Below are 72,089 nucleotides of genomic sequence, written 5' to 3' on the forward strand. Positions count from 1 at the left end.
CAGTTACCAAACAACATAAAATTCTCTTATTTTATAAAATATAATCTTTTATATATATTATGTATTACATGCATTTTATAATATATGTTACTCCTATGTATAATATATATGTAATGCTTATATATGAATAATATACTATACTATAATACTATAATATAGATACATAATATATTACTACCATATAGTAGTAATATACATATGGTATATTACCATAATGTATTACTGTCTATTACATATATATAATACTTCTATGAGATTAGGCAGCGCAAGACAAGTGGCTATTTATTTAATACATATTTACTGAGCCCCTACTATGTCTCAGGACTATGCTATATGGCTGAGATCCAATGATGAGCAAGGCATACCTGGTCACTGACCTCAATGAGCCCAGAGTCAATTACAGGATAGAGAGAAATAAACAGAGATTTTCTGTTGAGGACAATCCATGCTAGGCTAGGGGTAGGTAGAATATTGCAGAAGCACATAGGAGACATATCTAACCTAGTAGAAGGTGGGAAGGTGGAGGGGATAGGGCAGACTTCTCAGGGAGGAATGATCTCTAGATTGCAGCCTGATGAGTATATAGGAGTTACCCAGATCACAAAAGATGGAAGCGTGTTCTAGGATATTGGAACAGCATATTTGGAGGACCAGAGATAAGGGACCCAACAAAAGGACATTTGAGAAAATAAAAGATACTCAGTAGATGAAAATATGACTACAAAAACCCTACACATGAGTGTTTACAGTAGTTCTATTCATAATCACCAAAACTAAAAAGGAGACTGGATAAACACACTGTGGTATACATGGTATATTATATGGCAATAAAAAGAAATGAGCTAACAAGCCATAAAAAGGCCTGGAGGAACCTTAAATTCATAATACTAAGCAAAGGAAACCACATAGCATACGATCTAACTATGTGACATTCTGAAAAAGGCAAAGATATGGGGATAGAAAAGATCATTGGTTGCCAGGAACTGAAGGGAAGGGAAGGATTAAATGGGGGGATTCAGGTCAGTGCATCTATCCTGTATAATAATTTAATGGTGGATACATGTCTTTGTACATTTGCCAAAACTCATAGAATATACAACACAAAGAGTGAACCCTAATATAAACTGTGGACTTTAATTAATAATAATGTATGAAAATTGGTTCACCAATTATAAAAGTGAACTACACTAATGCGCATGTTAATAACAAGAGAAACTGTGTGTCGGGGATAGTAGTTAGGAGTATCTGGGAACTCTCGGTACATTCTGCTCAGTTTTTCTGTAAACCTGAAATTGCTCTAAAAATTAAGGTCTGTTAGTGAAAAAGAAATTCGGTGTAGCTGACTCATTGAGGACCAGATCCAGTGTGTTTGCCGGATGAAGGGGGCGGGGAATCATGTCTGGGGAAGAGATTGCAGATAGAGGCACTTTTTGGATCATGAAGGGTCTGTCATTAGACTTGACCTGAAAAGCACCAGAAACCATTAGGTAGAGCAGTGATGGAATCAGATCTGTCTTTTAAGAGGACGACTCTGACTGCAGTAAAGAGGAGAGTGCATTTAAGAGGAGGAAGGAGGCCAGGCAGGGAGGCCAGGTGCTATTATGGTCATCAGTGAGGGATACAAGTGGCCTACGCTGGAACCAGAGCAGAAAGGACACAGTGCAGGGGAGGGAGTAAGAGATGTGTCACCTGGAATCAACTTATCTGTTGGATGGCTGGGTATAGGAAGAGAGAAAGAAGATTTTGAGCAGGTTGTTGTAAGCGTATTTAAAATCGATCAAAACAACGCATGTAAAGTGTAAAAAGCATGTTTGCCAAAGTGGCTTCTAGAAAGGAAGAAAATGCAATCAAGTTCTTCAATGGGCCGTTTTTCCTCCCTGTGGCTTACTGCCCACTCAGTCAGTCTTGGGGTGCTTTTTAGCAGCTGTACAAGGGCCTTTTCAGAAGCTATGGGAATCACTGGTAATTATTCTTCTAGTTTTCCATGAAATTTGAAGTATTTTTGATAGATGCCAACCAAGTGTTGAACAGGTCTTATGGCATTAAAAGATAAGAAAAAGCACTCAGAGCTTCTTCGGAGCATTTATTTGGTCTAACGCTCCTAGCTCTGAAAAAACTGTGGCTATGGAACAAAATATTAGTAGTTAAATGTGAGGAAGAGAAATGAGGGATCCGTGCTCACTTATCTTTAAAAGAAAATAGCACATGTTGGTGCCTTAATCATAAAAATAATGTATACACAAAGTAGAAAAATGGAAAATATGGAAAAACACAAGGAAGAAAATACAGCTATTCGTAGTTATCACTCTTCAGAAATAGATGTTGCAGTACTTAGCTTTTCAGGGTTTTTTTCTACGCACACATGCCTTTACAAAAACTGTTTTTGAGGGGCACCTGGGTGGCACAGTCAGTTAAGCATCTGACTGTTGATCCCAGCTCAGGTCATGAACTCTCAGTTCGTGAGTTTGAGCCCTAAATCAAGGCTGTGCACTGATGGTGGGATCCTGCTTGGGTTTGTCTCTCCTTCTCCCTCCCCCTCCCCAACTTGTGAGTGCTCTCTCTCTCTCTCTCTCTCTCTTTCTCTCAAAATAAATAAATAAAAACTCAGGGGTACCTGGGTGTCTCAATCAGTTAAACTTCCAACTTCAGCCCAGGTCATGATCTTGTGGTTCACAAATTCAAGCCCCACATTAGGCTCTGTGTGGACAGCTCCGAGCCTGGAGCCTGCTTCCGATTCTGTGTCTCCCTCTCTCTCTGCCCCCTCCCCCACTAGTACTCTGTCTCTCTCTCTCTCAAAACTAAATAAAACATTTTTTTAAAAACCTTAAAAATACATAAAGAAAATAAAAATTAAGAAGCAAATAATTTGAGATTATAAGGCACTCGCTGGTTTGTTGTGTTCTGTTTTTTACCTGCACAATTGAGTTTTTAGGGTAGATTGAAACTACCGTACAAAGACCCCAAAACATGATGGCTCCATCAAGATACAAGCTTTCTGCTGTCTCATAGATAAATGCAGAGGTGGACAGGGGTTCCTGGGGTCCCCAGGTAGCTCTGCCACTGAGGCTGCCCAGGGACCCAGTCTTGCTCTCTTGTGCCACATCTCCCAGGGCATCGCTCTAATCCAGGTGGGTGAAGCAGGCCTGGTAGCCACCCATCACATTCCAGCCAAAGGGAAGGAGAAACAGATCAGATGGAAAGCAAACAGCTTCCTCTTTTAAGCATGGGCCCCAATAGTGGCTTACTTCTTTTCTGCCCACGTGTCATTTGCCAAAATTCAACCACGTGGCTACACTTAGTTATAAGGGAGGCTGGGAAAAGTGGGTCACCCATTGGCCAGCCACATATCTTGCAAAACCATAGCATGGGAGAGCTTTTACTAAACACTGAGGACAGTGCCAGCCTCTGTCTCGAGTCCCCCAGTTACTCATCTGTGCCTTCCTAAACATACGTAGAACATACCCACTCCTGCCCTCAAGGACTGTCTAAAGGAGCCATCCAGTTACTAAATCCAATTCACAGTTTAAGATTTCCGGGTGACATCAAATCGTCTCCATCAGGGTTGAAGTTTCCTGGGTCTGAAGACCTACAAACGAACAGGTATGATTTCTGGTGCCTTCCGCATACTTACTGTCCAACAGTGGAGTCAAACAGGAGAGCCTCAGTTAAAACTCCTATTTTGGAAAAAAAGGTGAATGGGAGACGGGACTGCTGTGGTCCTAGAGAAAGATGACGTCTCACTGGGAAGGATCTGTGACAAGTCTGCCAGAGCCAACGAAGAAAATTCCTTGGTCTGTAGACACCAGTTCTCCCATCTGGCAGAAAGCCTTTGGTCCACTGACCTCTCAGAGACTGCTTGCCCACTAAGTTCTGTGGCCATGGCTACAGCGAGTGTAGAAGAGCATGGTTTCCTTGGGGATGCACGACTTTCCCGGGGGTTGCTTTAGGGATCAGAAAATTACAAGCTTTTGCAGGCCAGGTCTGTGGTTTCTTTGATCACATAGTACTTTCAAAATTCTTAGCAGTTTTCTGGACTACTTGGCTACCAGTCATTTCCATAAACATGCAAGGATAACCAGAGGTCTTTTCTGCATAAATCTTAAGTTTGTGAACACTCATTTGTTTGCTCACCTATTGATGAGCTGCCTGGACTATTTCTCTCTAACTCAGTTGCAACTTGGAGGCCGTCTGAATTAACAGGCTCAGATGAGAAGACAATGTGCCTGATTCTGTATTTGCCTGTGGTTGCCTCCTATGGTTCCGTTAGCAGGCCCCGGAGAAAGGTCATAGACACAGTTATTCTTTCTTTCTGTTTGTGGTACTGAAGCAGTCCAGTTTCCCAGCTCCACGACGTCCAAAGTACTGGAATGCCAGTCAGGTCAGACTGTGGTCCCAGGCGCGGGGGACATCCTTGTCCAACCTGGATTTCCTTTCATCTCCAGTGGCAAACTGACATATTCTTGCCCAACGTCATCTCTGCCTTCCTCATTGCCTACTGAAAGCAGCAAGGGACAGCCAACGGAAATCAACATTCTGATTTTGTCTCACTGTTTCCCCCCAGAGCTCCAAGCCTGGGAAGCATGTAAATCTGCCTTCAAAGTCATCAACAGGGACCAGTTTTACCAAATGTTCTGCTGTGATTTCATAAAGGTCACCAGCTTCTCAGCTGGCAATATCTGTTTCCTCGCTGCCGATCCCAGGATTGTTAAAGGATCGATGTTAAGCACAATAAATTTTAACACAATTGGTAAAAGACCACACGCTTGTTGCAGTGATAGAGTTTAGGTTTTTGTTACTCCTGCAGGATACTATTTCTGATGCCAACTTACCTTTTGTTATGATTCAGACTACGCTACTGTTACAAACGACCCCAAAATGTAGCATTGCAAAACAGATTGAGAACATTTTATTAAGCAGTTTTTATATACATCTCTGGATGATTTACTTAAAAGAGATATACTTAGAAATGGAAATGTAATGTGTGAACACTTTAAAGGACTGACTAACCGCCTTCTGGAAAGATTGTGGGAGTGTGTAATTCCAGCTGGAGTATGTAAATCTGCCTCCCCACCTAATCTCCAATACTTAAATATTTTTATATTTTAAAAATCTTCCCCAAATTAATACATTCTTGCCTTTAGAAGGGATTTTTTTAAAAATTTGTTTTAATGTTCACCTATTTTGGGGAGAGAGAAAGAGAGAATGAGCAGGGGAGGGGCAGAGAGAGAAGGAGACACAGAGTCCGAAGCAGGCTCCAGGCTCCGAGCTGTCAGCACAGAACCTGGCACGGGGCTTGAACTCACGGACCATGAGATCATGACTTGAGCCAAAGTCAGACGCTTAACTGACTGAGCCACCCAGGCACCCCTAGAAGAGATTTTCGCTGCAAGAAATGAAATCACGAACTGCATTGCTGACTGCCTATAACAGTACTTTCTCTGAAAGACCAAAGCAAACAGTGATTTTTAAAGGGCTCTTCTTATTCCAAGGAAAAGTGTGGGGAGGAGAGAAGAGTCAGGTTGGAGAATCTTAAATAAATTTTATGTTGTATGTGATGGTGTGTGACGCTTGTTTTCTGATCTAAAAAATAAATGCAGTCTCACCATGAGAAATTGGGGGGGGGGGGGACAAAAATACGAAGAAAATGAGAAATCACTCCTAATTACACCCCAATAGAAAATCACCTTTTAATGGTTTATTGTCTATTCTTCTTCCTCAGGAATCATACTCACATTCACATTCATATTATTTACAAACTTGTTTTCTTCGTACATACACCCTTTCAAATCCTTTCTCACTGAAATACATATTTATACATTTTCCCATGATATTAGACATCCTTCAGAAATCTTTCAGTGACTACAGTATATGGTTATAACAGAAGCTAGTATGTATTAAGTACTTACTAAGACAGCAGCAATTGAATCTAATCACTTGAAAAACAATATAAAAACAATTTAATCTCGCCATCATCAACAAGGTTATACCCCTCCCCGTCGCAGCCTCAATTACTGTTCCCCTCTCTTCATCCCTCCCTACAGAGCAGCAGTTCTCAACCAGGGGCCAATTTTGCCCCCTAGGGGACATTTGTCTGGAGACATTTTTTGGTGATCACAATTGTGGAGGTGCTTCTGACATCTAGGTTGTAGCGGCTGGGGAGGCTGCGAAAACATCTAATGATTCATAGGATAGCCCCTCACATGAAAGAACTATCAGCTCCAAAAGGTCAGTAGTGTAGGGGTTGAGAATCCGTGCTGTGGAGTCTTAACCTTAACTGTGTGATTTTTTTTTTTTTAATGCCTTGACTTCGGGGCGCCTGGGTGGCTCAGTTGGTTAAGCGTCCGACTTCAGCTCACGTCACGATCTCGCGGTCCGTGAGTTCGAGCCCCGCGTCGGGCTCTGGGCTGATGGCCCGGAGCCTGGAGCCTGCTTCCGATTCTGTGTCTCCCTCTCTCTCTCTGCCCCTCCCCCATTCATGCTCTGTCTCTCTCTGTCTCAAAAATACATAAAGCTTAAAAAAAAAAATTAAAAATAAATAAATAAATAAATGCCTTGACTTCAGGTTTGGTCAATGTGACTTGCTTTAGCCCAAAAGAATTACAATGCAACCTCGCCTTACGAGTTTTCACGTTTCCCTCTTGGGCCTTTTCTATCACCATGTGAAGCACATGCATGTCTATGCCAGTAGGATAAGCACGAAGGGTGAGTGACCAGAGGACCAGGGCCAGATGCAAGGAGCTGTAGAGGAACCCAGGCCAGCCCTGCCTCCGTGGGGCCAACGCCAGCCAACACACATGGGAGCTATGAAAATTAATGAGTGATGGTTGAAGCCACTGAGTTTGGGGGCAGTTTTTTATGTAGCAATAGTTAAATAATACATTAGATGAAAAACCTAATTGCCCCAGGTCACAGAATTAGCAAGCAAAGAGCTACATTTCAGATCTGGTTGACTGTTAAAGCCTATACTTCACTTGACGCTATATTGTTTTTCTAATACAGTCATTTATGTAGGGGCACCTGGGTGGCTTAGCCAGTTACGCATTCGACTTCAGCTCAGGTCATGATCTCGTGGTCTGTGAGTTGGAGCCCCATGTCAGGCTGTGTGCTGACAGCTCAGAGCCTGGACCCTTCTTTTGATTCTGTATCTCCCACTCTCTCTGCCCTTCCCCCACTCATGCCCTGTCTCTGTCACTCTCAAAAGTGAATGTTAAAAAAAATTTTTAGGGGCGCCTGGGTGGCGCAGTCGGTTAAGCGTCCGACTTCCAGCCAGGTCACGATCTCACGGTCCGTGAGTTCGAGCCCCGCGTCCGGCTCTGGGCTGATGGCTCAGAGCCTGGAGCCTGTTTCTGTTTCTGTGTCTCCCTCTCTCTCTGCCCCTCCCCCGTTCATGCTCTGTCTCTCTCTGTCCCAAAAATAAATAAACGTTGAAAAAAAAATTAAAAAAAAATAAAAATAAATAAAAAAAATTTTTAAATAAAAAAAATACCATCATTTATGTAATCATTCTGTTGGATAACTAAGTTACTTTCTGTGTTTTGCGATTGTAAATAACAACTTTTTGGTGACCATCTTTTTTACCTTCCATTGTGATTTCTCTGGGATACAATTTCTCTGTCAAAGGATATGGATTTTTTTTTAGCAACTTTTTCTTAATGTTTACTTATTTATTTATTGTGAGAGAGAGCTTATGTGCGTGCACACACACGCGTGAGCAGGGGAGGGGCAGAGAGAGATAGAAAATCCCAAGCAGGCTCCACTCTGTCAGCACGGAGCCTGATATGGGGCTCGATCCCACAAACTGCAAGATCATGACCTAAGCAGCAATCAAGAGCTGGATGCTCAACCGACTGAGCCACCCAGGTGCCCCAGGATATGGACTTTTTAAGGAACTTGATGCGTTTTGACTGTGTAATTTTTAAAACATATTTGAATCACCCAAGTAACTCTATTAATTTTAAAAGATCTTAGTAATCAAATCAATATATACATGTATGAAATCATCACATTTGAATACCTTAAGTTACATATGTTCTATGTCAATAATATCTCAATAAAGCTGGAAAAAAAGTAAAATGAACCGCCCCAATTCTATTAAGAATTTAAATAATACATCATAGCTCATATTGTAATTTTATTTCTTTTTTTTTTTTTCTTTTTTTTTTTTTTTCTTTTTTTTTTTTTTTTCAACGTTTATTTATTTTTGGGACAGAGAGAGACAGAGCATGAACGGGGGAGGGGCAGAGAAAGAGGGAGACACAGAATCGGAAACAGGCTCCAGGCTCCGAGCCATCAGCCCAGAGCCCGACGCGGGGCTCGAACTCACAGACCGTGAGATCGTGACCTGGCTGAAGTCGGACGCTTAACCGACTGAGCCACCCAGGCGCCCCTCATATTGTAATTTTAGACAAAATATACAATCATAAGAAATTACTTAGACAAGTTTACAGTTCTATTAAAGGGAACCATGCAATTTCATGCAAAATGCAATATATCTGTGAATCTAAATTATATTATGTATCACTTGTTGCACCTTTGAAGTCAGATATAAGTTTCTTCTTATAACTGGAAAAATGCAACCCTCTTCTATGGGAATTTATTTTGAGGAGCCATTTTTAACAGTGAATCAGAACTAAAATTAAAAACAAAAAGCAAAAAACAAAAAAAACAGTCTAAATGAGGCACTCCCTGAAGGTGAACTTAGCACCAGCTGGATGGCAACAGAGGGGTTAAAGCGGACTAGAGGCTAATGCTTTTCAGTGATCCTGTGTCTAATAAAATGTGTGTCAAACAAAGGCATGTGAATAATGTTCCTCTGCCACTGTAACTCTCGGTAAAAAATATAGATAGATGTAAATGGCTCCCTAATGCCAGCATGTGACCCCAGCGCCTGAGGCAGGATTTATTACTGTTTATTTTCACTTAGCCTAATGACTTTAGCCCTAGAACATCAGTGGCAAACCCTTCCTCCCAACGGGGGGTGGTCCGCTAAAAAGCAATGCAAAGATAGACTGTCCAGGTCTCCCTACAAAGGGAGGGTGGAGGAGGCTGAACCAGAAGATCAGAGGCAGGGAACCTAATGGACGTTCTTTGACACTGGGACTAGAAACTCCAGCTCGAATGTCGCCCTTGGAACGGGGGGGGGGGGTTGCTGAACGAAGCCCAGCCCACCAGCCTAGCGGGCCTTGCCTTGCTGCCTTGCCTGAGGCTCCGCCACTGCCCGGCGCGGGGCGCCAGAGAGCAGCGCGGTCTCACAGGGCCCCTAATCACCAAACCGCCAGCGCTTGGGGATTAAGGCTTTGACCGTGCCGACTTGGAAGTAATTGTGTTTTAATTAATTTGTTTTACAGCTGAAGGCTGATGGGACCTTGGAGCACGCACTGGGGGCTTGGAGTGTCAGCTTACCTAAGGTTCCACCTGCCACTGCCTCTCCTCTCCTCTCGGGTCCCTTCTTCCAGCCTCTTCTTCTCCCTCTGCAGGGGTGACTGCTGCAGTCCCCACCCTGGTGACCAGGTCGTGGAGGGGGGTGGATTTGGAGGGAAGAGAAGCCCCCTTTTGACCCTTGGTCTCCACAAGGAGCAAGCACAGGGAGGGGGAAGAGGAGGTTGACTTGCCCCATTGTCATTTTGTCTTTGGCCCCTGTGTGGGAGGTTCCCGGGACTCAACCACCGTCTTGTCTTCCTTACCACGTTATTCCTAATGTAGTATCTTCAGTGGTCAGAGGGGTCTCGTCTGAATGCTGTCCTCTGACTGGTGGCTGCCACCTCTCCCTGTCTGTCCCAGCAGTGATGGGGCTGTCTGTTCACTCCTTCTCTATTCCTCCAACCCTACAGCCCTGCAGAGAAGTCATTCATTTCAAGTATTAGTATCTTGGAGTGGCTCACTCGGTTAAGGTTAAGAGTCAGACTCTTGATCTGGGCTCAGGTCTGGACTCTGACAGCACAGAGCCTGCTTGGGATCCTCTCTCTCTCCCTCTCTCTCTGCCCCTCCCCACCTCAAAATAAATAAATAGACATAATTTTAAAAAAAGAAACAGATTTGGGGAGAAAAAAACCAAAGAACAATAATAAGGGACTGATCACCTGACTTCCACATTCAGGTTCAGTGTGATGTGAAAACTGGGGCCTTCTCCAGACCTTGACATCGAGAGTTCGGAAACAACCAGACTAACGAAGAAGGGGAGTTTTTTGATATGAGAAGAGAGTATGGCCTCTGAGCTATCCGGAGAGCATTGGGATAACTAACGTGTAGACTACCAAGGACTGTGTCTAATTCATCTTTTTAAAAATACCAGGGTCATTTGGCACATATCTGGCTCAGAAGAGATTCTCAGTAAAACATTTACTCTGTTCCACAGAGAAGAGAGGGCGGTTGCTTGTCTTTAGGCTGGCTATTGAAGCCTGGGACAGCTAGACACCCTCCAGAGGCTACCTTTCAGGTCCTCTCCTTACCTTTAGTCATCATTTTTACCCCTGGCCAGAGATAAGACTTGAAAGGGAGATAAAGAGTCCTAGGATCTAGGAGAATATGTTGACCAGGTTCCTCCATCCTCCCTCTTTCCTTCCCTCCCTCCCTCCCTCTCTTCTTCCCTTCCTCCTTTTCCTGCCTCCCTCCCCTCCTCCCTTTCCTCCTTTCTTTCCTTGTTTCCTTCCCCTGTTAAATATTCTTCGGACAGCTCCTAGTTCCTGGTCACTGTGCTACCCATACCCACAAAAATGAAAAAGAGCCAGTCGTTGTAGTAGTGGGGGGAACAAACAGGTACATAAATAACTATAATTCAACCGTTGAGCCCTGGACCAAAGTGCCACAGGGGCCCAGAGAAGGGACTACCTGATTGACAGCCATGACAATAAAGAAAGCCTCTGGTTAAGGGTGATGTTTGAGCTGTAGCCTCAAGAATGAGGAGCAGAAGGGCGCCTGGGCGGCTCAGTTGGTTGAGCATCCAACTTCGGCTCAGGTCATGATCTCATGGTTCACGGGTTCAAGCCCGGCTTTGGGCTCTGTGCTGACAGCTCAGAGCCTGGAGCCTGCTTCCGATTCTGTGTCTCCCTCTCTCTCTGCTCCTCCCCCCCCACCTCACACTCTATCTCTCTCTGTCTCTCAAAAATGAATAAACGTTAAAAAAAAAAAAAGGAATGAGAAGCAGATATGAGACAGGGAAGGGGGTAGGTCCGCCCAGAACCTCATACACACTCACAGAGGTGAGGAAGCACACGGGTGCTCAAAGAGGCAACAGCTGGTTCTTTGGGATGACTGGGGCATCGTGTGGAGAGGCCACAGGTCATCGTGTAGAGATTTCAGGAGAAAAACTTGCAAAAAGAGGTTGATGCCAGCAGCTCTTTTGTACTTCATCTGTTTGTGCGGAGAAAGGGTGTAAGGCTTGGGGACAAGTGAATGACGGGACTGTAACTGTGTTTTACAAAATTGTCCTGCCCAGCGCCGAGGATGAGGATTAGAAGCAGCACAGCTGGGAATACATAGGAAGAGCGGACTAGGGCTTGGCCACATCAACTTGCTGCCCTGAAATTGACTGTTGCGCTGTTGAAACTTGTCTCTTAGCCATCTTGATGACCAATGTTTGCAGTCATTCGGGCCAGTCGTGCAGCTGATCCAAAGCAGCTGTTAAGTCATCTGGGAACGCAAAAGGGCTACCGATCTCATGTTTTCAGTGGGCAAACAAGTTTGCAAGAACAAGCCCTGAGTAGGGCTAACGTTAAAGCAACAGAACGTTTCTCTAGTGGATCCTCGGTGTATTGACTAGAGCAGCAAATTTAAGGAGGATTTCAGATAACATGTGTGCAATGTTAGAAATCCAGCCCCAATGTGGTACTTGTAAGCCAAGTAAGCACAGTAGCAAAGGTTCAGGTGAAGGTCACACAGCTGTGAGCGGATAGTGCCCAGTGGAGTTTGCTGCAGAGAAATCTTCCGGTTTGAGTTCTGCACACAAAAGGGGCGTAAAAATCCGTAACAATATGGTCTTCCATAAGCTAAACATACAGCTCCCTCTGCTCTCATCTGAATTCTGTCTAGAAGCCGGTTAGTGAGATTTGTCAAACTTACTCTGTGTGCCACGGGGAGCCCTCCCCCATCCCCCGCAAGGGCACTGGCCAAGCCTGGGCCAGTTATGCTTTTATTTCTTCCTCTGAACATTGTACTGGAATTTGATGTCTGGGACTGCTAACACCGAGGGGGTGAAGTCAACACACGATGGAGAACCAATCAGAGAGAACAATAGAAGTAGATTTGGAGCTCTGATGTACTACACCTATAGCCTGATTCGCCACTGGATTTCTTGTTATACAAGGAAACAGATTTCCTAACTTCCTGATTGTTCAAGCCACTTGAGTTTAGGTTGTCTGTTATTTACAGATAAAACGTGCAAAGTTATACCTACCAAATACACATGGGCGCACACACACGAAATATCTCTTCCCTAACCAGTCCTTGCCATCTGAAATGTTTCTCCTTAGTGAACCATTCTTTTCACTGGGGAATTTTCTTTCTACTATAATACACATATCTCAGGGTGTCCGGGTGGCTCAGTTGGTTAAGCAGCGGCCAGCTTCGGCTCAGGTGATGATCTCACAGTTTGCAAGTTCGAGCCACACGTCAGGCTCTCTGCTGTCAGCATGGAGCCTGTTTCACATCTTCTGTCCCCTGTCTCTCTCTGCCCCTCCCCTGCTTGTTCTCTCTCTCTCTCTCTCTCTCTCTCTCTCTCTCTCTTTCTCTCTTTCTTTCTCTCTCTCTCTCTCTCTCTCTCTCTCTCTCTCTCTCACTCTCTCAAAACTAAATGAACAACACACATTCTCTGGAAGATCCTCTTTAAATCTTTTCATTTTTCTAAAAATTGTTTTAAGTGTTGTTTAATATTTTATCGACTCCTTACCAAATGCTAGACCTTGGAGGCTGTGAGGATTTTCGGTTAAGGGATGGGAGTGGTCTTTAAAGAGTTGCTTACAAAAAATGAAGGAGAATTGTCTAAGGCACTATCTTCTTGGACTCCCTTCACTTTCAGCAGTAGGGCTCAGCGCAGGCTGATCGGCTCCACCAGGCAAAGGGAGGAAAGCCAGAAGTGCCCAGTGGAGAGGGAGAGCAAGGTGGGTTTGGCCCTGAGATTCTAACTCATTGCTACTTGCCTGCAAGAAAGAGAAAGTGATCCATTGCCACTGTGATTAAAGTGTACTTTTTTTGCCTTTCCCCTTTCTCTTCCACTTTAGTAAAGGGAAAGGTTGGAAGAGATAAACTCAGTCTCTAGAATGTGAAACCAGAGTTCAACAGGAGAAAAAAAAACTTCAAAATGTCAAATCCTAGGGGCGTCTGGGTGGCTCAGTCAGTTGAGGGTCCAACTGCAGCTCAGGTCATGATCTCCCAGTTCGTCAGTTTGAGCCTCGTGTCGGGCTCTGTGCTGACAGCTCAGAGCCTGGAGCCTGCTTCGGATTCTGTGTCTTCCTCTCTCTGCCCCTTCCCCACTCATGCTCTGTCTCTCTCTGCCTCTCAAAAATGAATAAACATTAAAATAAATAAATAAAATGTCAAATCCTAGTAGAATTAATTTGAAGGCTTGCATCACCATTGAAAGCAGGACATGCATTGAGCTCATGGACCACTAAAATCTTTCCCATAAATGCTTGCTGGTTTGGGAGATGGCACCAGAGAGGGTATGAACGAACTGGAGGAGGAAAGCAGCTTCAGGGAAGATACTAGATGCCCATCAGGTCAAACTGCAACTTCCGTGAGTGACTTCAAAAACACTGACCCTACCCAATCTATATTACAATTTATTCATTCTGCCATGTTTGCACATTTCTTTTACTTGAGTTCTCAAGAGTGCCAAATAGGTGATGTCGCTGTGATCATCTTAATTTTGTGAATAAAGAAGTGGAGCGACAGGAAGGTTAAGATATGAAACAATTGTTGGAAAGGCACGCCTAGATCTCTATTCTCCCAACATCAAATTTGTTCATCTTTCCACTCTGTCATCCTTCCCTTCTTGGGATTCTATGTAAGAAGGCACCACACCTGAAAAAGCTCATGAGGCAAAAGTGGTTTCTTTAGCTCCATTCCCCTTCCATCCCACACCCAATTCTGTGTCGCCCTGGGAAGAAATGAGGGCAAAAATTCAAGGAGCAAAAAATTAAGAGCCACACAGCAAATAGTGGGCTATGGTCTGTCACATTGTCTGCAGCATCAGGAGGGCAGAAGAAATTCTAGTAGTCTTACATTCTAATCCCAAACACACAGACACACAGACACACACACACACACACACACACACACACACACACACACGCTCTAGATGTCACTTACTATTTATGAATCTATAAAATGGGATAATAACAGTCACTACCTAGAATTGTAATGAGGGTTAAAGAGATTATGTGTGAGAACAGCCCTAGAGAGATTTCCTAAAAGAGAAGAAACAAATCTGGGTATTTCTTAATCATTGCTTCAGGCAAAGAAAAATGCATGAAAACGCATTAACAGACTATTGATAATCTTTGACAATTTGATGATGTAATACAGTCCATCATTATTTTTCATGGAAAGACTAAAGACTACATACATTGCTGTGTTTTGCAGAGCCAAACTGGTTGGGCTGGAGGAGCAGGTGCCTGGGACAGTTGAAATATAAGAAAACAGAGATGGAGGTAATATATTTACTTTTCTATATGCCAGGAAGGAACTCATTTTGGCCCCTGGGGCCATCCATAGGGGTCAGGCTCCCAAGGAGCATGTTCTTCCAAAAAAAAGGGAGGTGATCAACTATTTGGGGGGGGGGGGTTCTGATGAACTTGAAGAATCATTTTACTGAGTGTGATATGCAAGTTTGGACCAGATCATTACTGTTCAGGGCAGTCCAAAGGAGGCTTAATGCTGCCACAAGCAGTCTCCTCTGCCCATTCACATACATCAATCTCCTCTCCTAAACAAATTGTGAACACATATTTTTTTTTTTATGAAATTTATTGACAAATTGGTTTCCATACAACACCCAGTGCTCATCCCAAAAGGTGCCCTCCTCAATACCCATCACCCACCCTCTCCTCCCTCCCACCCCCCATCAACCCTCAGTTTGTTCTCAGTTTTTAAGTCTCTTATGCTTTGGCTCTCTCCCATTCTAACCTCTTTTTTTTTTTTTTTTCCTTCCCCTCCCCCATGGGTTCCTGTGAAGTTTCTCAGGATCCACATAAGAGTGAAACCATATGGTATCTGTCTTTCTCTGTATGGCTTATTTCACTTAGCATCACACTCTCCAGTTCCATCCACGTTGCTACGAAAGGCCATATTTCATTTTTTCTCATTGCCACGTAATATTCCATTGTGTATATAAACCACAATTTCTTTATCCATTCATCAGTGGATGGACATTTAGGCTCTTTCCATAATTTGGCTATTGTTGAGAGTGCTGCTATGAACATTGGGGTACACGTGGCCCTATGCATCAGTGCTCCTGTATCCCTTGGATAAATTCCTAGCAGTGCTATTGCTGGGTCATAGGGTAGGTCTATTTTTAATTTTCTGAGGAACCTCCACACTGCTTTCCAGAGCGGCTGCACCAATTTGCATTCCCACCAACAGTGCAAGAGGGTTCCCGTTTCTCCACATCCTCTCCAGCATCTATAGTCTCCGGATTTGTTCATTTTGGCCACTCTGACTGGCGTGAGGTGATACCTGAGTGTGGTTTTGATTTGTATTTCCCTGATAAGGAGCGACGCTGAACATCTTTTCATGTGCCTGTTGGCCATCCGGATGTCTTCTTTAGAGAAGTGTCTATTCATGTTTTCTGCCCATTTCTTCACTGGGTTATTTGTTTTTCGGGTGTGGAGTTTGGTGAGCTCTTTATAGATTTTGGATACTAGCCCTTTGTCCGATATGTCATTTGCGAATATCTTTTCCCATTCCGTTGGTTGCCTTTTAGTTTTGTTGGTTGTTTCCTTGGCTGTGCAGAAGCTTTTTATCTTCATAAGGTCCCAGTAATTCACTTTTGCTTTTAATTCCCTTGCCTTTGGGGATGTGTCCAGTAAGAGATTGCTACGGCTGAGGTCAGAGAGGTCTTTTCCTGCTTTCTCCTCTAAGGTTTTGATGGTTTCCTGTCTCACATTTAGGTCCTTTATCCATTTTGAGTTTATTTTTGTGAATGGTGTGAGAAAGTGGTCTAGTTTCAACCTTCTGCATGTTGCTGTCCAGTTCTCCCAGCACCATTTGTGAACACATATTTTTAAGTAGTCATTTAAAGTGGGGTAAATTGGCCTATGCCTTGTGGTTTGGGGCCTACATTCTAGACCCAGAGTATTCAATGACTCATTCCTTCCAGGCACATCAGTGACGCCACAGATCTCTGTAGGTTCCCTATAAAAACAAGATTATGTCATATATGGCTTTAAAAAAAGGTTTGTGGGGGCACCTGGGTGGTGCAGTTGGTTAAGCGTCCGACTTCAGCCAGGTCACGATCTCGCGGTCCGTGAGTTCGAGCCCCGCGTCGGGCTCTGGGCTGATGGCTCAGATTCTGTGTCTCCTGTGTCTCCCTCTCTCTCTGCCCCTCCCCCGTTCATGCTCTGTCTGTCTCTGTCCCAAAAATAAATAAACGTTGAAAAAAAAATTAAAAAAAAAAAGGTTTGTGTTCCTCCCTTTAGCCAGAAGCCTACCCCACTTTTTAGTGGAGGAGATGCTTTTCACATTGTAACCTGCATAGTTGAACTTCTATGGGCCAATATCTGAGGATTAAATAGGAATTCCTAGCTTTGGGGGCACCTGGATGGCTCGATCTGACTCTGGATTTCTGCTCAGGTCATGACCTCATAATTCATGAGTTCAAGCCCTGCATCATCCGCGTGGAGCCCACTGGGGATTCTCTGTCACCCTCTCTCTGTCCATCCCTCTCTCTCTCAAAAATAAATAAATAAGCATTAACAACAACGACAAAAAGGAATTTACTAGGTTTTGAAACAATAAAGTTTCTATTCTAAAGGAAAAGCTTTATCACCAACCCTTATATCAGAAACAAAAATGTTCAGCTTTGAGTTCCTTTTGACAATTCAGATGAAAAACAAAAAACAAACAAAAACCTTATTAAACAGCCATGCCACAAAGGATACCATCTTTACCCAAGCAGTTTGCACGCCAAGGGAACATTTCAATTAACTTGTCTCTGTCTGTCAAGTTTACTCCCCCGTTGAGGGCAGAAAACAAAGTGAACAAGTTGTCAAGTTATCTTTAAAAAATTAACTTGGAACCTCTTGGGTTTAAGGCGTTCAGGAAAACATGCTCCTTTGAAACTGTCCTGCTTCCTCATCTTGTCCTTCTAGAATCAGGGAGCGTGGTGAAGAAGCCAAGTATTAGGAGGGAAGGAGGGAGTGTTGGATGTGAAATCTGCCTTCTGCAAGGTTGTAGCCCCTAATTCTGACTGTCTAAGTTCAAGGCTGGGAAGGGTGAAAGGCAACACCCGGGGGAGAAGTCACTTCTTCCTGTTCTAAAACGCCAGCCTTTCCAGCTGATGCAGTCTCCCCAGGCCTCCAGGGCATCCTATTTAAAAAACAAGCAGGCCTCACATTGTGGGGCCCTAGATTGATTTAGCACCAAAAGCTGCCATATCGTTTCTTTGCTGAAAACATTAGTTTTAATGCTCTTTATTATTGAATTCAATGGCAGCGTAACAATAGTCAGGGAGATTTTGGAAAGAAGAAAACATCTATAATCCCATTTCCCTAACACAATAACATTCTCATACACGTCTATCCCCTCTGGGATCTGTCTCATGCATTCACATTTTCAGAATTTTGCAGATCTGGGGATTTTTGTATCTTTCAGTATTTTACTTATGAGTTGTTTTCCCGGCCCCAGCCTCTTCTGATGGTTTCCTTGTCCCTCCTTGAAAGCCATAACCACAAGGAGAAGGATATCAGGGTGACTGGCCCCATTAATAATTGTGATTTGGAAAGCATAGTAGGTTCAATGGTGACCTCAAAAAGATATGTCTACATTCTAAACCTAGTACCTGTGGATAATACTTTATTTAGGAAATGGCTCATTGCAGGTACAATTAAGGATCTTGAGAGGAAATCTTCCTCTTTAAAAAAAAAATTTTTTTAATGTGTATTCATTTTTGAGAGAGAAAGAGAGAAAGAGACAGAGTGTGAGCAGGGGAGGGGCAGAAAGAGAGGGAGACACAGAATCCGAAGCAGGATCCAGGCTCTGAGCTGTCAGGACAGAGCCAGAGGCGGGGCTCGAACCCATGAACCTCGAGATCATGACCTGAGCCAAAGTCAGATGCTCAACCAGCTGAGCCACCTAGGGACCCTGAGAGGAAATCTTTTTCTATTATCCAGGGGGGCCCTAAATCCAATGACAGATGTCCACAACTCCCACCAGAAATGCAATAAAAACTTTAATTTTGTAGGCTCCACACTCACCATGGAGCCCAACACAGGGCTTGAACTCAGAACCCTGACATCAAGACCTGAGCTGTCATCAAGAGTCAGATGATTAACCAACTGAACCACCCAGGCACCCTACAATAAAAACAAACTTATGAAGATGCTGGTTACTTTACCCAAGATTTCAGCACCACAGGTATGGTACCGATCTCTCAACCCCTGCCCTTCCCGCCATCACCCACCCCCTGGCATGCAGGCGGAGCTCTTGCTAAAAGCCAGCCTTGAACACCTCCACGGGCAAAGCTCCATCAAGCTTGGCTGCCTTCCTCTGAGCTCTGGAACTTTGGGTAAGTAACATTTTCTCCATCTGGTTCCCTATTACGGAGATGAATTCTTTCAAATTGGTTCCTTTTAACTCCTCATCCTTGAGCAAAATCACATTTGCCTTTAGAAAGAAGAAGCAAATACAAATCCTGGTGGTGGCCATCAGCAGAGCCACAATGCTCTGGGGTGGGGTGGGGAGCAGAGAGGGAGAGACCTCACAAGGAGGGAAGGTATAAGAGGGCGCATAACAGCCTGTCCTAATCCCAGTATAGTCTCATGAAAATAAACAGCCAACACAAACACAGCATTCTTAATTGGATTCAAATATGATTTCATTCATATTTCAGTGAAACAAACCCTCACTGTGTTAGGTTTATTCAACAGCACCATTGCTCATGCTTCTATTGTGGCATTAATTAATTCCAGTTTAGTTGTGGTTTGGTTTTTAGATGTTTATTTCCTTCCTGAACTCTGTGTATAGCTGTATTGGGTTGAATAGTTTTACCTAAAAATTCACATCCACCCAGAATCTGTGAATGTGACCTTATCTGGAAATACGGTATTTGCAAAGTAATCAAGATGAGATGAGGTCATGCTGTGTTAGGGTAGGAACTAAATCCAATGACTGGTGTCCTAATGAAGAAAGGATGGTTGTGAGATACACAAGAAGAAGAGATTGAAGCAATGCATCTACAAGTCAAGGAACGGGACTGCTGAACCCACCAGAATCCTAAGGAAGGATTCTTCCCTAAAACCTTCAGAGTGAGCATGGCCTTACCAACACCTTGATTGCAGATATCCAGCCTCCAGAACTGTGAGAGAACAAATTTCTGTTGTTTTAAGCCACTCGGGTTGTGCAGTTGTTACCTATTGCAGCCCTAGAAAATTAATTTCATATCTATCCTAGGGTCACTTACAATGCATCGTGCAGGGCTTTGCTCCGTATGGCCATGCATGGCAGCTAGACAAAAAAGATAACATATGTGCTTGGGGGGTGCCACGGTGACTCAGTTGGTTAAGTGTCTGACTTCAACTAAGGTCATGATCTCCCGGTTCGTGGGTTCAGGCCCCACGTGGGGCTATGTGCTGACAGCTCAGAACCTGGAACTTGCTTCAGATTCCGTGTCTCCCTCTCTCTCTCTGCCCCTCCCCAACTCATGCTCTGTCTCTGTCTCTCTCTCTCTCTCAAAAATAAATTAACGTTAAAAGTTTTTTTTCAATGTGCTTGACTCTGGGGACTAAGTGTATAGCAAATGGGGTGGGAAGACAATACTGGTGGCCCCTATTTGTTGAGCCCCTCGCATGTGCCAATCCTCACAACTTGTCAACACAGGTAGGTTGACTCCTACTTCACAAGGTAAAAAACTGAAATCCAAATGGTGGCCACCTGCCCAAGGTTATCAGGCAGCAGAGGGTAGATTCCAATCCTGGGTCCGGCCGACACCCAATTTGCAATCTTTCTTCCAAAAGATGTGTACATTTCATGAGGAACTTCCATTCCACCAACATAAGATTATTAAGTTCAGGCCTTTGAGAAAACGAAGCTTCTGCAGAATCCTCAGAAAGAGGAAAAAAGTAGGCTTTGCCCAAGAGAGTGACATACCATGATTTTAAGGCCCTCATAAGAGAGTTTAAACTATCAATTTTTTCAGGGGAAATTACTGTCTCTGAAGCCGGCCCTGATCCTCAGGTTCTTAGTTCTGGATGCTACTAATGGAGTAAGTAACTACTAGCTCATTCCTTTGCCCAAAGGAAAGGACACCTCTTTCAGGTTTCAAAACAGAAGATTCTACAGGATTTCTCTATAAACACTGAAAGCCAGTTGCAATATGAATAACATTATAACTGGTCCTCATCTGATAAGATCACAGAGGCTGTTGCTACTAACAGCTGGAGTACTGGTCAAGACGCTGACCGGCTCCTGTAAAGAAAATCTGTCAGCAAAGGAGAGGGGAGGGGAGGCGGGTAAATGATTAGGAAATAGAATTTTTAAATTACGAGAGTAGAAGTATCATCAAAGTGTTACTAATCAGAAGGATAGATTTCTGTTTCATAGCTAACGTCTAGCACTCGCTGTGTACAAATTTTTTATTGTAAGAAGTGACACAAGCCTAAATCATCATAATGTGAATCAATAACTAATTAGCATTTATAAATGCAGCTTCTGGGAAACGTATTTCAGTTTCATAGCAGAGAAGCCAGAGCATCGATTAGCGAAGCCAAAAGTGAGGCTGACACATGCTTGGCCTGCCCCGAATGACCCTACAGACTAAATGTGGAACGGCAGGTTGAGTCAGAGCTGTGTCCCCCACAGTGTGCCAGTGTAACCCCAAATCAACAAGTAGACCCAGAGAGACAGGATGAGGCTTGAGGTGCTCAGGTTTCCCCCTAAGTCACTGGGAATGGGCCGTCTTCCCTGGATACTTTTCTAGGCGGGCCTAATGGAAATGCAGGAGCCAAAAGGAAGCGGGAGGGGAGTGCGGAAAGCAGCTTCACGGAACAGGAGCTGCCTCACACGTAGTGTTTTGGAAAGACGCAAGTGTGCGTGAGTCTGGTGGGTTTGGAGAAGCCGACTCACAAAGACAGACGCCTTTAAAATTCGCGTGCGTTCCTTCCTTCAGATTTGGCATGTGTTAGAAAGATGACTGACGTGGGATATTTGCAACGAGCACACAAACCCACTTGCCAGAGCGTCCGGTGTGTGTGTTGGTTTCCTGACATGATTTTGTCAGTCCTCAGCGCTTTCACTTCGTCGCTGCTGAGTGTTGACAGGCTCTGCTTCCATCTCAGTCAGATGCGGCAGCCTCCTTATTCCTCGAGGGCCACTAGAGAAACGGAACGTTCCTCTGAGGCAAGGGCCGGGGATTCGAGGCGAAAAGAAAAAGATGAAAACACGTAAGAAGGATGGAAATGGGGAAAGGGGTGAGTGAGAAGACAATACAGCAGTAAAATAGTGTGTGAGGGGAAGTCGGGTATTGAGTCCTGCATTTCAGATCCCGGAAAGCCTCGAGCATCACTAGAAAAGAGGAAAAGCCTTTTCTATACCTCCACACCCTTGGCACAGCCCCTTGTTACAGCTTACTCCTTCAAGGCACAGGCCAGTCTACACCAACATTTCATTAAGTCATAGGTTCATTCCAGCAGAGCTCTAACAATCCCTACCAGGTTGTTAACATATGCAAGTTCAACGTTACAGTCAGGCTGAATTTTCAAGGTTTTCTATAAAGGATCTCCCTTAGTATTGCAGACCATCCGCCATGTTAGTTCCCCAGTCTGGCTGGTGCCACCATGTATTGTCGCACAAGATCCTGGGTTCTTTCTAACCCTAGACTTTGGGTTTTAGCTCATCTTTGAGAGATTGCACGTCAGTTGCCTCTAAATTAAAAATAGTAATGGATATCCTACTCTATATTCACTTTCGGAACCTTTCAGCCCACATACTATCCAGCCCAACTTAATTTCTGTAACTTCTGTGATTCCCAGGATTGGGTTCAATGGCCATTTCTCTGATACCACAGCGTGCTCTACAGGTCCATGCCCTGGAGCTCACCTCCCACACTCTTCTGAGGCTCCTCCCCACTAGAAGGGAAACTTCTCAAGGGCGGGAAGAATGCTGTAGAATCCTCAGTGCCTGATACAGTGCCTAGCACATAGTTAGTGCTCCGTAAATAATGTGGAACAAATGAACGTTATTCACCTGTGCAAATGACAGAATCACATCATAGGAGCCAGGGCAGCTAATTAGGTTCTTTATATAACAACATTTTGTTTCCGTGGAGAGTGGAGAAAGTCCGATTGCACATCATTTTTCCTTAAAGCAAGGCTCAGCGATTGGGATATGCATCACTGAAATCATATTTTGTGCCAATCTACTTCAGATTTACTGATAGGTTTAAAACAATAGGTGTATTTTGGACAATGATTGAGTGCTACAATCATAGCTTTGCTGTTTTCAATGTACAATTTCTTCTTTAGCATCTGCTATTTCTTTCCTCTTTCCATTCTTCACAACCATCAAGAAACATTTATCCGCGAATGTCAAGTGCCTTATATTATGGTTTCCTGTGCCTTCCTAAGTTGCTTGTTTTCTTACATCTCTTTCAAGTGAGTAACCAGCAGAGTTGGGACAGCTCCCCACATAAATTTCCATGAGGTCGAGGATCTAGTCCATCGCTAATGTTTCCTCACCATGGTAAGCCATAAAATGTTCAGGGGCCCCTCCAGGTCAAATGGTTGTCCTGCAGGGCATTAGGAACTTGTGCACAATATCATTTTCTTCTCATGACATAGCATGACACAAACTGTTCTTTTTTGAGCGACGAAGCCTCTATTTTTGATCTGGCTATGTTCTTGCATACAAATCCCTTATAAATTATTTTTCAAATTCTGAGGTTCACTAATTCAATTAAATCCATTCTTAATTTTTAATTAAATCTGCATTTCTCCTGGTAACCTTTGGAAAGATGGAAGCCACAATACCACATTGGAGAGAATGGAATCACAGAGCAAGACAGACGGAAAAGAGAGGCACAGTATCACAAGGCAGGTCCTCTTATAAATTTATTTTTGTACCAAAAAAATGAACATTCAAAGGCAATGTTTTTACTGTACAATATAAAATATCATCTCCTATATTAAAAAGGGATTTTTTGCTGATAAGCCACTGATAACTTTTCCATTAAAAAAAACCCACAAAATTTACAATTTGCAGCACTTGTAGAAAAAACACCTGTTCAATAATTATATAAATACTCCTGACAGATTCCAGTAGCCCATTATGTATACTTTTTGGCAATGTCAGCTTTCTAAAGTCAATTAGCTTCTAAATTTGAAAGGCACCTGGTGGCCAACATCCTGCTTATTATTCAAGGCATCCATTTTAATTTTTTTGCGCAGACTTGACAAGCCTGAAAAATCTACTAAGTTAAAAAGAATAAAGAAATATGATACAGTTGATAGTAGCAAAAAAAAACCACATTTTTTTCCCCCTTAGCTACAAGTTTTCCCCAGGGGATTTACAAAGTGCACCAGTTAAATATGTCTGTACATTTAAAACATTAAATATGTCAACAGCAAGACATTTTTTAAATATTTTGAATCAAATACTATGGCACAAATATAATTTACAATACTTTGCACAGAAAACATTACATCTGAAATATAACTTTAGATATCATATAAAAATACATATATTTTCTCTCCTCATTAGAAAAAGTATTTATCTGCAGGTTCCAGCATGATGTAACAATTCAAAAGAATTTAACCCTTCTGGTGATCATCCATTTGCAATGAGAGGACACCCTCTCCACTTGAGTGGCACCGTGGCGCATAACCACAGGCCAGATCCAGAGAATTAACCCCTCCCGTAGTCCGCATGAAGGCAACCATAATTGCTCCTATGGCCTAATTCTAGGAATTCGTTACAAAATTTAAAAACCTTTATGTCAGAAAGCCCTCGGACTGTAACAACCTAAGCCAACATCTCCCATTGGCTGTAAATACATGTGCTCTCTATAGTCAAAAGCATGGAAAGAGTCTTCTTGTACCATTATGGGTCATACCCCTTAGTAGTCTCACATCTATATACATCCTTCTTGGCTTGTTTACAAAAAATTTTCCATACCTCCTAGGAAATACATAATAACACTCCAAAAAATGGGGCTCAATCTATATCTAGAACTTTAAAAGCCCCAAAGTATGTTGCATCTTGATCTGGATCCAGTAGTGAAGGGTTGGATACCTCAATGCTTATTTCCTCACCAGACCGTAGCTTAAAAAATCCTCCAACATTTATGGAATAAAAATGGAATTCAGAATTCCCTGACCAGTATTTGGTGCTACCTCCTTTCATCAGGGTATGAGAGCTCGGGATTTTGATGCTGGTTTTAGTGACATACACCATCAGCTGAAGATACTCTGTGGCGAGGTCTCCTGAAGTTTCATGATGTCGAAAGCAAATGTTGGCATAGAGGAAATAAAAGCCATCTTGGTTAACTATTAGTTTTCCATTGCTGAAAGTCATGTTGGAGATCTTGGCCCAACCTCGGTCATGGTACCAGGAGGACAGGCTCACTTTGTGGGAACCTGAGAGGAGGAAAGGCACATAATTTAAAATCTGTCCCTCTGGGGGCGCCTGGGTGGCTCAGTCGGTTAAGCGGCCGACTTCAGCTCAGGTCACGATCTTGCGGTCCGTGAGTTCGAGCCCCACGTCAGGCTCTGGGCTGACAGCTCAGACCCTGGAGCCTGCTTCAGATTCTGTGTCTCCCTCTCTCTCTGCCCCTCCCCCGTTCATGCTCTGTCTCTGTCTCAAAAATAAACGTTAAAAAAATTTTTTTTTTAAATAAAATCTGTCCCTCTGAGGAGAAGGACATCCTCACGATTCTATGAGGTTGGAGAAAAACAGCATAATAGTCATGGTTCCAATCAGAGAATACCTCCTCAGAATTTATTTTCTAAAAGGGCAGAGAAACATTAAGATGTGCTTAGCGCTCTCTGCTAGACACCTGAGAGAGTACAAAGACAAAAACCCAGTGTTCCTTCCCTGAAGGGGACTACAGGACATGACCAATAGGTGTGGTGTATTCAGATAAGAAGCAAGGCATATGCCCTGAGAGCCAAGGTGCAGACAGATAATTGCCATGGGAATTCAAAAGAAAGAGAGTTTGGTTCCTCCCAGAAGAATCAAGAATGACTTTGTTGAATTGCAACTGAGTCTGAGAACTTAAAATAGGTACAGGAGTCAGCCAACAGAATCAGAAAGATCATTTAAGGCTGAAGACAGAGAATAAGCCAAAGGCAGTTGATACAGGAAAGCAAGAGACAAGTATAGGAAGAGAATTTCCAGACTCTGCTTGACTCCAATGGTTCCAATCCCTGTCCAAGAATAGTATATTTCCTGAACTCCATACCTTATCCACAGGAGGGTGCTAGAGTGAGCCTGAGAAGCCATTAGAGGCACTGCGGCCTCTAGGACCCACGGTAACACTTTTTCTTTTTCATTGGAGGTCCCGCCTCAGGTCATCCCAGATTATAGCATCCAGAATGTAAATATCACCCCAAATGTAACTATCATTTCAAATGTCAGTATCGTCCCATGGTCCCCAGTGAATCAAGACAAGACTGCAAGACTCACACACAGTAGTAAAATAATTCCTCCAGGCTGGTAAACAGCCACCTAAACCATCGACAAAGTAAACAAAATTCAAGAAGTTTCCCATCTGAAATTATCCCATGTTTCCCTCTTCTTACTCTGTGTTCAGTCTTTTTCTCAATTAATGACTTGTCTTATAGTTTATCTCCTATGATGACTCTTAACAGAGAGAAGCAGAAAGGCAAAGTCTACTCTCTCAGTGGGAGAATTAGCTAGTATTAGACCAAGGGCTCAGACATATAGCCTGGAAAGACAAGAAAGGAATATGAAACAGAGAGGGGAGAAAAGACAGGAGCCTTGACCACATATCACTCCCACTGTTAGCCAGTCCATTGGAAGGAATGTCCATATTCCCCACTAACCACCTCTCTTTTTATTCATCCACTCATCCATTCACCAATCCATTAGTTGATCAGTCATTCAATAAATATCTGTGTGGGGTCTTCTAGGGAGATTCACTCTGCCCATAATAAAGAACTTTATCAAGCACTATGACCTCAAGGCATTTAGCACTACTAGTGGAGAAAATGAGAAATAAGCAAGTAAAATAAAATAGAAAATAGAGTAGTTTCATTGCTGCATATCGCGTGGCACTTGGCTGAAGTTCAGTTAAAGCATCTAACTGCCAAGTGAAAGCTGCAGAAATTAGCAGTGATCAGAAACACTCGGCCCACTGAGGGGACGAAGGAACCAGGGGACAGGGAGCATCCAATCAGATGTGGATGGGCTGAGAAAAGGAGACTGCGGTCAGCAAGGAAAACTGTTGGTGCAAAGAATGGAATGCACACAGCATGCAGAGAAGAAAGGGAGGACAGCCGTCAGCATGAATGCGAAGGAGGACTCAAGAACAGAGAAGGGCAGGAGACAGGAAAACTATCCTGTGATCAGGTTGAGGGACCTCGCGTGACAAGCCTGGGTTTCCATGACTGATGAGGCATGCTGACGACCTTTCACCCCAGCCCCTCCTCCCCCGTGGTCAGTGCCAGTACGTGCGGGACAAGAGGCTTCTCCAGATATTTAGCCTGAGCAGCCCCCTTAAGAAAGCCATGTCGTCTGGCCTCCCAAAATACTTCCCAGTGCATTTTATTCAAGCAGCTTTGAAAAAACCCGTAAGCTAGCAATCAATATAAGGCAGATTCTCGGTTTTTTCTTATGTTTAAATAAACAGAAAACAGAGGCCAAAAATGAGCATGCCAAGTTAAAGCCCCCTTTCTCTGAAGACCAGTACTGGCCCAAACCAGGAGATAAATGGACTCAAGGAGCTGTTGGCTCAGCCAGAGGAGCAAATGCTATTTTCTTAAACGGAAGCATACACTACTGCATTTCACTCAGTCACAAACTCAATAACCGTCGGAAAATAACTAGGAGTTTTGCCTTGTTTTTTGGCAATGATTTGATGCTAGGTGCCTGAAGAGAACGAAAACACGCTTGCTATTGCCAAACAGACTTTGGCACGCAGAGCAATGCAATATTTATCAATATGCCGTTTAAAATGAACCGGAAAGATAAATGCAGAGTACATTCATAGCACACACAGCTGAGACGTCAGTATTAATTTGATTGCATTTGCTAATATGCAAAATAGTTTTCACTCAGAAAATCCGTGTAGCGTCAGTGTGAGGCACACACACATGCACAGAGAGAACATTTGTTTATGAAGCAGGTACCTGGGACAGGACAGATAGTTTAGGAAAATGTGCTACAAACCAAAGAGTTGGCTTCTCAGCTTCTATGTCTACAGTCGGGAAGCATCTCTCTGCGGCCCATGCTATGATAGTGGCTGCAAAATCATTACCAAAACTTGGATTTTTTTTTTAACTCCAAGAAAAACGAGCCTTAAATGATTTTTAGAACAAAGTGGAATATGGATAATTATTTAATTAAACTCAATAATAACAACTTGCTTTCATGGAGTGCTTACTGTATGCCAGCTTCTGTAAGAGCAAGCTCCGACATTGCCTCATTCAATCTCCACAGCCACCCCACGAGGTGGATGTGATCACCATCCCCTGAAGAAGCTGATACACAAATTATTCCAATAATTTGCATGAGGTTGTACAGCCAATGAGGTACAGTGGGCCTCACACCCCGGCTGTCAGACTTCAGAGCCCCTGCTATTAAAACTACATTCATCTATTTCTTACAGGAAAATAAGAACATAAGAGCTCTGAATTTACTTCTCTCTGACAAAGCCAACTGGCCACAGGGTCCTAATATGATAGACTGTAGTGTAAAAACCGTGGACTTGGGAACGAACTAGAGTGGAGTTCAACTTCCAGCCTTGTCACCACCGTGACCTGGGCAGATGTACCACACGGACCTCAGTTTCCTTGTCTGCGAAATGAATGACAATCACTCACCTTGCGTGCTTGTAGCAAAGATTGGAGATAATGAATTCAGTGAGATGCCTGGTACATAGAGTACGTTGGACAAAGGTCATGATGATGAGGATGGTAATGTCAACTGACGCCCTATCATAATCTTCTTTGTAACCTTTTTGATGTTCATCTATCCCAAGAAGAGTGGCCAGTGGGGATTACATGATGGAACAGCAGGGGCATTAAAGTAGATAGAGGCACAGAGCTCTGAGTTTCTTCATTTCTAAAAGATAATCAGCTTTCCAGTGCATTGAGCTAAATTCTTGCCCAGAGAAAGCGATAAGCCCTTGGAGAAGGAGGAATATGTTTCCTTTTCTAGAGGGCTACTGCCTCTTAAATATTACTCTGTCAAGCCCCTACCTGGAACTCTGCAAGAGATAGATCCATGAACTTCATGGGTTGGCAATGGGGATGTATCAGCTTTGGTTTGGGTAAATACAGATGAACGTAACAAGAGACTGTCCTTCCCAATTGTGCAACCTCAACTGGCAGTCATTAAAAATAAGCACCCATTCTGATCTAAAATTGAAGCGAGGACATCCATTCTGGCAGAGTTGAGAATAACTATTTCCACAATAGAGATTATCAACTGAACGCCAAATGATCTTTCTTCTGATCTAGAAGTTAAGGGCTCTCAAAATTTTAGTAACAGGACAATAATACTTTTGAGTATTCAAATGGGCTGATAAAGGACTTTTGAAATCTTTTTCAGGCTGGATGCTAATGGAACTTACCTGATGGGATGTCAGTGGCATTAATAGTGAGATGAGCAAAAGGCTGGGTATCAGGCTTGCCCCTCCTGGCCAGTTCTAGCCATGAACCTTCCATCATAGCTGGAGATGAGAGAAACCACGTTAGCCCAAAGAGTTCTGGCCCTATATGATTTCAAATATTCATGCAGATCCTTACTTACCTTTCTCTGCTCTGATGTGTTGTGATCTAACTAGATGTTGTAATTCCTGAAATAAAAAGAAAAAAAAATCTTACCTGTATATTCACTCTTTCAATCAATCAGTAAGAATTTAGGACTGTTGGAAATACAATAAATTAATTTTCTTTCCTTCAAACTATGCCAGACATATATAGGCAGTGAAATTCTTTGGTGTTCTAGGTAGCTATCAAGAGAATTTCATCCCTAAGAATTATGTCTATATGCTTAAAAAATAGACCACACACATGCCATCTAATAAAATACTTTGGACGATAAGAGGAAATAAAAGACAATGTAAATTATAAAACCTGGAATAATTAAACATAATTAAGAATTTGTAGCAGGTACACAAATGAAGTTACCCAGGAAAAAAACAATTACCACAGAATATATAACCCTCTTAAATCTGTAGGGAGGCTCTTTTTATATCTATTTCATTAGTGAATTCCTGTTATGACACTGAAGCTTGGCCCACAGCAAGGAGAATAATGCCCAGCTCCCAATGATTAATTTTTTATTTAAAAATATCACAGTGTATTTAAAGTACTATATGGAAGTCTAAGAGCTTTTGGAGGATCAATAGTTAAGTTTAAATACTGCCACAAGGAGGTTTAGAAACAAACCAGAAAAAAAAAGAGCACAAGTATATAACGAGCGTAGGTAATGGCGTAACTCAATTTGAGCCCTGAGGATGAAGCATTCAACTACATGCCCACCTGAATCAAGACCTCAGCTACCGTTAAATAGTAAGGTGGAGTAGGTAAAACCTCAGGTTTAACTTCAATTCAAATCCCTTATCAGCCACCTACGTATACTAAGGACATTCATAGCACCTCCTCTATCATAAGGTGGGTGTTAAGATTAAATGACATAATGCATGTAGGCACTTAGCAGAGTGTCTCTGGTAATTCAAATACCTGGATACTAGAAACACTCTGGAGAGATGCTTAATTCCTCTGTTACTGGGATGACCATCCATGGTAACCTTCTCCTCAGCCCCCTGCCCCATCCCATGATGTTTAAAACATTAGCCATATAGCTTAAGTTCTTTGAGTGTCTGGAGAGAAGGGCTTTGAGATAGGTGATAGATAGACAGATAGACAGACAAAGGCAAACTGTAACTTCAACTGTTAACAGTTGGAAGGGTTCTAGAGATAAGATAACACTGAATTGTCTCTCTGCCCTCAGGACTCCCAAGAGAGATAAGAATCTATACTTCTAAAGACCCTTGGAGAAAATAGCACAACTGTTTTCTGTTACCTAAAGAAGTCAGTCTGACTTTTACAAGGAACCATGGTTGCTCATCCAGGGCTACATTCTCCCCTTGCCTTGACCCAGAACATGCACTACAAAGCTCTGGGAGCATGGTTTGCAGGAAGTACTAAGCAAATTGTGGCAGCCCCTTTTGAGCTGTGCAATGGCCCTTACCAGACCTTCTTCTTCCCACTCCATCCAAGATTTATTTTTCTCCCCTCCTGACCTCCAATCACCCAAGTCTCTTCTTGTGACCTTTTGATTCCCAATGGTACTCTGATTTCTGGAATTTCCTGTATTTAGTCTCCCCTGTATTTACAACAGAGATTTATATATACAAAATGTACCTTTATACATTGTGTATATTTTTATATATACATATATATATACATATACATATACATACACACACAATGCATCTTTATACATTTTACATATTCACACATTTATAATGGAGATATATACTTGTACATTGTATATATGATTTTTTATATTTTATTTTATTCTTAAATATTAAATTTATTGTCAAATTGGTTTCCATACCACACCCAGTGCTCATCCCATATATTTATACATTTATAGTATAATATGTCTTTATAGATTGTGAATATCTTTATACATATGTATATGCAATGTGTCTTTACCTGATTACTATCTCTTAAAAGATTGCAATAGGAACCTTGATGACAGAGTAACAGAAATTTAAAGCTACCTTCATTTTCCCTCTAGCCCTGACGTGCCTCATCCTCAGAGGGGAGAGGGAGGAGGGAGAAAGGAAGCAAAATTAAGTGTGTCCCCAAATGTCTGGTTCGTGCTTTTCTATGGAGAAAAACACACATCTTATGGAGAAAAGCATGGAGATTACCTATATGCCAGCTCAGTAGTTCTTGGGCTTGAGCGTGCATCACAGTCTCCCAGAGGGCGTGTTGAAACACAGTGTTTGACCCAGTAAGGTCTTGGGTGGGACCTGAGAATTTGCATTTCTAACAGGTGCACTGGTGCTCCAGGCCTAAGGCCTCAATTTGAGAACAACATTCCCTCTGACATCCCAAAAGATTTCAGAGATGGGCAAATCTGAAATACGTTTGAAGCTTCAGACCCAGGCAAAGAAGCAGCAGACTAAAGCCAGTGATGAAATGGGCAGGGAAAGGTTGTTCTCTCCCACCTGGGAAAAAACTCCTGCCCGTTCAATCAGTGACTTCTAGGTCAGAACCGTGACAGAAACTTTTCATTACAAGAAAATTCAATAACCAGCACCAGTCAGAAGCACTTTCAATGACTGCTTAAAAAAAAAAAAAAAAAAGCCAAATACCAAAAAAGCCAAAACAAAAAAAACAAAAAAAAAACCCTAACGTGTCATGACCCAGGATGAATTAAAACTCTAGCTAGAGACCCATTAGACAATGCTGCTTTCATGTTATATTTGTTTTTAGGTACTCAAGACTTGCAGTTCCTCTCAGAAACCCTACAAGGGAAGTTTCCATGTGAAAAGGGAGTACATGATGTGTGTAAAAGCTAAAGCTTATACATTTGTACACACAGTATATCTTTATACAAGCATATATCTTTATAGCTTTATATATATATATTCATGTGTATTATACATACATATATATATACATACATATATATATATATATATGTATATATATATATTTATGTATCTTTACCTCACTCCCGGTTTTTTGGACTCTAACATGAGTGTTATTTATGTGCATGGATGTCAACCATGAAGAACATTCTTCTCAGACTACTCCTTTAGGGTACCCAGGCCCCAACTCCAGCCAGTCTAACGTAACTAGTCTGATACTGACTTGGTATTTTTAAAAATAATCTAAGTGAGTTTTTTCATGTTTATTTATTTTTGAGCGAGTGCAAGCAGGGGAGGGGCAAACAGAGGGGGACAGAAGATCCAAAGCAGGCTCTGAGCTGACGGGGGCTCGAACTCACCAACCGCAAGATCATGACCTGAGCTGAAGTCCGACACTAAACCAACTGAGCCACCCAGGGGCCCCTCCAGGTGATTCTAACATAGGGCAGGCACTGACAAACATTATTACTAATTAAGTGCTCCCGTGAATGGCTGTTTGGTGACATCTTCTCTGGTTACAGATTAATTATATTCTCACAACTTACATATATTCTGCATATTCATACTGAAAATTAAATTACCCCTTACATTTGTAGCCAACAAAGTAGTTTCCCGTGTATTGTCATATTTGATTCTTATTAGAATCAGAGGCTGGGTAATTATCACTAACCTGATTTTTCAGACTGGGAAATGGAGGCTGAAAGAGAATAAGGACTGCCCTAAGTAAGGCTGGGACTAGAACCTCTGCCTTCTGACTTCTCTTTTAGAGCTCTATGCCCACCTCCCTTTACAAGATGGAATCCTCAAATACACACCTGAAAGCTGGCAGAAAAGTTTCGTGGGCTCGTGATGAGGTTCAGAACCTGCTACCCCAAAATATAATGTCTTGGCATAGTGAATATTTTTAGCTGAAGGAATTTGAGAAATGGCAGGTGCAGTAAGGACTCCCTGACCTTGTCCTTCTTCTCTGAAGCAGGTCATAAGACCGTCATGAGAGAGTGCTGTCCTCATAACTGGCGGAAAGGAGCATCCTTATCTCCAAGATGGAAGGACGCCAAGAAGAATCTGAGGGAATGGGCCTCCTCAGTTTACTTAGCTCAGACCCTTTGCCCTATCACATTTTCCCACTTCACCAAACCTGGTATAAAAACCAATCAGGTTAGGGCGCCTGGGTAGCTCAGTCGGTTGAACGTCCGACTTCGGCTCAGGTCATGATCTTGCCCTCTGTGAGTTCCAGCCCCGCATCAGGCTCTATGCTGACAGCTCAGAACCTGGAGCGTGCTTCTGATTCTGTGTCTCCCTCTCTCTCTGCCCCTCCCCCACTCATGCGCTGTCTCTCTCTCTCAAAAATAAATATACATTAAGAAAAATTTTTAAAAATCAGGTTAACCATTTCTTCAGGTCTTCATTTCTTTATGAAGTCTATATTCAATAAATGTGTATGCTTTTCTCTTATTAATCTTTCTTTCATCAGTCTAATTTATGAAGTCCCAACTGGAGAACCTAAGTGGGTAGAGGGACTGACTACACCTGTCAAGAAATCCTTAGAGGGTGTTTTCCTCCCTGAAGTAGAAATTCTAAAAGGAGGTTTCCCTTCCCTGGGGATCTGGTGCCTAGTACCTGCCAGAAACCTGGAAAACCTGACAGAAAGCTGCCTTTGTTTTTAAGTTTTTATTTATTTATTGTTGAGAGAGAGAGAGAGAGAGAGAGAGAGAAAGATGGAGAGAGAGAATCCCACACAGTGCTGAGCCTGACATGGGGCTCGAACTCACGAACCAGATCATGACCTGAGCTGAAATCAAGAGTCAGAGGCTTATAACCAACTGAGCCACTCAGGCGTCCCAAAAAAGGAGTCTTGACATCAGGAAATATGGTCTTGGAATTCCCAGGGTCTTCAGAAAATCACTGTCTCAGACCAGGCTGAGCCATGTTCAGGGCTTGGCTGGTCAACCGCCCAAACTACAGCCTGCAGACCTTGGGCATGAGGGGCACCGTGTCTCCGGATGGAACACTGTCAAGCCCACTCCACACAGCAGGAGCCACTCGGCTTCGTCAGCTTTCTCAAGGATCGGATACTTTGCTACGTATATACCGACCACGGACCTTTCTTGAATGCCCCCTAATATTTTTAATTTTCAAGATTACAGGAAACCTTCTAAAGGAGCACTGGTACTCCAGCCCAACTGACAATTCCATTTGTTGTCTAAGCAGTGCATTTACATTTATTTTCACCCACTTTAGTCCTCTACTGCTGTTGCACTAATTAGAGTATCTTAAAACGTGCAGTTCTTTATTCCCAAACCTTATCACTCAGACATCGTTTCTGGTTTCTTTGAATTCAAAAAGTTCTGATCATTTAATCTGGGGAAAACAGTACAAAGGATATCCCATCTCCTTCCCTCTGAACAAATTATTCAGATGAAAGAGATCTTTTTTAGACTGTTGTGTGTGATTTATCGTACTTTAAAGCCAGGTGTAAGTTAAAAAAAAAAATGCACTCTCTGGATAACCATCCAGTGCATAGTGGATCATAAAGAAGTACAGGTAGTTGACATACCTCCCAGCAGGAAGCAGTAGGTTTCCAAGGTGAGGAAGTCAGGCAGAGGGTCCTCCTAAGGTCTCAGGTCTTTGCTAAGAGCCACAAGAGAGAAGCCACCGTCTGCTCCCCCAGGAAGACCAGCGATCTGCCTTCTCAGAAGACAGCGTGTTTAGCATGTATTACGTGCCAGGGACAGAAAGAATGGCCCCGTGGTTTCTATCAACCATCCATGACAACTAGGATCATTACCTATAAGCTACCAAGAAAACTCACATGAATGAATGAATTTATTTTAAGGTCACGCTGTAACAAGTAGGCTTTTCAGCAAAATTATGCATTTTTAGATAAGCATAATTTGGACCTAAATTATGATAGCTTCATTTAACCCTTCAAAACAGGACAAGAAGGAAAGCAGCACTGCTGGTAGGCAGCCAAAGAAATTGCAGCCAAGTCAGGGACGAAAGAAAGCCTCTGACATACTGCCACCTAGCGGACGCCGTCCCGCATTGACAAGCCTGGGATGCCGCAGCCAGGCTCTGCAGATTTGAAATTGCTGTCGCCCCCGCTCCAAAGTCTGAAAACAATAGAGATGAGGAGATTTCACAACATGTTTTAATCTTCTCATTGTGGTATTTTCCTATTTAGACTGCAAAACTCAGTTTCATCTTTGCTGTCGGAGTACGTCTGAACAGACAGGAAAACAACCGATACAAAAAAAAAATTTTTTTAATTTCGACTTTTATTTCACTCATAGAGAAATGTTGTGATTTCACAATTTCTCCTCCAGGAAAGAAAGCGCACAAAGGATCGATGTGATTGTGTAACTGTGGTCTCTAGGATTGCTTCTTTTCAGCTTCTCCCGAGCTCAAGAGCCAAGAAGCACCCAACCCAGAGTGTGGCGGGGTAAATTTGAAGAGTACGGAGGACCGTGTCTTCAATCTGATGCAACAGGCTCTTTCAGACATCTTCTAACATATTTTAGGGTGTTTCGCCAAACCTGGGGAGGTGGGAGACATCCCAGAACTGGCTCGATCTTGACAAAGCCACTTAGGAGAGATTACACTCCAGAAGAATAAATACAAATACCTATGAGTATTTTCAACTCCTTTGGGTAGTTAGGAGGATTTTGCTCCAGGTAATTTAAACATTTACAGCAAATGTTCAGCCCGTCTTTGAAAACTCAGTTGGACGACTGCCCCAAACAAGACTTTGAGAACATTCCAATCCGACAGTGAATGTTATCAAGTTGGTCTTATTTGCTTGATAGCAGTGTTTTATTATCTTACAAAATGATACAAGGAGATTTCAGCTCCCACCGGAGGACATTCCTAGCTTTAAAGATTCCCGGAAAAGGTCAAGTTGCTGGAGGCTGGGCGTCTCGGACTGAAAAATCCCACCTGTGCATTGTGCTGTGAATTGTGCGATCCGTGTGGTGCCTGTCAGTCAGAGCACAGAAGAAGCAATTTGTACGGCCAGATGCCTCGGAAACCACTGGCACCAGCTCGTAGCTGGGGTCTCAGGTGGCTGCCTCCCTCTGCAGTACCAGCAGCAGCTGCAGGGACATCTGGCTGGTTGAACAAGGATTTAACACCCCGTTTGCCAGATATAATACAGGGTTCATACACTTGTTAACATATGTAATGCGTTCGTTTTAACATCTTAATGATACCCTTCATGTAATTCTTCTCCAACCTAGTTACAAGAATGGTGTATTCATCAGCCGAGTTAGCACATGAATACCACACATGGGTTGTTTCTGAAAATGAATAGGTTTCCTATTCCTGCAGAGAAGTCCTGCAGACTTCCGCCTCGCCTCGTGAAGCGCTCAGAGATCCATCCCCTTGGTGCCACCAAGTACAGCTGCCTTCCTTCAAGCTTTCCTCCTTTCTCATCAGGATTAGGAGAACAGCTTCCTACCTCTCTGCCAGGCTCTTGCTTTCCTCCAACTGATCTCTGCTGCTGGAGCAATCCTAAAGTACACGGAGGAGTATGTTCCCTCTCTGAACATCCCCCCGGGTGCTGCGCACGGACGTCGGGGGCAAGCCCACAGGCCTCACCTGGGCTTACAAGGTCCCGTACGATGTCCTGGTGACGGCTCTGCGCTCTCTTGCTACTCCTCCCCGGGGCCCCCAGACCCCACCTCTGAGGCCACTCGGGACACCACCGGTGCCAGCCATGCAGAACTACTTCCGATCGGTCTCCACCGCGAGCATCCTGCCCTCCCTTCCATACAGACCTTGTCTCCAAGGGCTCTCCCAGAGAGACACGGCTTACTGTCTTATCAATAGCTCTTTATCCGTAAGGGTTTTATCGTCCATGTATTCTTGGTTTACAAGGTACAGAAAGAATACCCAGCTGTTGTGCACCAGCTAAAGAGACAGAATTAGGACGGTGTCTCAGCCTCTTGCTTTCAACCCCCCCCCCCCTAAAGCTCACACCGACCTTCTAATCCACAGGATATGGGAGAACACGTTATACGCACCTGGATGGTGCTGGGGGCCCCTTAGTTCCTTTGAACTGTCAGTGGTAACAACAGTCCAAAGATAGCCTCGAAGCAAAGAGCTTTAAGAGGAGGATCCCTTGAGTGTTGTCGCCTAAATACACGTTATGAAGGGTACGGCACAGCCCGTGTTCCTCACCCTTCAGGTCCCAGGACAATGGGAGAGGAGCACGGGGGAGGGGGAAGGGCAGCTCTTGACCATCCCCACTGGGGACAAGGGGAGGAGGACCGGTGAGGGGGACAGGTACACGGGGCGTTGGGCTCACCAATCCTGAAAGGAAGGGCCGTCTCTGATGTATTTGTAATTCTACATTTTGATCCCCCAGATTACTTATTTCTTAATATAAACTACTGATTTACAAAATTCACCCAGGGCCAAAGTTTACTCAACACGGATTCTATCCACAGCCCACAGCCCCGGCACCCCACCTCTTAACCGCCTCATTTGTTTGCCTCCTAACTAAATCAGCCACCGCCGTCCCCGTGACCACCTCTGGAAATTCTCAGCGAAGAACTTTACCAAGATGTGGGCTGGTCTCCTCCTCCCACCCGAGGACAGTCAGCGGGGGCTTGTTTCTCCCGAAAGAAATCCGCTGATTGGAAAAGACACATCTTTGCAAACAGATAATGCTCTCTCCCCACCAAAGGGCTGGCGAAGAGCGTGCCCTTGTTTTCCTAAAAGAGAGTGATGCTTTCCTGGCAGCGCACTGGCTATGCTGGGAATAGAAAATTAGTTTTTATTGTTTAACCTTCATGGCTTAAATGAGGAAGCTTCTGCTACAGTTAAAGGTCCCCTAGGGTTTTCATAAAGTTGCCTTATGACAGCAATATTAGTCTTCATAAAGAGCCCAATTTCAAAATGTCTTGCACTATGGTACTCGTTTACAAAGTTTAATCGAAGGGCCTGGCAGAGTAACTGCTGTGTAGCGTCTTGGGCCAACCCTGCTATTTACCATGTCTCCGCTTTCCTCTGCCACTCGAAACAATAATGCCACCTTAACGCTGGCAGAGCTTTGACATTCACTGAGCCTCGTGTCCTCAGAAGAAGGCGAACCCACACAGACCCTCCCCAAAGTATCAGAGGGCTAGGAATGCGACTCCGGGGGGCACAGAGGTCCCGGGCCAGCCACTGCGGACAAATAAGGCCAGGGAGGAAGGGGCGGGGTGGCCAGTCAAGGTCCTCCAGCCTCAAGGTCCTTTAACGTGTTCACGCCCCAAAGGTCGAAACTCCTCTCTGCAAGATGCAGGATAAGCATCAGGCTCAGGAGTGACTCCCGGCCCTTTGCGAATCTTCCTGAGCATGCGTAATGTGGCCAGCTTCTGGCAACATCAAACAACTAGCCATCTGATGACACTAAGAGCAGGGATGAGCAGAGCTCACTCGTTCATTAAACTGGTTCTTCCTTCCACTGGGCACCTACTGTGTGCCTGTCACTGGGGAGGGAAACTAAACATCACACAGCCCCATCCTTGGCAAGTGCACGCCATGCTCCTGCGATGGATGTACTGAATGACAGGGGTGAATAACGAGGCCCTGGGCGAGCACAGGAGAAGCTCCTAACCCAAAGGTGGGCAGGCGGGCATCAGTAGGGGCCTGCTTTAGCAAGTAAGGACTGTGCTGAAATTTGAAAGACAATCAGAGAACTAACTACACAAGAAAGGCCTGGAATAGCATGTAAAAGACTAGGCGCGAACACCCATCTTTCATTCATCCATCCATCCGTTCCACAAAGTTTACTGATGGCCGCTAGGGGCCAGGCATCCTGTGCGGTGCTGAGGATGCTGTGTTTCTGGGAGAGATACCATCTGTGCCCTCACTTGCCTTGGATCACAGCAGAGAAGTAGAGTGGGGAAGGGCACAGCTAGGTTAGGGGGCTTCTAGCATTTTACTGTGGCGGGGCCTCTGAGCACAGGCTGAGCACAGAGTGATGGGACGGCATACAAGATAATGAGGCTGGAGAGGCAGGGGTGAGAATGAGGTTTCCAGAACATAAAAGAGTTTGTGTTATGTGTCCAGCAGCTCAGACTTTATCCTGTTGGTTTTAGGGGTCCTGTAGGACTACAGGATGGGGTGGCCACTTGCAGTGACCCAGGCAAGAAACAATGACAGCGACACAGGGGTTAAGGTGACAACAACAGTGACTGGGTGGAGAGAAGTCACTGAAGGTTTTGTAAGGAGGCAGAACCCACAGGATGGGGGCGAGACGAAGAGTTGGTAATGGAGAGTGTAAGACCATCTTCTGGCTTGTGGTTGGGGTGATGGAGATGATGGTCTGGTCCTTCACCATGAAAGGGTTCGATGAGATAAGAAGCAGGTACAGACACTGAGAGGAAGAGTTCCAGAGTCCTCCAAAACTTTCTGATGAATATGAGCCTCATGCTTTAGAGTTATTATCATTTTTACTCCTCTCACCACCACCACCATCACCACCCAAGGTTCTCAAAAGGTAAAGATTAGGGGCGAGGGAAGCACCCTAGTGATGAGGAAGCTAGGTGCAAACAAAACTCTCTCGGACCCGAAATCTCAAAAAGTTCAGGCAAACCTGTGTCGAATCATTTTGGCTACAGACTGCTCTCTGCGACTTTCAAAACCCACCTTTTCCACCACACAGACTTGCTCCTACTTCTCAAATATAGTCACTTAAATTCACCAAAGGCTTCCCTGTACCCCAGTGGCTCTCACCTCTTCTTAGGATGCTATCCTGGTCCCAGGTGCTATCTCCGTTCCCACCCTGAAGCCTTCTTTTAAAGACAGGCCAGCCCTTTCCAGGGGGGGATTTCTGAAATCACAAAGTCTACTCCTGAACTACCAACGCTTCTCATTTATTTTTTTAAACAAGGTCCCCAAGTGATTCTTAAGATCAGGCAGGTTTGGGAGACTGTTCTAGGGAACATCATTCTCTCCACTTCCACAGGTTATATTTCCCCCAGGATGAGCCACTTTGGGGGAGCAACCCAACCTATCCTTTGCCATTTCCCCTTCTAGCCAAGGACCCTCAGTTTTATTCACTTCTAAAACTATAGCTCAAGAGACCAAGCCACAAAATGAGATGCTGTCTTCCAGGCATGTCTTTCCTTACCAACTCCAAATATCTTTTCTTCCATCCTAGGGTACTTCTAGCACAAAGATAGACCCACCTCTGCTGGTGCCACTCACTGTTATTTCCTCTTGCAAACTCTTCTACCTTTTGCCCTGGGTCTCCCTGAGATTGAGCACACCATAGCCAATAGCCTATTGCTGGCTACAAGGCAGTAGATGACCTTGGTTTTGTAGGAAAATTCTGTGGGTCTTACTTCGGCTTTCCCATAACAACAGCTTTCATAAATGCTAGATATGATTGGGGTCGATGGAATTGCAGTTCCCAAAACTGTTATGGTGTAGATGAAATCCCATTGGAAAACCACTACATGACTAACATCTTGATTTGGGAACACCAGTGCCCCCAAGCCCCAAGTTTCCTTGTGGGTTTACAAGAAATTTTCTTGGGATACATACATACTCATATACCAAGGCAAAGCGATAATGAATGGGGTTTAATTTTTCCCCTTGCGTTTGTTATGTGTGTATTTCACGAAAAAACCAATTGAGATATAATGGCTATATAACAACCGTCATGATTACAACTTCATAAATATTTAAGATCTACTCAAATTTTAATTGATTTCTTATGTACTTTAATTTTAAAAGTGCAAATAGTCTTCTTATAATAATTGACATAGGAATTCTAAAGGATCACCTCTCTATTTGGAGAAAACAACCATTTAATCTGATAAACTTTTTGGCTTTAATGTTCTTGAATCCATAAAATCCACTAAAAACTGTGCAGATGACAGTCAAGGTTCATTCAAAGATCACAGATGTGGAGCTGTATATGCCTAAACAAACCTTTGAAAGTTCCTCCATAAGATGCATGCTGTTAAATCTACTTTTAAATTTCTCTCTCTCCTGAAATCCAGATAATCCTAAAGTACTTTAACTTTTAGAAAATGAAATCTCAGTCATTCAAATTTTTCATAGATTTATGTAACAAAGTCAACTCTGCTCATAGAGTGAGCCCACTCCTGCCTAAACAGGGTTTAGTGAGTATGGGAGGCTGGTCACTGTCCCTTAGAATGAAGCCTCTCCTCTTCCCAGTTATGGGAAACCCCCTTCCACAAGCCTGGGTGCAAATGGCAACTCAGCTAGAGACGATACGGTACAGCCTCCCTTGCAGCAAGATGTGGTCGTATAAGTCCCAGCCAACAGGATGCTGCTAGAAGTGACGGCATATAAGCTCCCAGGGACCACATGTGCTTTCTCTCTCTCCCTGGAAATATCAACAAATGGAAAAGCCAACCTGGACCAAGAGATGGCAGGTATGGAAGGTACCAGCTGAGGATGGGGGAGCCTCCCTGCTAGCCCTGGACTGCTCACCCGGATTATTGCACAAACTTCTGTCTTACTGAGTTATTGAGTGAGGGTCCTCTTTGTTACAACAATGTAGACTGTGCTACATAACAATGAATATTTCCTTAGGGATCAAAGCACTGAAAATCCATGGGTACACCATTCTTTTTTTTAGGTTGATTTATTTATTTTGAGAGAGAGAGAGAGAGAGAGAGAGATCATGAGCAGGGGAGGGCCAGAGAGACAGGGAGAGAGAGAATCACAAGCAGGCTTCGCACTGTTTAGCACAGAGCCCGAGCCAGGGCTCAGTCTCACAAACCATGAGATCATGGCCTGAGCTAAAACCAAGAGTCGCACGCTCAACCAACTGAACCACTCAGGCACTCCGAGGGTACACTGTTCTTCATATGAGGAGACAGTTTTATTTACACTGTGAATCTTATAGGAGATGAGACCAAATATGCACTGATACTCAGGGAATAAGTAAGAATTCCAGGTAAGAATTAATTGTTCAATAATGGTGGTTCTGGTTTTACTCCCCATTTTCCACTAAGCTTTTGGAAGCTCAAAGTGGCCCAGTCAGTTGAGCGTCCCACTCCAGTTCAGGTCACGATCTCAGAGCTTGTGAGTTCGAGCCCCACGATGGGCTCTGTGCTGACAGCTCAGAGCCTGGAGCGTGCTTCTGATTCTGTGTCTCCCTCTCTCTGCCCTTCCCCTGCTCATAGTCTGTCTGTCTGTCTCTCTCTCTCTCAAAAATAAATAAACATTAAAAAAAAGAATATGCCAACAAGATAGTTTATTGGTAGTCATTACCATCTTTGGCTTTTCTGCAATGAAATTAGAGAGTTTTATAAAATGATACTTAAATAAGCCAGAGCCGTGTTTTCAGTTCACATTACAGGCCTGCCTCTAGGTAGTTTATAAGCTATGGAAAGGCAGAAACCTGAGGAAAGCATGTCTAAAGGAAGAAGCCTGGACGGAGATAATTTTCAACAAAAATTATCTGTATTACTGTATCTGTGTTGGAGCCTTATAGCCCCTGGCTATAATATTAATAATTATCCATTATAACATTGGTTAAGACATCAGATAAATGAGAACCAGGCTACTAACACTGTGGCTTTATGAGTTGGTCGATGACCCATGTTTATTTAAAAATCTTAGCTCAGAGTTCCAGAAGTCATTTATCATTTATTTGTTCTTTTCCTTCATTCTTGAGACTACATTATGTGTGACGTAGTCAAAGGTGAGCAAAAGAGCTGCACTTCTTGTCCTGATGGAGCCTGCACCGTCGTTCCATGACCTCTAAACACTTCTGATTATATGGCTTTTTGGGGGAAAATGTCTTAATGCTCCCAAACACGGATATTTATTAATGTAAGTATTAAATAAAATAGTCCTGTATATTAGGTACATTATAGAATAGTCACAAAAATGATTTAAAAGCTAGTATTAAAAAATCCATATACAAGTAGGGGGCGCCCGGGTGGCTCAGTTAAGCGTCCAACTCTTGATTTCGCTCTCCGCTCATGATCTCGTCTCGGATCAAGCCCCACACTGGGCTCCATGCTGAGCAAGGAGTCTACTTAAGATTCTCTCTCCCTCTCTCTCTGAACCTCTCCCCCACTCATGCACACGCTCTCTCTCTCTCTCTCTCTCTCTCTCTCTCAAAATAAATAAATAAATATTTAAAAAGAAACCTTAAAATAAATAAATAAATAAATAAAGTCATATATGTGTAAATCTTCATGTTGCCTTCCCACATCGGGGGGTGGGGGGGGGGGAGAGGGGTTATCTTGAATGCACTGAACAGCCCACATTAATCTCTCTCCTCCATATCATTCTTTCAAATACTTTTCAAAGTAAGTTTCGGGATGGTTTTTCACAAACAGGTACTCAATGGGAAATCAACAACTGGACATACTAAAATCGAAAGCCAAGGGGCGCCTGGGTGGCTCAGTCAGTTAAGTGGTGACTTCGGCTCAGGTCACGATCTCGCGGTGAGTTCGAGCCCCGCGTCAGGCTCTGTGCTGACTGCTCAGAGCTTGGAGCCTGTTTCAGATTCTGTGTCTCCCTCTCTCTCTGCCCCTCCCCCGTTCATGCTCTGTCTCTCTGTGTCTCAAAAATAAATAAATGTTAAAAAAAAAAATTAAAAAAAATAAAATAAAATCGAAAGCCAAGCCACAGCCCTGAGTGCTCAGAATGTACATTTAGTGCATACACACGTGGTTTTCCACGGGGACCGGCCGGGAGACCTAAGGACCAAGGGCTCCCCGCTCAGGCCCGAGCTCACCACTCCACTCCTCAGGCCGGCAGAGGCCAGAAAGGCTGCCAAAGCTGGAAACAAGAATTGCTTTATAAATTGGACACCATATTTGTACTAGTGTTTTCTTTATTGTCATAGACTGTTATGATAGACTTTGTAAATTGTGGTTGGTAGGGCTGGATCGCTAAGAGGCTTTCAGAGTTCTGTGCTAAAGGGGAAAAAAAGCCAAGAAAGCCCAGCCACAAACAAAAAAAAAGGGAGAAAAACAGCATTACTTGTCTGACCAAAGACAGGCTAGGTAAACACCGCTTTTGCACACATATAATGTAATATTGTGCTTATGTCTAGCATTTGTTACCACTGGATGGGTTGATCTTTCAATAATGATTGCAGCCTCACATGTAATTTTCTTTTACGGGTTCACTCAATATCTGTGTTAGAACTAAAACTGAGACACAGACCTACTTATGGACGCCTGATGCCTCCATTCTATTTTCAGCATCGGCAAGAGAAGTGAGAAGTCTGATTATTTTGGCAGGATGTGGAGAATGTCATATTAACCAATAATCTTCATCAAAGGATAACACAGCCGGCAAATCACTATTTGGCGAAAGTAAGAGAAGGCTAAGTCTTGGGGTACAGGAGAAGTTATGGCAAAGTGCCCAGCACGGTATGTGCACTTAATAAACGTGGCTTGATTCTTTTTTTTTTTTTAATTTATTTTTGAGACAGAGCGTGAGCGGGGGAGGGGCAGAGAGAAAGGGAGACACAGAATCCGAGGCAGGCTCCCGGCTCTGAGCGGTCAGCACAGAGCCCGATGCGGGGCTCGAACCCACAGACTGTGAGATCACGACCTGAGCCGAAGTCGGACGCTCAACCGACGGAGCCACCCGGGCGCCCCAAACATGGCTTGATTCTAATCATACGGTATGGAGAACACCCATCTCCTTCCTAAACAGTCTCTTGTCTGGGGGAAGAAATGGCATTTTCCACCTCCAAACACACATTGGTATGTTATGACGGCTCCTTACTCTTTAAAAAGGATTGTCTGTGTGTAGTGTTACTACCCATGAATAATGGGTAAAACCTTATAGCACAGCAACAAAAAATGCGCTATTAACAACAAAGTTCTACTCATCCTCTGAGTCATACTAATCTGTAAATACAATGCAAACTGTGTGCCTTTCATAAGAAGAGTTGATCATTCTTGTCTGCCCACAAATCTTTCTCCTTTGGCTTGCCAGCTACTGAAGTGCTAAGATGAGTTTTACTTATTTGGAACGAGGCACCATGTCTCCAACAGGCTCCTAAAGTAGTGAAAATTCTGCCATTGTTGCTCATTTTAAGTACAGACTGGCTTGTCCTACTATCTAGGCAGTCACTTGGAAAGCTCAAAGGAAATGGGACAGTGAACAGGTAAGTTCTGAGGGGGCAGCTGGGGGCGGAAAAGTCCACCGGAGCTGCGGAAGGCGTGGGACTGCCAGAAAGTAGAGAGTAGCCATTGGCCACCCAGTACTCTCTCCAGCTGGGATTTGTTTTCACCTTGGACATGAAGTAAGGCTATCACTTTTCAAAAATAGTAAACAAATCCTCCCAGGACTAGTTTTGAATAATTCAAACGATGCCCACTTATTTAAAACAATGTTATATTATACTAAATTGAATACACACATGCACACCTCCAGTAAGGTCTACTTTAAGGTGTTTGGTCTCTTTCTCAGGTCAGGACTTTGCATAGTTACGTCTTTACCTTGTAAATACCCACGTAGAGTCTTCTACTTTAATCTCCATAAGCTTTGCCCATGGCTTGCTAAGTTTATTTTTAGGGCTCTTTAAAAATTACAAATGGAATCTTTCATTTGTATTTTCTTTGTCTTTCCTTTTTTTTTTTTTAAAGATTTTAATTTTTGAGCAATCTCCACATCCAATGTGGGGCTTGAACCTGCAACCCCAAGATCAAGAATCACACGCTCCACTGACTGAGCCAGCCAGGCACTTTTATATTTTCTAATTCTCCTGTTTTGTGTTTTCTAATTCTTGTTTGAAATAGGGACAGCTAGTGATTATTACTTATTAATTTTTACAAACTGATTTATTTGGCTTGCAGCCTTTTGGTCCTTTTGAATTTTCCCAAGTATACAATCAGCATATGCAAATTTTGCCTTTTCCATATCTGTGTGTGTATATTCACATATGCTTTCTGATTGCATTCTCTTGTATAATTACATTAGCTAGTATTCTGAACAATGTTAAATAATGCGGGGACACTAGGCATCTTTGTTGTGTCCTAAGAAAATGTTTCTGTTTTTCATCATTAGCTACCTTTTAGTTTGAGGTATTTAGAAAAACATCAAGAATCCATCTGGTTCTGTTTTCTAATGGATTTTAAGCATCAGAAATAAATGCGAAATTTTGTCAATCACTTCTTAGTATCTACGAGATGCTAATGTTTTTCTCTTTTGACTGGTTAAGATGAACCACACTTGCATTCTCCTAAATAAATGTTAATGCTATCTGTTCTTCTTTTTTTTTTAATTGTTTTTTAAATGTTTCTTTATTTTTGAGAGACAGAAAGAGACAGAGTGCAAGCGGGAGAGGGGCAGAGAGAGAGGGAGACACAGAATCTGAAACAGGTTCCAGGCTCTGAGCTGTCAGCACAGAGCCCGATGCAGGGCTCGAACTCACAAACCATGAGATCATGACCCGAGCCAAAGTCGGACGCTTAACTGACTGAGCCACCCAGGTGCCCGTATCTGCTCTTCCTAATATTTTTTATTTTCAAAATTATCATGGCTGATCTCATTCTTCCAGGAAAACAAAACAAAACAAAACAAAACAAAACAAAACAACCTAAGGATAATTTTTAAGAATGAGGACACCTGTGAAATTAAAAGCTTATCTCTTCATTGTAAGGAGTTACAATATAAGTCAGTTCACACACAAAATAAGGAGACAACCACTTACCTAAGCAGAATTACCTTAATTAGGGTTCGGTTTTTAACCCCTCGTACATGTAAATCATTGTTTATAGATAGTTTGCTCAACATTGGGGAGGTAGGATAAAAAGCAAGCCAATGAAAACAAAACATAAAATGAAACAAAAATATGAACAGACTAACTCTGAAAGTAAGATGCAAACAGAATCTATAAAGATCATGTTTAATTTTTTTTCTTCCTTTCTTTTTCTTTCTTTTTTCTTTTCTTTCTGATGCATGAAATAATGATGTAAGTTGGAAACTGGTGGTATCTTAGATTTGACAAAATACCGCAAATATCAGCTTTATGGGTCACACAAAACAGCTTCATCTCCCTACTTCTAGCTCTGATACACTTTTTTCTAAAAATGCTATTACTAGGGGCGTGTGGGTGGCTCAGTCATTTGAGCACCCGACTCTTGATTTCATCTCAGGTCACGATCCCAGGGTCGTGGGATCGAGACCTGCGTCAGGCTCTCAGGCTCTGCGCTGACAGCATGGAGCCTGCTTGGAATTCTCTCTCTCCCTCTCTCTTTGCCCCTCCCCAGCTTGCATACACGTGTGCACACACTTTCTCTCTCTCTCTCAAAATAAATAAATAAACATTAAAAAAATGCTATTACTCTATTGGAGTTTTTAAAAAATAAACCAAATTAAAATTCAATTTAGATTTAAGGAGTTTGAGATCTTCAGGATTTACTCGAAGATGATCAGAAATAGACCAGGGAGCTGCAAACTAGAGACTGGGATATATGGGTACATGTAAGAATCCACACAGATGTGCAGGCTAGAATTCACTGGAGTCACTGGGTTCTCCCCAGTTTTTGGTGGAGTCAGTCCGTAAAATAATTCCAAGGCTGCAAAATTCTCGAGTGACTCTATTCAGAGAAGTAGGGCGCACAGTTATGACAGTTCTGACAGCGTTTCTCACTTAGAGCTGTCGATGTAAGAGAAGTCACTGGTCTTCCCCAACCCCATCTCCTCCCTTCGCACCCAGCTCTCCCAGAAAAAGAGAAAATGGACGCAGTTTCCACCTTGGGCGCCACATCAACTCCTGTTCTGTTCGCTTTACCTCCTCACCCCAGATGACAACAGTGGACCAGTTACAAGCATTTTTAACAGAGTCCTGCATCAACAGATGTGGACCAGGAGAGTCTGCCAATACAAAACCAAATGTAAAGGCAACAGCAGCAAGTCCTATACGCTGAGGGAAAGGTTTCCAGGGCGGGGAATTCACACTAGCAAACTGACCCATGGACCACCACAAGCTATCTTTGCTCTCCTTCAATGTATGAATTTAAATGCCTCCTCTTAGAAAAGAAAAGGAAAGGAAAGAAAGGACAGGAAAGGGACGAGTCTGTGCATGAAAGTCTCTGGTCACTATAACAAGCCACTAACAGCTTCAAAAGAATTCTGCTCGTCTCTTAAAAACCATTCTCTTTAGCTCTTTCACAAATGATGAAAATGAAAAGGAACAAAGTCAACAGCACTTAGCCAGTATTAATTTTCAGCAATAGCAGGGTCAGTGCAGGCCCTTGACTCAGATCCTCATATGGACTCACCTTTTGTACAGCTGCCCGGAAGGCCTGTTTAATGCTCTTACACGAATCAGGTATTAATTTTGTGTCTTGACTCTCCAGAGTTGTGTCTTGCAAATCTGCGTTTTCGTGGAGTTTGAAAATTCTATTAATGCAGTGAGTGTCATCTTCCGATATTCTATTAGGATCCATCTGAGGGGAGAAGAAAAAAGACAGGATACGGAGAAATTATCTTCGATCGTTCTGCTATTTAATAAAGTGTGGCTGACTTCAGGACACAAAATTCACTCTTGCAAGAGTCTTTATGTCCCCAACAATTAATAATTAATACAATCACCCTCGGTGTTGGTGAAACATTGACTTCTAATTCATTTTTATGAGTAGCTATGATTCACAACACAAGTACACACGTGTGATTCATGGGGAAATTATTAAAATTGTCTGGCAATGAAAGTCCTCATAGAAGGAAGGAGCATCAAGGAAAATCACACGTGGTCAGTGCAGGTAGAGAAGTTTTGGTCTGTAAGTCATACACAGCATTGCTAGATGGGATGATGAAACCCACTAGGATATTCAAAGCACGAAGCTTACAAAACCGGGCAAAATTAACACCATCTTTAGCCACCATGTTTGGCCTTTCTCCGTAATCAATGTATATTTTTTAATCAGCCAAGGAAGGAGGGAGAAATCCATTGCCCAAAACCTAAAGCCAGAAGCAAATTTCCCTTTTGGTTGAAACTCTCATCGATCTTTCTTCACCTGGAGTAGTACGTTTGTCAGGGGGTGTATCCCATGGGATAAGGAGGGCTGCTTGGGGCGAACGGGCTGTATGGACAGATGCTGGGGAGGGGACATGCTAAAATTTCTATAATGTGAGGGACTGTCCCTCCCAAAATATCCATCCCCCTTGAATTGTTAGCTGGTTTCCTGTCTAAACAGTTCTTCGAGTATTACTCTTCTCTTGAAATTGTCTCCTCCTGGGGCTCTGACGAGCCTTTGTAGTGGTTTCAGCTGCCAGGTAAAGGGTAGAGAGAATTAGCCATCAGTTGTGTAAATAACACTTGCTTAATTTATTGTCCTCTTCTTTCAAAAATTCAAGGTGCCTCATGAGCATTTGCTTATTAATAGGTATAGACTGGATGAAAAAAAGGAAGAATTATAGAAGTTTATAATATGAGCTCCATCAATTAATACCAGGTCTCTCATTGCCTGATTTACCTTTTTTAAAGTAATCAAAAAGATGTGCAGGTTTACTAACCAACCATCAGACATAAACTAGAAAATACTCTCTCCATATCTGAGATTCTCAAATGAAATAATAAGCCTTCAACAAATGTGCACCCACTAATACAAATTTTATTATTTCAGTCTTGCATATATAATAAGATTATCTATAATCCTGGGAGAGGTGTCATTCATGAAGCAAAACTATTTGCAATCCATATTTATTTTTCATATTTTCTTTAGAGGTGCTGGGGTGGCTCAGCCGGTTAGGCGTCCGACTTCGGCTCAGGTCACAATCTCGAAGTTTGTGAGTTTGAGCCCCACGTGGGGCTCTGTGCTGACAGCTCCGAGCCTGAAGCCTGCTTGGGATTCTGTGTCTCTCCCTCTCTCTCTGCCCCTCCCCTGCTCACACTTTGTCTCCAAAGTAAACATTAAAAACAATTAAAGTAATTAGTACAGATCAGAATATGTCAGTTTTTATATAAGGAAAGCTTTTCAATCGCACTTTTTTTAAAAAGCTCACTCATGCCGATCAGTTTCCCACAAAATCAGAGACGCCTGGGCAGCTGATGTGAAGGGTCACTCGGTTGAGACCTCAAGAAAGAAGAATGATGCCAAGACCTAGTTGGCTCGCCACCAGAAAGTCGCTGAGCTACAGGAACAGGGCGGTGTTAGCGGGGAAACGCCTGGGGAGCCTAAAACTGGTTGAGCTCCAGACCTGCTGACCAACTAAGTGCCATCACACAGAAGCCGCAGTGAGGGATGCTGCCTCCACTTCAAGTCCAGTCCAAACACCTGTAGCTTCACGGGCTCTCCTGGAGCTCGTTAGAAATGCAGAATCTCAGGTCCCTGGCACGCTGCCTGGGGATCTGCCTCCTAACTAGACCCCAGGCCCTCTCGACGTACGTGAACGTTTGACCAGAAATGCTTTCAAATACCAAACGTGCAAATACAGATGTTCTGCTATTAAAATGTCCCAAAATTTCTCGGACACGAATTTTTTTTTTTTTTTTTTTTTTTTTTTTTTTTTTACAAGTCATTCCGGCTGGTACAAAAATATTGTGACAGTAATAATGGTTAATGATTCGGTGCAAAGAAATGTAACACAAAGATTTTGTTCCCTCTCTCTGAGCAAGTCTCCACACCCAGGTGCCACCCTCAGCCAATGGAACCCACATCCCTCAGGGTAAGAGCCAACTGGCTCTCTCTGCAAGGGCTTCGAATGTTCAGCTGAGAACCACGGTTCAGAAGGTAACACAAGAGCTAAAACATAGATCAAAGCGATCAATTGTTTTCCCAAAAGAAGTGACGAAAGCATGGCATCGTTCATTTTGATAGAGTCATTTATTTTGTTTACTTCAGTTTAGAGCGTATGTTAGGAATGTCTTGTTCCTGGGTCTTGTAGCCCTCCCTTCCCAGAAATGGAGACCAGGAGAAAAGAGAGGAGTTGGGGCGTGGGGGTGGGCTAACCACACACACCAGTGAGGGTCTCTGGTCTGGAGTCTCTGTGCTGGAAAGACTGCTAGCAAGGGGCGGGATTGGTGCCCAGAGCTGGACACCCCAGGGCTCATCCAGTGGCTCTAGCAACCACTCTCTTACCCCACACCCTCTCTCCAGACACCATGGTCTGGATAGAGAATTTGCGCGACTACATAAAAAGTGCTACTTTTTAGCCTAGTTTAGCTACTCCTTAGCTGACTTACATATTTGCAAATTTCTAGCATCCTGAATCATTTGAAAAGCTTCTCAGCAAACGAAACATGCCAGGCACTGGGCTAGATGCTGCTGATAATGTAGTGAGCACAACAGGCAGTCTTTACCTTCTTGAACTTAACTACACTCAACAAAGGAACACAGAAGCTCATCCAAAAAAAAAAAAAAATCACAGTGAACTGGGTTACAAATGAATTCATTATACCTAGAAATGTCTGAACACATTATATAAATCTTGAATATCTGATTTAAGAGACTTATAAATGCATTTACCAGATAATGTAGTTCATATGAAGTGAGACTCTTTAAAAAAAAAAAAAACTTGCTAGAAATGTAATCATTTGTAGGGTTAAATGAGGCAGGATGCTTGACATTTGTGCTACTTTGTTATCTGTTTTTTCAAACAGGCGCCTGCACACCTCGACATCAGAGTTGCGGTAGGGATTGCTCCCTTGTTTGGGTAACAAACAGCCAGGGAGGTTGGTGTGCACACTGGGGTTTGGGGGAAGGAGTTAAAAGGGCAACAGAGATTGCGTTTTCTGAAAAGCTTATCTTGTAGCTAACCTCCAAACTTTGAATATGGTTATGTGGATTAAAAGAAGAGAAACAAAACGCACATAAATTTTACAAGCAACTTTTTGCAAGGTTTTCTTCTTCTCCTTCTTCTTCTCCTTCTTCTTCTTCTTCGCAAACCAAAGTATGAATACTATGTGGTAAATATATAGCACAAACCACATGCTATTTTTTTCTTTGGCAACGTTGGTAGAGGAAAAGCCAATCTAGTCTAGATCTAGTGCTTTTTTTTTTATTTTCAATCTGGGCACAGGCAATCTGCAAACATCCAGGAGGCTGATTCATTTTTAACTATTCAATCATGAGTTGAGAATGGAAAAAACTTTTTAAACTCACTGTAATTTTTACACTCTTCTGGGCATTCTTCTCAAATGCATTTAAGGGCACCTGGGTGGCTCAGTCAGTTGAGCGTCCCTACTCTTGATTTCAGTTCAGGTCATGATCTCGTGGTTGTAAGACTGAGCCCCTCATCAGGCTCAGTGCCGGCATGGAACCTGCTTAAGATTCTCTCTCTCTCCCTCTGCTCCTCCCCGCAACCCCCCCCCCCACACACGTGCGCGAACTCTCTCTTTCACTTTCTCTCTCAAAATAAAATAAATACATAAAAAATAAAAATAAAAATAAATGCATTTAAAACTAAATTCTACTTTTTTTTTTCTTGAGGAATTGCATAGCTACCCTGTCCCCACTTTAAACAAAAACAATAAAACTGGCTCCTTCTCATTTTTTACTGTAAACTGTAAACATGTTACTTGACACAAAATGATTTCATTCTAATTCAGAGGTATTCAGAAACCCCAAGTCGTTGACACCCCCAACTTTAGTGGAAATAAAAAAAAAATCTCTTATTTGGTACCAAGTTCTAACCTAAAGGACCTGATAAGAGTAAACGTGTTAAATCAGTGACGGGTCAAACGGAGTCTATTCTCTTAGCTAGAACTTTGAAAGAAGGCCTCAGGCACACATAAAAGTAGGAAGAATTGTAGAATGGACTCCACAAACCCATCACCCAGCTTCAACAATTATCAACCCATGGCCAATCTTTTTTCGTCTGTAGGAAACCACTTCTCTACCCCTAAAGCTCCCCACTTATTATTTTGAAGCACATTCCGGACATCTTAGCACTTCACTTGTAACTATTTCAGAATGTATCTCTAAATAATCAGGACTCCTTTAGGTATCAGAGGTAGATACTATAACTCAGTAACTTCTTTCCTAAAGAAGATGCCCCTTTAAAAATGCAGTACAGGGGTGACTGGGTGGCTCAGTCAGTTGAGAGTTAGACTTTGGTTTGGGTCATGATCTCACAGTTCCTGAGTTCAAGCCCTGCATCAGGCTCACTGCTGTCAGCACAGAGACTGCTTCAGATCCTCTGTCCCCTCTCTCCTTGACCCTCCCCCACTCGTGTTCTCTCTCTCTCTCAAAAATAAATAAACATTTTTTAAAATGCAGTACAAAACGGGGTCCAGAGTAATGGTTAATATATTTTGCATAAGTCTTTAAAAAACCCCAATCTTTATGGCATTTAGGAAAACTGTACTTATGAAATCTGATGACATTAAATCTCCAAAATGAAAATTTTCTAGCTGGCCTTACTAATTTGCATGGTTTTGTTGTTGTTGTTTTGTTTTGTTTTGGGAAAAATGGGGTTGAGAATTTCACTATCACCCATGTAATATCAAGACTGCTAAGTTATAATGAGCGATCATCAGACAGACCCTTTGGCCTGTCCAGACCATTGCCATTCTTACAGAAGCAGGACACTCTTTTGTACATGGCCACACCCATCCATGGCTCCCGCCAATCTGAGCTGTTGCTGGTGCCTGAGCTCATTCATTGCCTACTGTTCTCTCAATGCTTAACACTCACTTCACCATTACTGCTACGAAAATGCCATGTCCCTAAGGTGATAGAGAAGATAAAAAGTAGTAGACAACTTGTGCAGTCCCATCCTTTTTCTGAATCGTGCTGTCGTGTTTGACTAAGAATTTTAAGTCTTTTGTTAATAGGTCTCTCTAATGCCTGGCACCACGTGATGCACACAGTAGGTGGAGATTGTATGCTGAATTAAGGATTCTTAACACACACTCCACAGCATTTAATAGTCTCATCTGCAGTGTAGGTACTCAATATATACAGATTTTACATGTGGGGGTGGCGGGAGAATGGGAAAATGGGTCATTCTCCACTGTAGCATACTCTGATGAAAGAAAAAGCATTTTCCATCACTTCCCTATAGGTGGGTGTAATCTTTATAGCAAAAGTTGTGGGCTTTTTTTTTTTTTTAAGAAACAAATATCTTAATAGGTAAAGATTACTTGTATTAATATACAAATACAAGTGTCCTCAAGTATGGCTCATCGTATCTCCACCTTTGTTTTAGTAGGTAAATCAAACTAGCTCTATAAAACACAAAACAGTGGATAATGAATATTAAACAAAAATCCCAGGATTACAAATAATGGAGTTCAAGACTCTGGCACATGTCAAAACCCATACACTCCAAGCAATGCCATGTTTTGATGCGTCCCATTTGGTTTGGTAATCACCTTTGAATCTGAAAACCAATGAAGTCCAAACCCAACTCTCTTTTCCCATAAAAAAAAAAAAAAAAAAAAAAAAAATTGCACAGTCAGCCCTCCACTTCCTCTGAGAAAGAGTTCACAGCACCAGACAAGAACATTTGAATGAATCCAACCAACTGCACTGCAATTTCCAAGAAAACACAAGAGCATAAACCACCAGAAAGCATAATATTACAGATTTACCCCTTCCTTTCTACTATCTTTCACTGCAGTTCCCAGCCGTCTTTCTCATCTTTTAGAAGTTTAGTTGTCTGCTGGATTGTAGCGAGGCTGTATCAGGGGTGAGAACCTCACTACCATCACGCACCCCTGGCTTCCTTCTGCCGCCCACCTTAACGGGAAGGCACGTGGTGCTCCACTCTTCGTGCCCCCAGGCGCGAGCGGAGCCCGGGTCCTGCCACCAGGCTTCTCCGCCCATCTGGCGCCTTGGGCATCCCCCCCGGGGTGCTCCAGCGGCTGCCTGCGGTGCAAGCACCGCGACCTTCCGCTCTGCGCTCCCTTCCAGCCGAGCGGCCCGGAGCACACCTGCAAAGCAGCCAGCGCCGGGAACCAACCCCTCCAGGTGGTGGGCGGGAAGGGACAGGGTTGCGCTCATACCCCCCCGCCCCCGCCCCAAGTGGACGTAAGTCAATCCTTAGCTCCTAGTGAGAAATGCAAGGATTTGGGGTTGGGGTGGGTGGGGAGTGTGCAATCATCCATTAGAGGTTAGCAGCCAATGCTGCGTCGCGGGGGAAATTCAAACGCACCAGGTCGGGACGAGCGAGCCCACGCTCCGCTCCCCGCGGGGCCCAGGCGGGCGCGGAGACCCGAGGCCCGCGCGCCCGGCCCCGCGCCAGGCTGGCCCCCAGCGGGGCGCACCCTCTTTAGAGTCCCTTTCCCCGCCGGAACTTGCAAGGTCTGGGGAGCCGAGCCGACCGCCAGCCTCAGTTTCCCACCTGCGCGGAACGGACGAGGTGGGCGGGCCCCCGGGGAGGCGGGCACTCACCTGCGCTCTGAAGTAGAGGAACAGGGCGACGCTACAGACCACCTGGCCCAGCCCCAGTCCCAGGAAGGCCACGAACATGGAGCGCGAGGCGGCGGCGGGCGGGTGCGGCGCGGGCGGCGCGGGCGGCGGCGGGGCGTGCAGGGGGCCCTCGTGCGGGGCGCCGGGGCCGCCGCCGCCCATCTCCTCCGAGCCGCGCAGGTACTTGGTGTAGTCTCGGCTGGCGCGGCGCATGGCGCTCGGCCCGCTGGCTGCGGCGCTCGCCTCCCTCGCTGGCTCCCTCCCTGGCTCCTCGGCCCGCGACCGAGCCTAAAGACGGCGCGGAGCCGGCGCGGGGCCAGGCGGGCCTCGACGTGCGGCGCTCAGAGCCGGGCGCTGCTCGGGGGGCGCGCGGGCGAGCGGGCTGGGCGCCCGGCTACCCCAACTCTTATAAACCGCTGGCGAGGGCTGGCCCCGGGAGCCAATCAGCCCCGGGCGAGGCTGCCTCTTCCACTCCCACCTCTGGCTCCCCTTCCTTCCTTTCTCCCTCCCTCGCTTTCTTACTCGCACTGAATGGCCTCCTCCCCATCACACCCTGAGAGCATAAGGCTGTGGGTTGCTCCGGCGGTGCCGGACGCCCCTCGCCCATCCGCAGCTGCCCCTCAGGGCCGGGCCAGATGCAGATAGTGCCTCAGTTAAGGATAGAGGATAAGGTGACATCACACACATTGCTCTGGCAGTTAGCATCCCTGAGCTTCAGTTTCTGCTAGAGGATGTAGAAAGTTGGACTTGGTGATCTCTGAAGTCCCTTCCCCCTCCGCTCACCCCAAAAGAAATTCACTAAGGAATATCCTTGAGGATCCTGAGGGTAGAGCCTCTATCATGCTTCCAAATATAGGTTCCGAATTATTTTGGCAGCCTTAGAAAACCAGAGCTCCCGTCCCAGATCCCTGCTTCTGCACCCTCAAAAAGTGGTTTTGAGTAAGGCACGTTTTGAATGTGGGAGCAGAGAGCCTACAGGCACCGAGCCTGGCCTACACAAGGGAACCAGTGCGGAGAGAAGGGTAGGATCCAGTGCGCCTCGTATACAGGACCATGTATTACATTTCCACAGGGTTCGGCGCATGCCATTCCTACCGCGCGGTGGTTATTTCCCTCCTTCAGCACCCTGAAGGTAAGAGAGGCAGACAGCAAGATGTAAGGAACCCCGGGAGAGCTAATCCACCTGTGCCTCGGGAAAGATGAATGTTACACAAGGTTGAAGGTGTCGTTACATGTTAGTTTCATTGCTCAAGAAGACTTCCCAGGGTTTTTGTAAAAGCCCCTATTTGGAATTGGGCGCCTTGGTGAGAAAATGAAAATATGGACTAGACTCACAGATTCCGAGGCATCTTCAGCAGAAGGTAAGAGAAGGAGGTGCTGGACAATTTAGACACCTGCAAAAATTCCGCATTTGTGGATGTTCTACATCTCGTTAATACTTTTTAGTTTCGTGCCCTCTTTACCGTTCTGCAACGGGCACTCCTATAGGCGAGATTTATCACAAATGACACATCTCTAAGTTATTAAAGCTTGTGATCTCAGGCGAACACTGAGAGCTCAGCACATGTTGAGGTGCCTAGGTGGGTCAGTCGGTTAAGCATCCGACTTTGGCCCAGGTCCTGATCTTGTCATTCTGAGTTCGAGCCCCACGAGGATTCTGTGCTGACAGCTCGGAGCCTGGAGGCTGCTTCGGATTCTGTGTCTCCCCTTCTCTCTCTGCCCCTCCCCTGCTCACATTCTGCCGCTCTCTCTCTCAAAAATAAACATTAAAAAAAAAAAATTAAACCCCGTATGTTCAAGAACTTTGTATTATTTACCTCTATATCCCCATTTCTTAGAACGTGGCCTAGCATATAGTAGGTGTGCAGTAAATGTGTCCCAGGTCCAAGCCACACTGGCTTACCTGATTGATCATGTCACCTCCAGACTTGCTGGCCCCTGAACACTTCTGCACCCACTGATCAGGATTTCCTTTTAAAGCAAACAGATCTGTCATTTCCCTACTTCCAATCTTCTAATGGCTTCTAAGTGTCGTTGGTATAAAGTCTAAACTCTTGAGATTAAAAAAAACCTTACATGGTCCTTCACTGTCTGGCTCAAGACTCCTTTTCTACATCAGTTTCTTTTTTTTTTAATGTTTTTTTTTAATGTTTAATTATTTTTGAGACAGAGAGAGACAGAGCATGAACGGGGGAGGGGCAGAGAGAGAGGGAAACACAGAACCAAAGGCAGGCTCCAGGCTCTGAGCCATCAGCCCAGAGCCCGACACAGGGCTCGAACTCGTGGTGCGTGAGATCGTGACCTGAGCTGAAGTCAGACGCTTAACCGACTGAGCCACCCAGGCGCCCCTCTATACCAGTTTCAAATACTACCCTTAGCTGTAGTGTACGTCTCTCTTTTCTCCCCATAGCTGGATGCCTCTCTTACTCATCCTTCCTTTTCCACTCCAGTGTCATCTCTCTACTAGTCCTCTGTTCCTTCCCCTAAGCCGGGTCGGCTCCCTTTGTTTTATGCCCCCACAGCACCCTTAACCTCTCCTGTCATGACACTCATGCACTCATTCACTCACTCCACAGATACCTTAGTGGGAGCCCACCATATACCACACACTCAGCTGGATCCCAGTGACAGAGTGATCAAGATAAATATGGAGCTTACAGTGTGGTGGGAAAGAAACAAATCATCAAATAATTAACTAAAACCCCGATGAGCGCTCTGAAGGTGAAGCGCAAGAATAATGAGAAGATTTTTGTAAATGGGGCAGGGAGGGGCGGCTAACCTATTCTGGAGAGTCCGAGCAGACTTCCTAAGCAAAGATAATGATTAAAACTAATCCCTGAATAATAGCTACCCAGGGAGAGAGTGGCCAGGGGGCTATCTGAGACAGAGGATGATTATGTTACCAAAATTATTTGTTTAATACATCTTCCCAATTGATCATGTCTGTCTTACTGTGAATTCATAAATATATTTATTATTACTTTAATGTATCCATTAACCAGTTAATCTGTTACCCAAATTGCAAAATAATTAAGTCAAAGCCCAAGCAAACCAAGGTATTGGGTGGCTCAGTCGGTTGAGCGTCCGACTTCAGCTCAGGTCACGATCTCGCGGTCCGTGAATTCGATCCCCACGTCGGGCTCTGGGCTGATGGCTCAGAGCCTGGAGCTTGCTTCCGATTCTGTGTCTCCCTCTCTCTCTGACCCTCCCCCATTCATGCTCTGTCTCTCTCTGTCTCAAAAATAAATAAACATTAAAAAAAAAATTAGGGGCGCCTGGGTGGCGCAGTCGGTTAAGCGTCCGACTTCAGCCAGGTCACGATCTCGCGGTCCGTGAGTTCGAGCCCCGCGTCAGGCTCTGGGCTGACGGCTCGGAGCCTGGAGCCTGTTTCCGATTCTGTGTCTCCCTCTCTCTCTGCCCCTCTCCCGTTCATGCTCTGTCTCTCTCTGTCCCCCAAAAAATAAATAAACGTTGAAAAAAAAAATTAAAAAAAAAAAAAAAAATTAAAAGAGATGGCAAGACAAAAACACAACCGAAGATGCAAGTGTAGGTCAGTACTCAGCTGCAAAGAACATGATGATTAGATCAGCATTTCTCAAACTGCATTTCCTGGTACCCCGGTGTATTACGATGAAAATCTTTTGGAGTCAAGGGGCAATTTATTGGTGCGTGTAGTTGAAAAATGTAATGTTAGGTTTAGATCCAGACGTGATTGGACACACACCTGAATCCAGTGTCTTTCCCTTGACGCCAGGGGATCAAGTTACCCCAACATGACCTATGGGCTGAGAACAGGGAAGAAATAACCCCCCAAAAGAAAATTAAAGTGCAAATATCAAAGACAAGGAATTGATACTGTGTTGCTGGGCAGGAAAAAAAACAAGTGACTCACTGCCCGTGATGCTGCTAGGTCAGCAGTGTTCAAACTCTTTGGTCTCAGGACTCCTTTCTAGCTTTAAAGTTAATGAGGACACCAAAGGGCTTTTGTTCATTTGAATTATGTTTGTGAATATTTGGCATATTAGAAAACTAAACTGAGAGGTTTTTTTTTTAACCTATTGGCATGTTAACACACTAGAGTTTTATTTTTAAAAAATAACCATTTAGGGGCACCTGGGTGGCTCAGTTGGTTGAGAGACATGTCTGACTCTTGATTTCGGCTCAGGTCATGGTCTCACGGTTCATGGGATGGAGCCCCAAGTCAGGCTCCACTCTGACAACTAGAGTCTGTTTGGGGTTCTCTCTCTCCCTCTCTCTCTGCCCCTCCCCTGCTCTCAATCTTTCAAAATAAAGAAATAAACTTAAAAAAAATTATATTTTTTTAAGTAGGGAGAAAAGTGACACTGTTTTACATTTTTTCAAATGACATTGCTATTTGGCTTCATATATCCTCGTATCCATTTCAGTATTTAATTTGTCTTAATACTGAACACCAGACAGCCTCTAGAAAACTCCACTGTACCCTCTGGGCAGAACGAAAATGGAAAAGGACAATAATGCTGTACTGTTACTAGGAAATACTTCTGACTTCACAGAACCTCTGAGACAATCTCAGAGACTCTTAGGCATTCCCTAACCGCACTCTAAAAATGGCACTCTAAAAAAAAAAAAAAACAAAAACCTCTAGATGTTGTGTTAGTTTGAACACAAAATTAGTTGGTTTTTATTTGATACAGATCTTATCAGTGGCAGTAATGTACAAAAGTATATTGTAAATCTCTAGAAAAGGGATTTGATATTCACTGATGTTCAAATTTTCTAATTTTTTTGGGGGGGGGATGGGGTGGAGTGGAGTGCTTTACGTATCAAGGGTTTAAGGACAAGATTTGGTAAAAGCTAGATGAGAGACACCTGTAGGATGCAAATGGCTAACACAGCACCAATGGCCTCAGTGTCAGTTAAATCATCAGTAGGCAGGGAAACATACAGAGACTGATGGAACAAGAAAAGGAGAGACAAGAGACAAGAGACAAGACCATGGAGAACGTGGGTGACTGGCAAATTGGAGAAAAGCATCCCTATCCATTTTAAAGCACCGTGCTGGCCATACAAAGCATTCCCACAGACTTGTGGTTTTCAGTCCTTGCGAGGGCTTCGTGGAGCCCCCTTAAACTGGCTGATCAGTTAACTCTCATGTTTATAGCGTCTTCTGGTTCCTACTTTTCTTTATGGCCTCTTTTCGCCTTCCAGCCTCACAACTTATGCCCCAGCAACACAGAATTACTTGTACCGTCCCATTTCTTACATCTATACCTTGGGTCATTCAGTCTTTTCTTTCAAGATTGACCTTCTCTGAACTTCTCATCTGACTACTGGCTTATCTCAAACATTCAGCTCAGCCCCCTTGTCTTTATGAAGCTTTTCATGATACCTTCCACAGGTCAGGCACCACTTCATAATTCTTTGTTACACCGTGCGCATATGTTTATCATAGCTCTAAACTTCTTTTATAATCTTTCATTTATTTCTCTGTCTAACCTACTGGATCCTTACCTCCTGAGGGAAGTTATTATCTTTGTATTCTTTGTATGCCTTCATACAGTGCTTTAAAAAAAATGTTTTTAAGGGGCGCCTGGGTGGCGCAGTCGGTTAAGCGTCCGACTTCAGCCAGGTCACGATCTCGCGGTCCGTGAGTTCGAGCCCCGCATCAGGCTCTGGGCTGATGGCTCAGAGCCTGGAGCCTGTTTCCGATTCTGTATCTCCCTCTCTCTCTGCCCTCCCCCGTTCATGCTCTGTCTCTCTCTGTCCCAAAAATAAATAAAAACGTTAAAAAAAATGTTTTTAAAATGAATGAATAAATAAAGAAAAGAATATGCAAGACAAATACCGTATGATTTCATTCATGTATGGAATTTAAGAAACAAAACAAATGAATGGAATGAAAAAGAGACAAAACTCAGACTCTTAACTACAGAGAACTAATTGGTGGTTGCCAGAGGGGAGATCGGGAGGGAAGGGGGGAGGATGTGTGAAATAGGTGACAGGGATCAAGGAGGGCACTTGTGAAGAGCTCCGGGTATTGTATAGAATTGTTGAATTACTATATTGTACACCGGAAATGGATATACACTGCATTTTAACTATACTGAAACTTAAAAATAATAATAAATAATAAAATTAATTAAAATGAAGAAAAGAATATGCAAACCGATTCTGGTATTCTCATAACAGAAGGCTGAACTGGGGAGAAGTCTGAGTGTTAAAGAGGAAAGTGCCCAAATAATGTCGCTCTCTAAATCTCTCTAAATACATTGGTAGCCTAATTAGATTAGGAAAACATACAACAAACTTAAAGGCATAATATGCCTGCATAATAATGAGGAATAAACATATGTATTTTTAATGCTAATGTTGTAAAATTTTAATATCAAACTTATAAAATTTAACACAACTTGAACTTGAGTAACTTTCACATTTTATGTAATTATATAGCAGCAATTCTCAAAGTTTTATCTCAGGACCTTTTTACTCTTAAAAATCAGAAACTCCCCCAAAGGGTGAATTTTTTAATGTGAGTGATAACTATTAATATTTACCATATTAGATATCCAAACAGAGACTTTTTTTTTACTCTGTGGTGACAATCTGTAACATATTTTTTTTTAATTTTTTTTAAACGTTTATTTATTTTTGAGACAGAGAGAGACAGAGCATGAATGGGGGAGGGGCAGAGAGAGAGGGAGACAGAATCGGAAGCAGGCTCCAGGCTCTGAGCTGTCAACACAGAGCCTGACGCGGGGCTCGAACTCATGAACCGAGAGATCATGACCTGAGCAGAAGTCGGACACCCAACCAACTGAGCCACCCAGGCGCCCCAAGGGAGGAGTATTTTAATTGAATTTCCTGATAATTGTGGATTTCTCCTTTTCTAACACCAAAACTCAATAAGTAGTCTCTTTTTTTAGACATTATTTGCACCGTGACATTGAAACCCTTCGGTGGTTTCTTCCTCCATTACAATAACATCCATCTGTCATACCTTTTTGTTCAAAGGCATCTCTTCCCCAGGGATGACTTTGTAATATCAGGCATGGTCATTTGGAAAATATCCACTCAGTAAATGCCACGGATCTCCCCAATGTTTCCATATTTCATTATATAATACTCCAAACCTACATTCAACTATGATCACCACTGATCTTTTAAGGATAGTTTTTAGTATTGGGAAGTTGTTAGGTTCACAGTGGCAGTTAAGAATTTTTGAAAATACTGCTGGAGAGAGAGATTTGCAATAAGCACAGAGCAAATATTTAGCCTTCAAGATATTTGAGGGGCGCCTGGGTGGCGCAGTCGGTTAAGCGTCCGACTTCAGCCAGGTCACGATCTCGCAGTCCGTGAGTTAGAGCCCCACGTCAGGCTCTGGGCTGATGGCTCGGAGCCTGGAGCCTGTTTCCGATTCTGTGTCTCCCTCTCTCTCTGACCCTCCCCCGTTCATGCTCTGTCTCTCTCTGTCCCAAAAATAAATAAAAACGTTGAAAAAAAAATTTAAAAAAAAAAAAGCTATTTGAAACAAGAGTTGCACTGAAACTAAGGCCTCAACCCAGCTGAATTTTTTTAAAATTTTTTAACATGTATTTATTATTGAGAGACAGAGAGACACAGAGCATGAGCAGGGGAGGGGTAGAGAGCAGGGGAGACATAGAATCTGAAGTAGGCTCCAGGGTCTGAGCTGTCAGCACAGAGCCTGATGCGAGGCTCGAACTCACAAACTGCAAGATCCTGACCTGAGCCAAAGTCGGTTGCTTAACCAACTGAGCCACCCAGGTGCCCCATCCCAGCTCAAGTTTTGATTGAAGTCCTCTTCAGCTTAGCTGCATAGTAATATCTACATTAGTTGCTTTATACATAATGCCTGTTATACAATTTGAAAAATTACTTGACATAATAGGAAGCTGGAATGTGTGGTTCATAATCAAGAGGGGGATAAACACGCAATAGAAGCAGATGAACAGATGATCAAAATACTGAAAATAGGCAAGAATTTTTAAATAACTATAATAAGTACAGTAAAGAACATAGAGGAGAGGGTAAAGAAAATAAATAAAAAGAATTTCAGGCAGAGATATGGATGGTTTAAAAATAATAAAATGAATATTCTAGAAAATAAGAATAAGATATATGAAATTAGGAAATTGTTGGATGAGCTTAATAGCAGACTAGATACAATAAAGAAAAAAAATGGATCAATGAATTCAAAGTCTGTTCAAGAGAAAATTTCCAAACTGAGGTACATAAAGGAAAAATAATTAGAAAACAAAACAATATGCCATCAGAAATATATGGAACATTATCAAATGGTCTAACATATGTGTAATTGGAGTTCCAGGAAAAAAAAGAATAGGGGAAAAACAAAATATGAGGAGATTATGTTGAGAATTTTCCTAACTGAATAAAGACATCAACTCATGGATTGAAAAAGTCAGAACATCCCAAACAGGATATATACAAAGAAATCCACATTTAGGCACACCACAACCAAACTGCTGAAACTGAAAGACAAAGAAAAAACCTTAAAACCACTCAGTAATCCATATTTTTATTTTCCTTTTCCCTGGAAGTCTCAGATAAGTGTCATAATTTCTTCGTTAACACTTACATAATAAAAAGTTCCCCGGGCACTTTGGTCCTGAGAACACACTCATTTGCTAATTAAATGAAGGAATTAGTTCAATAATAATAATTAAAAAATTGATTCCATTTAAAGTTAAATCTTCCCTCCCACAGATTAGGATTATCAGTCTAGAAACTTGACCATGGCCTAAAGGGCGTGCTGTGTGGGTGGGGTAGAGTTGGGAGTGGCAAAGGATAGGAAACCTGGGCCGGTGCTCTTTGGGTTTGGTGAATGATTATTCAAAGCTGGTTATTTCATGGGGCACTTTCATATTTCCTTGAAAAACTTCCCACCAAAACCAGCTGACTGAAGTTTCCTCTCCTTTAGATAACTACCCCCTCAGTTTCTGCAGCTATTAGTATATCCCTTTTTCTTTCTTCTGGCCACAGTCTGCCTCTGGCTGGGAGCCCTCTTGGATGAAATCTCTTTGAATATTATCCTCAGGCTGTCTCCTCCTTGGCTGCCCACATCTTGTCCCCAGTACACTCTTCTGCCTTGTTGTCAACGAAAACACGTTTTGCTCCCAGAACAGCTTCTTCTGAGCTCTGCCACCAGACAGGCAGCTCCAGCCACAAGCATTTACTTTTAGTCCTTCTTAGACATTTGAGAAATCCTCGTCTCTGCCATCTCAAACTTCAGAACAAATATCAAGCTCTCCAACTGGTCCCTCTCAAAGTCTTTCTCATAAATTCTCCCAGCGAGCCATCCCTCGATTACTTCATCCTCCGTCACTTATATCTTTAATCTGGTTTCCAGATTCCTTCTCTGCAAGGACCTTCTGTGAACTATGGGAGTCCTTGTCGCCTAGGATGCTGTTACTTAGCATGCTGTTACTCAAGGAAACAGCCACTTACCATGTAGTGTAATTAGTAAAATGTGCTCTGGGAGCACAGAAGAAAAGCTCTTAACCTAGACTAGGGGGTCAAGGAAGGACTTTTTTGGAGGACACCATATTTAAGATGAGACTTGTGGTATTGAGTGATAGCTTTCCAAAACTAGTGGGAAGAAACTCATATAAAGGCCCAGAAGCAAAACAGGATGCATTCAAGGAACTGCAAGAAGTTCAGAAGAGCTTGGTCAGAGCGTGAGGAAAGAATGGATAAAGATAAGACTAGAACAATAGGCAGAGATTAAATCGCTAAGCTTGCCAGTCATGATAAAAATTTGAATTTTATTCTAAGAGCAAGAGAGAGTCCATGAAAGTTGTTTCCCCCTCAGAGAAATGGCACGTTCTGATTTGCAATTTAGACATTTCCCTTTCAGTGTGGAGCATGAGTTTGGAAGGAGATGGGCAGAGCTGTCCTGGAGGCAGGGAGCTGGCCACTGGACCGTGGCCAGAAAAAGGCAAGAAATGACCACAGTAGGGGCAGAAGTGGGAGAGAGAAGTGATGGTCCCAGAAGCATTTAGGAAGTGGAGTGCTTTGGGTGGGGAGGCTGACTGGCTGTGGAGGGTGAGGAAGGGGAAGGAGTCCATGATGCCCCATGGGGGTTCATTTTCTGCAGCTGAGGGGTGACCTTCGCTAAAATGGAGAAGGAGCAGGTTGGACACGCTCCAGGTCATACCGTAGGCCCGAGTGCACCTGCGAAGTTTTCTCTGCCTTTTCTGTTTACTCTGTTGACTCGTACTCAACTTTCGCGTCTCGACCCAGGTGATATCTCCTCCTGGCTTTCCCCCGAATCCTTAGATTTTTCTAAAAGTATCTCTACTCTTATCCCTCACTCCCCTTTAAGCTGTCCCTTTCTTCATTACAGTGATTTCATCTGTTTATAAATGAGTGTCTTCCCAGGAGACCATGAGAGACTTGAGAACGTTATTTTTTTCATTATTGTGCCCTCATCACCCAGCAAAAGGCCCGGGACACATTAGGCACTTAATCAGTGTCGTTGAATAAAGTGGGCCCTCTGGAATCTTAAAACTTTGTGTTTTTTTTTTTTTAATTTTTTTTTTCCCAACGTTTATTTATTTTTGGGACAGAGAGAGACAGAGCATGAACGGGGGAGGGGCAGAGAGAGAGGGAGACACAGAATCGGAAACAGGCTCCAGGCTCCAGGCTCCGAGCCATCAGCCCAGAGCCTGACGCGGGGCTCGAACTCCCGGACCGCGAGATCGTGACCTGGCTGAAGTCGGACGCTCAACCGACTGCGCCACCCAGGCGCCCCTGGAATCTTAAAACTTTGAAACAGCAACACAGATGCAAAAATGTGTATGATGAGATGTTTCTGAGCAAATACATTTCAGAAATGACCGGTAGGGCAGATATCATCATCACCACCACCACAAAAAACGTGTATGGAACACTCATGTGCAAACAGGCACTATTAGCCTTCTTGGAAAGGTAAAACAAAAAGACTAAAAACTACGGATGCTCAAATGGGTCTTTGTTCAAACTAGTGTGGATTGAATGCCTGAACAAATGTCACACCCATTCTGACTATAGATCTTATGTTCTTTGTTACACTCATAAAACAGTACATGGGTTTTGTCTAAGGTCCCCATGCAAAACAGGATAGAAATCAGTTATTATTTAACATGCGTGCACCCATGCTGTATTATAGAGTGAAAACTTTAGAAATCTGTCCTAAAAACAGTTAGTTTAAAACAGGGACTTTGGGGCCATACATCCTCTGATTAAATCCAAGCTTTCCACTCACTGGCTGGGTGGCCCATGTGTCTTGTGCTTTAGTTAGGTCAGTTAAAGAATAAAGAGAGCAGCATCTACCTTATGGGTTGTAATGAATACAATCAGAGTCCTTGCATGCAAATTCTTAGAACGGTGCTTAATATATGCATGTTACGTTCTTCTAGTTCTTATTAGCCATTCAGATTTCTGGCGACATCTACGCACTTTACTTAGCGGCAGTAACGAGAAAGCTGAGATGAATAGCCATGTCAGATTCTCATCTTTAAACAAATCCAGTGTGCCGGAAAAGAGACAGAAGAATTGAAACCATGGTATCTCCCCTGCGGTAAAGAGTATCCGACTGCAGCCGGAGGTACTCAGGGAGCACAGTCGGAGGAATGACCAAACAAGGAAGGAACACACAGTAGAGTGGCTTGAGGGTCACACAGCAGCATGGCTGCGACATTGCACGGCCAGTGCACCTGAGTGGTGCAATGACCCGGTGTTGCAAACACCGTATTGCTGGCAATGCCGACACCTTCAGGAAAAGCTGGAGCGCATCAGTATGTCCTGCTTACTCAAGCAGAGATACCCTGCAAAAGTACTTCTATCATGACCGATTATAATTCTCAAGGTGTCGGTGTTAGGAAAGGTAAAGATAATTCTTCATCTGGAAAATTTGCTCATTTTTTGATAGTTCAAATATTTGGGGGAAAGAAAATCACTGAGAAACGTTTCGCTGTTGGCAAAGAAGTCAGTAATTTGGCTGTGTCACTACCTCCAAACTTAATTTTTAAATTGTTCTTATTGTCATACTGTGGGACAAGCGGGCAGGTGACACCATAGCCTCATTTTATTTTTGACATCTGCATTTACATGGGACATTTACTCCTTCTATACAAATTGCAGGGGAAATTGTGTGACTCCTCTGCAAAGGCATTTGTAAGAATATGGAATCCCTTAATATTTTCAAAGAGCCTTGTACTAAATTATACCAACCATGTTGGACCAGGGGGAATTCACTGATAAAATCCACTGCCTGGAAAGGCAAATATTCGTTGTCGGAATTTTTAAGCCCAACATAGATAGAGGCTTAGTGGAGATGTTGTAGACTAGATTAATTATCAGATGGGTAGTTAATCTGGGTAATTTTTAAGGTTGTTTCCAGTCCTGAGATATAAATCAGCAACCTTAACTGGCCTTTCCAGATGTCATAGGCAGCAGTTTGCAAAATGCTTTCGAATGAAAAATATTCCATATGAAACCATGTGTGTTTGTTCATTATCTACATCGGCACTGTCCGATAGAACATTCTGCCATGATGGGAACGTCCTATACTCGTGTTGTGCAATATAGTAGCCATTAGGCACGTACAGCTATGGAACACTTAAAGTATGGGTAATGCAGCTAGAGAACTGAATTTCCTCAGTCCATCAGAGACTGAGGCTGGTGTCTCCCATACTGGAAAGCACCCATCTATATGCACTTTTCTTTATTCCCAATTTATATCTGCTTATTAGTGTTTTCCATTTAAAACATTGTTTCACAGAAACAGGATCAATGTTGCCTAGTGTTGCAGACTTCAGAGGTAGCCTAAGTGAGTAGAGCTCTTGATAGAGCTGAGAAGAAATTTCAGTTTCACTACGATCCCAGAGCCTAGCTCAGTGCCTGGCCCAGAGTAGCTGTCAACAAATAGTATGCAAATTTTTTTGAATTCCTTGAATCTGTTAATTCGAAGTCATTCACTTCACTCAATTTCACAGGTTTCTTTTAAACATAGTGGCAGTTTTTTACTTCATCTTCACTGTGCCAGAAGTCCGAGGATAATAAAAGTTCAAGAACTTCATGAACCAGCTCAGCACATGAACTCAGAGATTAGTCAACAGCTTAAACAAACAAGCTGGCCAGCTGGTCCCTGCTCTATTTTACCACAGTCTGGGGGCAGGGACAAAAGACATTTAGGAGAGGACTTGTGAGTGTGGTTCTTGCCTCATCACCCATCCCCCTCATTCCCAACCCATCAGTTTAATCAGCAGAGCATTTGGTTGATGATAAGTGAGATGGCATCTGGTCCTGGAGACCCACAACTATGCTCAGGGACATCTCTCTCTATGAGACCCAGGTGAGCTCACGTCATGCAGGGCCCCTCCCAGGGAGACAAGACCTGAGCCACAGGGGAGATGACTAGGGCTGTATGGGCTCTCACTTTTTTGTTGTTGTTTAATGTCCAAGGGGGGCCGCTCTGCAATACCAAGAAGAGTTTAGACAAATAAACATGATCAGGACATACTATAATTAATGGGTTCCACCACACAGCCAAACTGCCCAGCTTCATAGTTTCAAACTATTTTGGATTCGCCATAAAAGTTTGCTTTTTCGGCAACTGCTCCATTTAGAAAGAGAACAAGGTCCGATCTGGGTTGGGATTGAGGAGATGGCTCCTTCAGTGCCTTCTGTAGGAGCAGAGACTTGCATGCAATGTTTGCTCATCGATTGTTTTCACCCTCTCTCACTGGCGTAAAGAGTGAGGACCCCAGACCTGCAGACATAAAGACTGGAGAATATGCCTGTGCCAGAGTCTGCCAGAGTCAGAAATAAATAGACTTTGTTATAGTTGAATTGTGTACCCCCCAAAATTCATATTTTTTGAAGTCTCAACCCCCAGAATCTCAGAATCTGACTGTATTTGGAGTTAGGGTCTTTACAGAGGTAATTAAGTTAGAACAAGGTCATTCACATGGACCCTAATCTGATATTACTAGGGCTCTTACAAAAGGAAATGTGGACCCAAACACATACAAAGAGAAGACAGTGTGAAGACACAAGGGGAAGACTACCACCTACAAGAGAAGGAAAGAAGCCTGGAAAGAAGTCTTCCCCCAGGGCCTCCAGAAGGAACCAACCCTCCCAATATCTTGATCTTGGACTTCCAGCCTCCAGATGTGAGAAAACAAATGTCTGTCTTTTAAGCCACCCAGTCTATGGTACTTTGCTATCGCAGCCTTAGCAAACTAATATAGGTTTCTTCCAGCTCCTTCTCTGTAGGGCCAGACTTCTTAGAAAGAGTATGATGTCTTTGCCTGGTGTCTTCTTTTACCATCTTGAACACAGAGTGGAAAGAAACATAATGGCACTTCTCTGCCCCTGGTTGGAGCCATTTTTCCTCCCCTAGATACTGTTATACAAAATGTAGCAACTAAGTTGTAGCAATTCATTCTCTCTCTCTCTCTCTCTCTCTCTCTCTCTCTCTCTCTCTCTCTTTTGCTCCTTGCTTCTCATTTTGCAGAATGAACTAGTCTTTAGAGCCCAGAAAACATTTCCAGGACCTAGCCTGCCCCTAAGGAGGACAGGGAAGCTCTGAGGTGTTCCCAGAATTCAGGCCAATTCTTACAAAGTTGGCCTTAGGAAAACCAAGCTGCCATGGAGGGTCGCTCTTATCAGGTGCTTCTGATCCAAAGAGTATTTTGTCAGGATCAGTGGGAATAGTAAAATATATTCTCTATGAACACCCTCTTCACATACTGCCCCCAAATAGCCAAGATTATTCATGAAATGCATGGCATCGCTTTTATTTTTACTCAGAAGATGAGATGTCTGTGCTTGCCTTCCAATCACAAGTATTGGATTCCTTCTGCTCTTCGGTATTGCCATTATTATTACCACAGTATTTAAGAGTCTGCCATATTTGGAGAGCCCTAAGGGCCACTGTAGACCAGTCCTGCCCTTTCCTGAGGCCTGTCCTAGTCTGGGTCTTTATCCAGAGACATAGACAGTTGAGAGTTGAATCTCACAGATTGAAACTAGGGGTCAGAGCCAAGTGCAAGTTAAGAAAGCACTCAGTTTAGGCTCTTTCTGGCTTCGTTATCTAAGTCTGTCATTGAACGCCCCCAGCACCTAGCTGAATGCTAGGTGACTTAAACACCCAGCACTGCACAATGTGTAAGAAGCCGTGGGAGAAGTAGATCAACTCCAGCCTTCAGCAGTTCCATCATCTGTTATACGAAAGGGGACTTGAATGGGAAAGGGGTGAGAAAACAGGGGATTTACTAAGACCACTGAGCCCTTGGGACAGGTATTCCATTCTAGGTATTTACTCCTTGGTAAAACACTTGCCAGAAGAACCATGGCCATTTCTCGCAGGAGCACTAAACTGTTCTTGCTCTGTCTCCATAACACAACACATATTTAGAAGACAAGAGGTATTCTGTGGTCCAGATTGCCCAGTCCTTGGATTCACTAACCCTTCAAGGAGAAAAGGGGGTGCCCTTCCCCACGACTGTCAGGGAAGAAGCAGCCACACATTTTTACCTGAGGATCTCATTTCAAGTATTTGAAAACATTTTCCATCAATAAGTTCTTCTTATTGTGTATGATTACAAATGTTCACTAGGCTTACCATAGTGATCATTTCACAACATAAAAATATATAGAAATATCGAATCATTATGCTGCATACTTGAAACTAACATAATGTCATACATCAATTATACTTTAATTAAAAAAACAAAAAACCAAAAACCTGACCAGTTCTCTTCAAAACTGTCAAGGTCATCAAAAGCAAGGCAAGTCTGCGGAACAGTCACAGCAAAGAGAATCCTACAGAGATATGACACTAAACGTAATGTGGTATCCTGGATGGGATCTCCACACATAAAAAGGACATTAGGTTAAAACTAAGGAAAGCTGAATAAACTGTGGACTCTGATGAATAATATTGTACTGATGTTGATTCATTAATTATAACAGATGTATCAGACTAATATAAGATGTTAATAATAGGGGAAATTGAGCTAAGAGGCTTATGGGAACTCCCTACTATCTTCTCAATTTTTCTGTAAATTTAATTAATTAATTTATTTATTTATTTTGAGAGAGAGGGAGAGAGAAAGTGAGCAGGAGTGGGGGAGGGGCAGACAGAAGAGAGGACAAAAGAGAATCCCAAGCAGGCTCCCCACTGTCAACACAGAGCCTGATAGGGGGCTCAAACTCATGAACAGTGAGATCATGACCTGAGCTGAAATCAAGAGTCGGATGCTTAACTGGCTGAGCCACCTAAGCACGCCTCAATTTTTCTGTAAATTTAAAACTGTTCTAAAAATAAAGTCTATTTGCCATAAAAAGTTATTTTTTATAATTAACCCAATCCATCCACTGTAACTTTAATTTTCAATATTTTTAATTATATTTTAATTTAATATACAATCAATGTGTGTCTATATAAAATGTATTAAAACATAAAATATTAAAATTAATATTAAATAAAGATTAAATTTTATATATTAAAATATTATGATATGATGAAAATCACTGCAAACAATAGCATATGAATCCCTGTATATATTTATGTAAACATGTTTATATTATTTATATTGCACTGTACATGCACATTTTTGTCCTTTTTTTCTACTTGATATTGTTCTAATATTCCTCCTCATCAATAAACACTCTTTATAAACATCAACCTTACAAGTAAAGGTTTGACTATTTTTTTAGTTATCATGTTTATTTTAACATGCACAGTTATTTGGTAACACTGAAAATAAATCATTAAGCTT

The 72,089-nt window shown here is 43.3% G+C and overlaps 1 protein-coding gene across 1 annotated transcript; it reads right to left on the minus strand.

Annotated features, from left to right (window-relative positions):
• Nucleotides 1-23,250: 23,250 nt before the first annotated feature.
• On the minus strand, nt 23,251-55,720 carry TNFSF11 (TNF superfamily member 11). The gene is made up of 5 exons (XM_047823601.1): nt 55,285-55,720; nt 48,229-48,396; nt 29,137-29,182; nt 28,958-29,056; nt 23,251-24,779 (listed from the first exon to the last, which is right to left on the minus strand). Exons 1-5 carry the CDS (start codon nt 55,513-55,515, stop codon nt 24,358-24,360), a joined length of 966 nt encoding a protein of 321 aa, XP_047679557.1. The 5' UTR covers nt 55,516-55,720; the 3' UTR covers nt 23,251-24,357.
• Between the last annotated feature and the right edge of the window lie 16,369 nt (nt 55,721-72,089).

This window comes from Prionailurus viverrinus, chromosome A1 (genome assembly GCF_022837055.1).
Source record: "Prionailurus viverrinus isolate Anna chromosome A1, UM_Priviv_1.0, whole genome shotgun sequence".
Lineage (NCBI taxonomy): Eukaryota > Metazoa > Chordata > Mammalia > Carnivora > Felidae > Prionailurus > Prionailurus viverrinus.

What these genes read in the sequence shown, in the direction of transcription:
- TNFSF11 (XM_047823601.1), bottom strand. Translation starts at nt 55,515, where the DNA reads ATGCGCCGCGCCAGCCGAGACTACACCAAGTACCTGCGCGGCTCGGAG. An exon ending in TCCTCTACTTCAGAGCGCAG is followed by an intron (nt 48,397 to 55,284) that starts GTGAGTGCCCGC and finishes TTCTCCCCTCAG; the next exon opens with ATGGATCCTAATAGAATATC. An exon ending in ACACATCAGAGCAGAGAAAG is followed by an intron (nt 29,057 to 29,136) that starts GTAAGTAAGGAT and finishes TCTCATCTCCAG; the next exon opens with CTATGATGGAAGGTTCATGG.